At 42.1% G+C, this 72,089-nt stretch overlaps 3 protein-coding genes across 5 annotated transcripts; 2 read left to right on the forward strand and 1 right to left on the reverse strand.

Moving 5' to 3' along the window:
- Window positions 1–2,822: 2,822 nt before the first annotated feature.
- On the reverse strand, window positions 2,823–30,994 carry sar1b (secretion associated, Ras related GTPase 1B). Of its 2 annotated transcripts, none has more exons than XM_080013245.1 (7): window positions 30,912–30,994; window positions 17,841–17,916; window positions 9,394–9,513; window positions 8,379–8,444; window positions 7,839–7,942; window positions 7,163–7,294; window positions 2,823–4,873 (listed from the first exon to the last, which is right to left on the reverse strand). In XM_080013245.1, the coding sequence occupies exons 2-7, from the start codon at window positions 17,896–17,898 to the stop codon at window positions 4,757–4,759; spliced, it is 597 nt and encodes a 198-aa protein (XP_079869371.1). In that variant the 5' UTR covers window positions 17,899–17,916; window positions 30,912–30,994; the 3' UTR covers window positions 2,823–4,756. The 2 variants fall into 2 exon arrangements, with proteins under 2 accessions (XP_079869371.1, XP_079869370.1); XM_080013244.1 differs by lacking the exon at window positions 30,912–30,994 and adding an exon at window positions 29,340–29,476 and having other exon boundaries at window positions 2,824–4,873.
- On the forward strand, window positions 30,983–59,110 carry sec24a (SEC24 homolog A, COPII coat complex component). 2 transcript variants are annotated; one of them, XM_080013242.1, is made up of 23 exons: window positions 30,983–31,086; window positions 34,431–35,069; window positions 36,893–37,144; window positions 39,836–39,898; window positions 40,364–40,509; window positions 40,643–40,830; window positions 41,243–41,345; window positions 43,382–43,508; window positions 45,289–45,398; window positions 45,716–45,828; window positions 45,951–46,069; window positions 46,710–46,765; window positions 47,309–47,515; window positions 48,926–49,049; window positions 49,775–49,933; window positions 50,477–50,650; window positions 50,856–50,966; window positions 51,896–52,075; window positions 52,461–52,594; window positions 56,406–56,510; window positions 56,987–57,079; window positions 57,315–57,418; window positions 57,639–59,110. In XM_080013242.1, exons 1-23 carry the CDS (start codon window positions 31,026–31,028, stop codon window positions 57,751–57,753), a joined length of 3,483 nt encoding a protein of 1,160 aa, XP_079869368.1. In that variant the 5' UTR covers window positions 30,983–31,025; the 3' UTR covers window positions 57,754–59,110. The 2 variants fall into 2 exon arrangements, with proteins under 2 accessions (XP_079869368.1, XP_079869369.1); XM_080013243.1 differs by having other exon boundaries at window positions 40,646–40,830.
- Window positions 59,111–60,613: 1,503 nt separating this feature from the next.
- Window positions 60,614–64,674, forward strand: camlg (calcium modulating ligand). Its single transcript, XM_080014247.1, has 4 exons — window positions 60,614–60,846; window positions 61,500–61,972; window positions 62,174–62,239; window positions 62,397–64,674. The coding sequence occupies exons 1-4, from the start codon at window positions 60,684–60,686 to the stop codon at window positions 62,586–62,588; spliced, it is 894 nt and encodes a 297-aa protein (XP_079870373.1). The 5' UTR covers window positions 60,614–60,683; the 3' UTR covers window positions 62,589–64,674.
- The last annotated feature ends 7,415 nt before the right edge of the window (window positions 64,675–72,089 follow it).

The following is a 72,089-nucleotide window of genomic DNA, read 5'->3' on the forward strand; positions in this document are numbered from 1 at the left end:
TATTATTATTCTCCATTGTTTCAGAGCGTTGAGCCTTTTTAAATGCTAGCCCTCTGTCGTGAAATGCACCAAACCCCAGAACAACTTCCGAGTATATGTAAATGTATAAATCCAATATTTCAAGTAACATCCATTTCACTTTCTGTCGCCCACATTGGCCATGCGGGGATGTGGTCGTTTCTGGCAGAAACGACCACGCCAGAAATGAGACTGACGGTGTAATTTGTGGAGAACTGCGAGGAAAGCCTTTCGGAGTACAAAGGTTGGGAGCGCAGTATTGGGTCCGAACCGGGTACAGCTGCACCGAGAAGCTCAACACACTGGAGACAGGCCTCGTGTACATAAAACATGGAGCTGGATTCAATCTTTAACTTGATCTCAGAGTCATTTTAGCAAATTGTACAGCCACATGATTTATCGTAATGGGCTTTTGCTTAATAAAGCTATGGCAGGGCGGCTTTAGTCCATTAATTAAAAATGCCCCGGGACTTTTGCACCATTAAGCACTTGCTCCGCGGGGAAACTATTACATTACTTTCAGGGTTTATAAATAACAGTATTGATGTGGACTCCCACCAACTCCCCTTTCAGATCCATTATGAATATACTGTAAGTATTGCCCCACTTCATCAGACAGATTTATCAGGAATGTATTTGCATAGATAGCAGCTGCAGCAGGTGTTAGGGGCGAAAACCTTTTTTTGGGGGGGGACATTAATTTGTTTTATGACCTTTCGCAAAATAAATGTTAAATACTTGTTTTGTACAGTTTGTACACACTTTGGGACAGTAAGAGCCTAGATTAGATTAGAATCATTTAGTTGGTGTTGGAGCCACTGGGCAGCTTCCCTCTTAAAGCTAATGAGACTGGAGATGATGAGAGAGAATGCATTAGGTCATAAAGACAGCAAAGAATATATGATTATTAATGTAGGAAAAATAAGAAAAGCAAAATGCCCATTCATTGTACAGTGTATCTATCTGCAGTACCTACCTATTTTAAAAGTGTGTGAATATTTTTGGACTCTTTTATATGCTGAGTTATTAGTTAAATAGTATTGCTCAACCTTGAAAAATAGACTTTTCATTTTCCTTTACTTTTATAACCGCCACCATACTGCTAAGGACAATTTCCAGACAGCCAGCATATTCATAAATTATGTAAAAATATATATACAGTGGCTTCAAAAAGTATTCAGACCCCTTCACTTTTTGCACACTTTGTGCTGTAGATGTACATTTAAATGGATTGAATCGCTGCGTTTGCCCCTGAATCTACACTTCTGTAACCCTAAATGATGAAATGAAAACATGTTTAGAAATGTTTGAAAATGTATTAAAAATCTAAAACTGAAATCTCTCATTTACATAAGTATTCATACGCTTAATTCAGTACCTTTAGAAGCCCCTTTATTTTACAGATTTGAGCCGGCCCATTCTTCCTGGCCGATCCTCTCAAGCTTCGTCAGATTGGATGGGAAGCGTCTTGTGAACTGCCGTCTTCAGGTCTCTCCACACATGTTGTATGGCGTTTAAGTCTGGGCTTTGGCTGGGCCACTCAAGGACAGTCAGAGACTTGGCCCGAAGCCACTCCAGCATTGTCTTGGCTGTATGCTCCAGGTCATCATCGTGATGGAAGGTGAACCGTCGCCCCAGTCTGAGGTTGCGTGCGCTCTGGAGCACGTTTTCTTCAAGGACTTGTCTGTATTTGGCTGCATTCACCCTTCCCTTCATTCTGATCGGTCTCCCTGTCCCTGCCGCTGAGAAGCACCCCCATAGCATGTTGGTACAACCACCATGCTTCACTGCAGGGATGGTATTATCCAAGCGATGAGCAGTGCTTGGTGTACGCCAAAATGATCTTGTGGGGTGTTCCCGGTATGCAGTGGTTAGTACCTACCAAGTAGTCCAAGAAAAGACAACCGGTGACAGGGGAATGGCTGCCCAAGTCTCACTGTTGCGTGTGGGAAGTGAAGTCTAGCCCGTCTGGTCCGATCCCATAGAAGAGCTACTGTAGCACAAACTGCTGAAAAGGTTAATGCTACGATGATAGAAAGGTGTCAGAAAACACAGTGCATCGCAGCTTGCTGTCTATGGGGCTGGGTAGCCGCAGACTGGTCAGTGACTATGCTGACCCCTGTCCTCCACCGAAAGCACCTACAATGGGCACGTCGGCGTCATAGCCAGACCATGGAGCAATGGAAGAAGGTGGCCTGGTTTGATGAATCACATTTTCTTCGACATCATGTGGATGGCCGGGGTTAGGATCCGATCCAATGGAGCATCTGTGGGATTGGCTGGAACAACAAGCCCGATCCATGGAGACCCCACCTCGCAACTTCCAGGACTTAAAGGATCTGCTGCTCACGTCTTGGTGCCAGATAACACAGGACACCTTCAGAGGTCTTGTGGAGCCCATGCCTCGACGGGTCAGAGCTGTTGTGGCGGCGCCGGGCCTTTACAACATTGGAAGGTTATTTGTGGTGGTTTTAATGTTGTGGCTGATCGGTGTATATTTAAAAGTAATGTTAAAATACTTACATTCTCGTCCAGCCACTGCGGCAATGGCTTCCCAAGCACTTTCTCGTCACACAGTGTCTGTAAAACTCAAAAAGAACTTGGGTTGTATAGCTCTTTTCATTTTTCCACAGCCATAATTAAGTCTAGTAACATCCATGTCTGCAGTTCTGCTCATGTGCATTTGCTTTGATCACACTTTATTTATTTGGGACAGTAATCAACATGTTCTAAACATTTAATTATAGCAGAATTAGCTATTTTGATTCTGTAGTACCATGAATCAATGTAGTGATATCAGTATAATAACAGAAGCGAGTCTTAATTGAATATGAATATATATTACAATAAAGAAAATACAATGTTAACAGTTATGTGCAAAATGTATGACTTGATTTAACTTCATCCATCCCATATGATTGTCTGTTCCCTTTTCATTAGGGCCTATATTCAAATATAAAATGTATTAAAATAATTAATAAAAATTGTAAAACCTATTATGTTAAAAAACAATATGTGGTGATATGATGCAGACGTGCATATACAATTATTTCTATGAGATTCTGCAGGCGGACGCTGATTTTTTCCGCTCCACATCTGCCAGCCGCGCGCGCGGCCAGTTTGAACCGCGGCATTGGTTAACATGGGAGCAGTAGTCAAGTGCAGCGGTGTGCGTCCGCGTCAGCTTGTGCTTCCACGCCTGGTGTGTACGGGGTGTGATACCGCAATATCACTATATGATTCACGTGTGCGTATTGAACCATAGGGGATGTACCGAATGGTTCGATAACATACCGTGTACCGTTGCATGCCTAGTATCTACAAAGGCTCGGCTCAGTGGTTACCAATTCTTGTGAAGGCTGACCAACACACATCAGGCCGACAAAATACTTTGTCAAGTGCACCTCCTGGAGGACTATTCTAAATTGCTTTGAATGGCTTTTACCTCCCGTCCTGTATAAGACCTAGTGTGTGCAGGGAACTGCATGGAGCAACCAACAACCAATCCATCAGTTAATTAGACAAATAAAAGTGACAGAAAGGAACAAAGCATTCACAGTGGACATGTGTTTAGCCTGTTATTCATTGCAAACATTTATTACAATATTTTTCTTAATGATGCAAACAACAGCAAGTCCCTCCCTTGTCGGTTCAGCTCATCATGGAGTCATGGGAAGAAGAGAGAACGGGAACAAAACAAACAAGTGTGTTTGTATCCGTTCCTGCAGACTGTTATCTGAACTTGGTCACTAGAACCTCTCTGTGAAGACCGGAAAACTCATCTGAACAACGGACCGCTAACACCGACAGATACTGGATGTAGCGGACGTGCTGGATCATTTCTCATTCTTCTTTTGGTCGCCTCAGTCTCTGTGTTGTCATCAAGCTGCTATTCCAATATTTTCCATTCACAGTTAAAATAGGTTTTCATTTTGAGTGAGTTTGTGCGAGATACATATATGCGATTACAACTTGTAAACCTGTGTGCGGTTCAGAAGTTGTTCTAGCCAATATAATTTTGTGGTAAAAAACAAACAAAGACAAAACAAAAAACAAAACAAAATTTTTTTTTTGCTGTACTTGGTCTCCTATTTTCCAGATCCTCTGAAAGCTTCTGTGCCAAAACGATAGAAAAGTTGTGTTCATCAATGAAAGTGCCCAGACCTAAAAATGCCCCCTCTCAAAAAAAATAAAATAAAAATAAAAAAAAACCCACCCCAACACCCTCGTTTTCATTATATTGAGACATGTCCAACCGGCAACAGACATGTCTTTAAGGTGAAAGCTGTATAAATGGCCACTTATGTTCTTTATACTATGACACATCAAGAGGAGGGGGGAAAAGAGAAAAATCGAAATGATTATGATAACGATGACTGTAAAATACTAGAAATATCTGCATATCTGTCTTTCCTGTTAAAAAAAAAAAGAAGTGTAATACGATGTTTTATTTTGGGGGAGCTGAGGGGAGGTCGCTGATATACCGATAGAATCATGAAAGGCTTTACAGTTAGAATGAATTTATCATCACACTTGGTGGCGGAATGGGACGGGGGAGAAGGCAGAAAATGATGGAAATTGATTAGAAAAGATTCATCCGTCTGAATTCAAACACCTCAGCTGCATAACTGGGATCAGGTGACTCTTAGAAAAAACGCTGCAGCCGCCGCCGGCACCTGTTGGTGGTGGTGGTGGCGGGGGCGGGTGCGGCAGTGGCGTTCTCGGGCGTGGCGTTCCTTTAGTCGATGTACTGAGAAAGCCAGCGGAAGCCCTCGCCGTAGCCTTGCCTCTTGAGCACGCTACACATAAACACCTCCAGTGGTCTCGTGTTCAGCTCCTTCATGGGAATGTTTCCCTGCAGAAAAGAGAGCGAGAGAGAAGGTGTTTAGAACGCCCTCCGCTCATTTATTACACCAACTATACTATGCAATAACTGGTTTTGCATTATTAACTTCCTGTCATCCATGTTATACAGTTTTGGTTTTACAGTAGGGTAATAATTCTACTAAACATAATTAAAATGAACATTCCCTTAAAATGAAATAATACAATTATATAGACTGAGAAATGGCCCCAAGACCCCAGGGCTGAGAAATTCTCAGCCTTGGGGTCGTGGGACATTTCTAAAACTGATATTGATATTTGATATATTTTTTAATAAAAAAAACAAGTGAAATAAGTTTGAAATACACCGATCGACCACAGCAATTAAAACCAAGTGCCTAATATTGTGAAGGTCCCCCTTGTGCCACCACAAGACCCCTGAAGGTGTCCTGTGGTGTATAGCACCAAGACGTTAGCAGCAGATTCTTTAAGTCCTGGAAGTTGAGGTGAGGTCTCCATGGATCGGGCTTGTTGTTCCAGCACTTCCCACAGATGTTCCATCGGATCGGACCCTCATCCCGGCCATCCACATGATGTAGAAGAAAACATGATTCATCAGACCGGGCCACCTTCTTCCATTGCTCCATGGTCCAGTTCTGATGCTCACGTGCCCATTGTAGGTGTTTCGGTGATGGACAGGGGTCAGCATGAGCACTCTGACTGGTCTACACAGCCCCATACGCAGCAAGCTGTGTTGCACTGTGTGTTCTGACACCTTTCTGTCATAGCAGCATTAACTTTTTCACAAATTTGTGCTACAGTAGCTCTTCTGTGGGATCGGACCAGACGGGCTAAACTTTGCTCCTTATGCGGATCAATTAATTGGACGCCAATGACACTGTTGTCCTTGCTTGAACCACTTTTGGGAGGTCCTAACTTGGGTGAAAATTTTAAATCGTGATGCTATCCCACCCAAATATTGCGATACACTATACTATTGACATTAGGATCTCCCATTCACCAGGTAGTCAGTGCACAATAACAACAACAAGAGGATAAAACAGATAGAAGCTTACAAAATGCACAGGGATAACATTTCCACGGCGGGGGCAGCTCAGGAGGTAGAGCTGGTCGTCTAGCAATCTAAAGGTTGCTGGTTCGATCCCAGGCTCCTCCTGCTAGCATGCTGTAGTGTCCTTGAGCAAGACACTTAACCCCTAATTGCTCCTGGTGGCTGCGTTCCTCGGTGTTTGAATAATTGTAATTCCTTTGGATAAAAGTGTCTGCTAAATGTAGGGGGCGATACTGTAAAAATATTGCATTTTGTGACAAATACTGCTATATTCGATATTATTAAATATCGGCCCAAGCCTAGTTCTAACCACTGTATGCTCTGACCCAGTCGTCTAGCCATCACAATTTGGTCCTTGTCAAAGTTGCTCAGATCCTTACACTTGCACTTTTTTCCTGCTTCCAACACATCAGCTTCAAGAACTGACTGTTCACTTGCCGCCTCATATATCCCGCCCCTTGACAGGTGCCATTGGAACAAAATAAGCAATGTTATTCACTTCACCTATCAGTGGTTTTAATGTTGTGGCTGATCGGTGTATTTCATCATTTTTATATAATTGATTTGGAGCTCCCTCCACATTTAAACAGTTGCCTAATATGCAATGGTAAATATATCCACCTAATTAGTTTTGAAAGCACTGTAAGAAAAATTCTGAATTCAAGATAATTACAAATAAATAAGGAAAAAAATATGAACATTTGTCACACTGTTTAATGTTTCATTCACCCTAAAGGTTAACTCCAATGGCCAAGCTTAGACGCTGCTTATGAAAGTAAAAAAAAAAAAACGAAACACAACTCACTGCCTTGTTATCTAAAAATAATAAAAAAAAAAATCTGTTGCATCATTGGTGTACTTTGAACCAAGCTCTTCCACAAGGCCACTTCACACCCCTGGTTCACTGGACACCACATCTGCCTGTTAATATGCTGTGTGGTCGTATTCTAGACCAATATGTTGACATTTCAGACAACACAAATTGCGACTAACTTTTCAGCGTTCCATCTGATGTAGACTACAAAGATTTAACAGAGCAAATTCAGTCTAAAATGGAAATTAGATATTTCAAATAATTTGTGCTTTTAATTAAATTGAAGCTAAAAAATTGTTGCTGACTACCAAGGTTTTTTACATTACAAAGTTCAAATAGATTCAAAAAGTGAAACAATACAGTGGAATGAAACAAACAAAACGTGACAAACGATGGTTTGGTTTAGAGTTGAGGACTGTAGCGTCTTTCCTCACCTTGCCCGTTGTCTGTCCGTATAAGCCAAACATCTCTCTCAGCTTTTCCTCACTGACGGCATCCGCTCTGTCGATCTTGTTTCCCAGGATCAGGATAGGCACGTTACCGATGGTCTCGTCTGTCATTAGTGCCTGGTGTGGGAGGGACAGGTTACACTCGGGCACAACCACCGTGACCAAAACTCACATTATTTACAAGACTGTTAGATGATCAACAAGGCATTTAAAAATGTAGCGGCTCAGGCTGTCTGAATATTATTTCAAGACAGCATTCATGTAAGTTATAATTTGCACTTTAAAAGTGAGGCAAGACAAGGAGATCATAATAGGCCTGAGTATTGAAATCCTATACCACGTTTAAATACTTTAGAAGTCTTCATCGTCAGTGAGGTAAAAAAACAAACAAACAAACTAAGGTTTGTACGTGTATTTTTAGATTTAATAAAAATAGATACAAAACAACCCGACATGATTTTTTTTATTCTTATTTTAAGCAATATATGACTGTTTTAATCAGTATAAAGTGTAAATCCAGGAAAGGGGGGAAAAAGGTAAAAAAAAAAAAAAAAAAAAAAAAATTATATAATATGTTTTTAACCATAGTAACACAAGAGTGACTATGTTAATGAGAGCCATCAGAGTTTTATGGGTCAACAGTGATTTAACAGATACTCACATCAAGCTCTGTTTTTGATTCAGCCAATCTTAGATAATCTGCACAATCCACAAGAAAGACGATGCCGTTGATGGCAGGGAGGTAGTTTTTCCACACTCTGCGAGCTGGGAAGATCCACAAGTGTGCACACGTGTTAGCATCCAAACAAAAAATATTCCAGATTTATTCATATTTAGTGCCACTGCAATAAGTCAAACTCTGAAAGTTAAATTTCTACCAGGTGCATTAGGACTTGGTGAAATGGCATCTAATTCTGATTAATAGAGGTGGTAAATAAAATGAAAACAAAACCAGCTAATGTAAGAATCACTGTGGTTCTAATAATGCTTTCTGTTGTTGGGTTGCGGGCAATAAAACTTGGTAGGTGAAGAAAGTGGACTGGTGTTCCCTTACGTCAGAATGACTCGTGGCACTACAAAGAGGCAATAGTCCAATTACTGATTGTGAATATCATTACTGGTTATGGTATTGATTCTACTGGTGTGTCCCCAACATTTATCTTGGGAACCGTGATTCACATTAAAAGCAAAATACACGCACCTTGTGCATGGCCTCCAAGGTCAAAGGTGGTCAGGGTCATGCCAGCGATCGTCAGCTCTTCCGAGGCTGGTGGAAATAAAAACAGTCACGGTTAAGCTTCAGTTATCCGTAAGAAAATTCAACGCTATTATGGCTTTGGCTAAATTGCATCAATACTAGGGTTGATGAGGGGTGATACTGACTTAATCAAATATCATGATGAATACCTTGGTACCCGTTCATTTGGCAATATTTTGGGGTTTTTGGCGAGGATATTTACACTCGAGAAATATTTCAGAACCAATCATTGTTAGTGTGGACATTATGGCCAAGCAAGTAGAGGCATTGATAACAACATGAAGTTCATATCACAAGTTTACAATAACCAAAATCCCAGATGAAATTGTCACAAATCACAATATCATAAAATAAAATAGTATATCATATGTCATATCAAAGACCAAGATCTTTGTATTTTTAGTTTAAAAAGGCTACAACTTACGTTAACAACACAGTCCAACACAAATAATTAATAAACCAATTGTAATTTGGTTGAATAAATCTCCCACAACACATTCAAAGTTTCACAGTTCATGAGACTAGTGAAACTTTATTTGTCAACACAAAAATGATCCCAAAATCCAACAAGGCCCCCTGGGACAGCTTTCAGGCCAACCATAAATGGGACAACAGATTTTGCAGCTAGTTTTCTGTCAGTGCTGCGGGTCCGAGGGTAATTAATATACCTTCATATATCAGCAACCTTCATATATCAACACTATTTTTGGTCACCATTTGCAAAAGGTCATCACTTCCCTCCCACTTCATGGGGAGGAAGGAGAAGAGTCTGTGGTTGACATTGCATCGCCCATGGATGGACAGAGGCAGATTTTTCCTTCATGGCTCCATTAACTGTTTATTTTGTGATGCATTCATCTTTATATACACATATTTGACGGCAAGTCTGGATGAAGATTCTCACGAAGCCGCCAGGGATGGTTTTAGAAAATAACAGAGCGTGTGTACGATTACTCACTTGGATGTAAAGTTGGCACATGCTGTCCCAATCTGTCATCTTTGAGCATGTGCAGGAGCGTCGTCTTGCCAGCATTGTCCAGGCCAAGAAATACTAACTTGCCAGATTTCTTGTACAGTCCTAAAACAAAGCAAAGTGTATGTTAACAGTCTATGAAAGTAACCCTTAAAAATCTCTATGGTATAATTTTTAAAACACATTTTACATTGAAAGCTCTTTTTTTCCTCCGATAAAGGAATCAGGCAATTTAGTATTTATTAACAAGATGTTAGGAATTTCAATAAATGCTTGGTAATATCGAATGGTTAGAAACCCCTTGAAAATCAATCCATCCATAAAATTTGGGACATCCCGTTCAAACTTTTTTTGGGGTGTGAGAAGAGTCTTCTTAAAAGACACAGAGCTTTGCATATTGTATACAAAGAGTTACTCCTATATCAAAATGTTTTGCATTGTGTGTGTAATGAATAATAATAATTAAAAAAAAACTCACACCAGAGCAGCTTCAGATAAATCGAAACATAGAGAATTACTGACCATTAGATTACCAACTGTCTCACTTTCAGCCCCCCCTCATTGGTCATAAGCAATGTCAACTGTATTTTTTATAATAAGAAAAAATATAATTCAAAGAAGAAAACAAAGTAAATCATTTATTTATTCATTATACTTTATTAATCCCTCTGGCGGAAAATAGTTGTCTGCATTTGACCCCTCCTATACCTAGGAGCAGCAGTGGGCAGCCAAAGAACAGCACCCAGGGACCAACAGCTCTTTTGCCAGTGCCTTGGTCAGGAGCACCGACAGGAGTATTAAACCCTAACATACATGCCTCTGACGGTGGGAGGAAACTACAGCACCCAGAGGGAAACCACACAAACACAGGGAGAACATGCAAACCCCACACAGGAAGGACCTGGGACGGCCCGGGATTAGAATCCAGGAACTTCTTGCTGTGAGGCAACAGTGCTAACCCACCGTGTCGTCATCATGGGGAAATTGTGTGGCTTTTGACAATGTTTTGTGCTTAATTTGTCGCAAAGAGTTTTTAAAACTTGCTGCATACTGCAAGTAGATAAGTACCATAATGTTTTCAGGGGTTGCGCTTCAGCTTCTTCAAACTTTTCTTACTTGTCCAAAATGGCAGTAGGGCCGTTAATTTTTTTTATAAAAACAAGGATTTGGACAATTATTATAACTTATTAACGTACAAAACATATAATTAACATGTAAAAATAACAATAAATTAGGTATATATACACAGTATAGTATAGGCTTGGGCGATCGTGCAAAATTCCAATTGGTGATCGCTGCGGGGAACCGCTCGCCGATAGACTACTCTATCGGAAGGCAGGTTTATTATTAAATTATAAATATTTACACAAAAACATCAGGTTTTTACTAAATTAGTCGGTTAACAATGGAAAGCAATAGGGAGAGGTGCGTGACGTGGCACGGGACAGTGGAGACACAGGTTCTTTTGGAACAGGACTTTAAGGGACAGTCCCTGAACTCAATTGTTGAAAAAAATTGTTTCAATCCAAGTAGGAAACAAACAAAAATAAATAAAAGGAAAACCGGCACCCACGCCGGCAGTCTGGGTCTGGAGGATATATATTAAAAAAAAAACTCCACTCCAATTCTCTGAGTTAGGTTTACCTTTTTTCTTTTCCATACAAGTAAGAAACTAAGGAAACAAAATAACTCAAAATCTTTCTCTATGAGATTATACTGTATTATATATTGCTATATTATAATCACAACATATTTTATTTGCATATAGAGCTGGGAAGTGAGATCCAGGGCTCGGGACTAACTGTGTCCCGTCGTCCAGGGGATGAAAGAAAATGTGTTTGGGATGAACAGAAATCTTCTGCGGGACGTCTCAAGGACCAACAGCGAGAGAGCGCACGCGCGCACACACACACACACACACACACACACACACACACACACACACACACACACACACACACACACACACACACACACACACACACACACACACACACACACACACACACACACACACACACACACACACACACACACACGCCTTCAAATGGTAAGATATTCAAATGCTATTCGAATTGTAGAAAAGAAAAAAAATTGACGTTTGAATCTGAAAATTAACATTAGAATAAAAATATGCAGTGTTTCAGCAGAATAGTATTTTTTATAAAAATGTTGCTCGCATACATACACTTACATCGTCTGTGTGTGCAAGTGAATGAGCTTTGTCTGTGCACTCTTATCTTTTTCATCTGCCAACTGAGCAGGTGCAGGGACAGCTTTTATGCTCATTAAACAAAAAAAAACAAACCAAAAAAAACAGAAAAACCAGACGCAGTATTTTGGAAGGGGCTGGATCCGTACAGATTCTACAGGTGTTCCCGGCTCTGCCAACAGCACACGCCCGCACAGTAGGGGACCGAGCACCGGGTCTCATCGGTAGGCAGCGCCAGAAAGCCGTTGTTCGCTTGATTAGGAGGGGGTCTTTTTCTCCATTTTTTGGGGCCGCTTTCTAGAATGTCACAACAAGGGATCAAGAGCGGAGGAGCAAAATAAAAGGACAAAACCATGTAACTATCCCGGAGAAAGGTGCCGTCCCACCCCAATCTGGGTCTCTGCTCCTCGGAGGGGAGCTGGCTCGGGGCTGCGATTGGACAATTGAAATTTGGCACGATTGCCCAAGCCTAACGCGCCACACACACACACACACACACACACACACACACACACACACACACACACACACACACACACACACACGAGTGTGTCACGATATACAATGATGATTTCAAAAAGTGCCCTCAGATGCAGACCCCGCACAGCATTACCAGGAATACTTCTCTCTAATGTGCATTCACTGTACAACAAACTGGATGAACGTACATTGATTATTTTTGTAATTTTCAAATTCTATTTGAATTTCGTTCCTGCAGCCTTATTGCCAGGTGGGGCAGATGACGGGTGGACGCAGTGTGCGTTGAGGGATGCGGTGCAGCGGACCACTCCGGACCCGACCCCCGCTTTTCCAACTCTCACCAAATTTTCTGAAAGTCGTTTCGGAGCCGGGAGAGCTGCAGTAGACACCCCCCAGTAGTGCTGAACAATAAATCGAATTTAAAACGACATTGCAATTAAATAGAACGCAATTTTCAAATTTCAAAGGCTGCGACGTATGCTGCTGGCAGAGCCCGGGACACCTGTAGAGTCTGGACGGCGCTCCTTCCAGAATAATGCATCTGTTAAGGTGCCCTTTTTTGAATGTAATGAGCATAAAGCTGTCCCTGAGCACACTGTAGAAGTATAGATACGCTCCAATGTTACCATTACTGTGAATGGTACTGGAGAAATAAAAAAAAAAATAGATATATTTATTTATTTAAGCTATATAACCCGTTTCTAACTTGCAATGAGATTAAGACATCTGTCTGAGAAGCATTTTCGCTAAAATCATAAGATTATCAGAAGAGACATCTTGCTTCTCTCTCCCTCCCGCTCCATTGCCGGAGTGGAGATGGACGGGGGGGGGGGGCAGGCTCCCAGTGCCTGGCTCTCACACACACGAGGAGATGAGGGCGCAGATTGCACCTTGATTGCCCCCACTCCATGCGTAATGCACAGAAAATAAAGCAGTGTTCATTTCTCTTAAAAAAAAAAAAAAAGTGCCGGTTCAATAAGCAGTGCAGTAGTGGTAGCGTTAAAATCCTAACAATACCCATCCCGAACCATGCTCCATCCCCGTTCCTCCAAATAAAATAACTAAAAACACACTGTTTTTTGTCTTTTTACTCGGAGGAACGGGGCACGGCGATAAGGGCACACGGAGAGCCGCGTTCGCGTCTGTTTCCGGACAATTCACAATATAAAAATATATTTATCTTCTTCTTTCGGCTGCTCCCGTTAGGGGTCGCCACAGCGGATCATCTGCCTCCAATACCTTCTGTTCTGCGCATCTTCCTCCCTTATACCAACCTCCTGCATGTCCTCCCTCACCACATCCAAAAACCTTCTCCTGGCAGCTCCATCCTCAGCATCCTTCTCTCAACAACTCTCATCTCTCCTACACACGCGTCCAAACCATCTCAATCTGTCCTCTCTCACTTTTCCACCAAACTGTCCAACCTGAGCTGTCCCTCTAATGTACTCGTTCTTAATCCTGTCCATCCTTGTCACTCCCAATGAAAATCTCAACATCCTCAACTCTGCCACCTCCAGTTCAGCCACCTGCCTTTTTGTCAGTGCCACCGCCTCTAAACCGTACAACATAGCTGGTCTCACTACGTCCTGTAGACCTTCCTCTTCACTCTTTCTGGAACCCTCCTGTCACAGATCACTCCGGACACTCTTCTCCACCCACTCCGCCCTGCCTGTACTCTCTTCTTCACCTCTCTCCTGCACGCTCCGCTGCTTCTCCTTATTTGTAGTCCCCCATTAAAATGTTCCCCATTGAAATGTTAATGCCTTTTTGTCAGGTTCTACCCGTTTTATCCTGTTATTGTTGTGCACACTGACTGTCAAAACACAATCAAAACAAACAACAACTGCACGACTGGTAGAATCTCCATCTACTAATGGGTTTTGGGGGGACGGCAGCTCAGGAGGTAGAGCTGGTGGTCAAGTGATCTAAAGGTTGGTGGTTCGATCCCAGGCTCCTCCTGCTAGCATGCTGTAGTGTCCTTGAGCAAGACACTTAACCCCTAATTGCTCTTGATGGCTGCGTCCGTCGCTGTTTGAATAATTGTAAGTCGCTTTGGATAAAAGCGTCTGCTAAATGAAATGTAATGTAATGTTCCGACTGATGATTCGAATTTGACTTTCAGGGGCCAGCCCTACTATTTTATAAAATTCTTATTTTGTTGTACATTTTAATTTGTACAGTTATGGAGAACATATATCTTGTCTATAACAGAAAAACAAAATTAAAAATAAATAAGTGTGATATACTATACACAATTTACATATTGTAATGGACTTATTCAAACGCTCTGTACTTACTGTTTCAAATTTAATATTGGGGATATTTAGCATTGGAGATATTCTTACTATGATGCAGAATGCAGGACCATAGACAAATGCACACAGCGTAAACACTGAAGACTAAGCCTGGGCTTCTTAGACTGTATCTACAAAGACCAAGCAAAGGAGTGGCTTCTGACAACAGCTGCTCTCAGGTTGTGCAACTTAACAAGTGGATGCCCACTGCCTGTCATTTCTGGCTGAGTCAGACCTGCTGAGATCATCATTACTCACCCCTGAACAACACGACAGCTACCTGCTGACAGGGAGAACAGGACTAACCGCTTTCAGCTCTAGGTGCCAGCGCTCAAAGGAGGGAGTTGTGCGTTCAAGGCAAACTCTGAAAACTGTTAAGCCCCTTCCGCAACCATCACAAGTGCGACTTTTAGAGTAGCTCCCAGCTCTCCCTTTTTTCACCATACATGTGTTTACATGGCATGGCACCCAGACGGGAGTTTGGTTTAAAATGCATTATTGTTAAAAAGAGGGAATTAGATATAAAAGCCAGCCTCTTATAAAGTGGGGAGAACAAGTATTTGATACACTACCGATTTTGCAGGTCTTCCCTCTTACAAAGCATGTAGAGGTCTTTCATTTTTATCAGAGGTACACTTCAACTGTGAGAGACTGAATCTAAAAATAATTCCAGAAAATCACATTGTATGATTTTTAAGTAATTAATTTGCATTTTATTGCATGAAATAAGTATTTGATACATCAGAAAAACAGAACCTAATATTTGGTACAGGAACCTCTGTTTGCAATTACAGAGATCAGATGTTTCCTGTAGTTCTTAACCAGGTTTGCACACACTACAGTAGGGATTTTGGCCCACTCCTCCATACAAATCTTCTCCAGATCCTTCAGGTTTCGGGGCTGTCGCTGGGCAACACAGACTTTCAGCTCCCTCCAAAGATTTTCTTTTGTGTTCAGGTCTGGAGACTGGCTAGTCCACTCCAGGACCTTGAGATGGTTCTTACGGAGCCACTCCTTCGTTGCCCTGGCTGGGTGTTTCGGGTCGTTGTCATGCTGGAAGACCCAGCCACGCCCCATCTTCAATGCTCTTATTGTGGGAAGGAGGTTGTTGGCCAAGATCTCGCGATACATGGCCCCATCCATCCTCCCCTCAATACGGTGCAGTCGGCCTGTCTCCTTTGCAGAAAAGCAGCCCCAAAGAATGATGTTTCCACCTCCATGCTTCACGGTTGGGATGGTGTTCTTGGGGTTGTACTCATCTTCTTCTTCCTCCAAACATGGCAAGAGGAGTTTAAACCAAAAAGCTCTATTTTGGGCTCATCAGATCACATGACCTTCTCCCATACCTCCTCTGGATCATCCAGATGGTCATTGGCAAACTTCAGACGGGCCTGGACATGCGCTGGCTTGAGCAGAGGGACACTGCGTGCGCTGCAGGATTTTAATCCATGACGGCGTAGTGTGTTACTTTATGGTTTTCTTTTATAGTGTGGTCCCAGCTTTCTTCAGGTCATTGTCCAGGTCCTGCCGTGTAGTTCTGGGCTGATCCCTCACCTTTCTTATGATCATTGAGGCTCCACGAGGTGAGATCGTGCATGGAGCCCCAGACCGAGGGAGATTGACTGTCATCTTGAACTTCTTCCATTTTCTAATAATTGCGCCAATAGTTGCCTTTTCACCAAGCTGCTTGCCTATTGTCCTGTAGCCCATCCCAGCCTTGTGCAGGTCTACAATTCTGTCCCTGATGTCCTTAGACAGCTATCTGGTCTTGCCCATTGTGGAGAGGTTGGAGTCTGATTGATTGAGTGTGGACAGGTGTCTTTTATACAGGTAACAAGTTCATAGAGGTACAGTTAATACAGGTAATGAGTGGAGAATGGGAGGGCTTCTTAAAGAAAAACAAACAGGTCTGTGAGAGCTGTATTTCTGGTTGGTAGGTGATCAAATACTTTCATGCGATAAAATGCAAATTAATTATTTAAAAATCATACAATGTAATTTTCTGGATTTTTGTTTTAGATTCCGTCTTTCACAGTTGAAGTGTACCTATGGTAAAAATGACAGACCTCTACACACTCTTTAAGTAGGAAAACCTGCAAAATCGGCAGTGTATCAAATACTTGTTCTCCCCACAGCCTGCTTCCAATAAAGGCCTGGTACCCTCTGTAGGTAAAAAAAACCCCTGTCACTAGTTCAGGAAATACGGTATTAATGTTATGCCATGGACACACTAGACGACTTTCAAAGTCATCAGATCGCTGTACAACTTCCTGTCGGGAATCTTGCAGTCTTGTGGTTTCACAATACATGAATGATCGAAAAAACACATGCGAGAAGTGACACCGGAAATGACGCCATGTCATGCGTGGGACAGGATTATTATTTATTTTATTTTTTTTTACTATATTCTTGATCACTGTATAAAAAAAATAAAAAAAACAAAGAAAAAAAAAAACAGCAGAATTTAAATAAGAAATATTTAAAAACATAGAACAAAAGTAAAATAGGTATGTTGTGCATTTCTCCTCCCCTCCCCGTGTGTCTGCTCTCATTGGCTGTAGCTCGTTGTGTCACTCCCAACTCAATCCCGACACGACCAGACATTAAACCTGCTTGATATCTCGCCAGCATCTGCGGGAGCTCGGGGAGCAGTCGATTGTGTTGTGAGCAGTTCACACCACACCCTCGTTGCTCACGGTAGCGCGTTATGATTTTCGACCGATCTGAGGCTTTGCTCTGCGATTTCCAAAAACTCGTCAGCGAGTGGAAAATCAGGTTGAAATCACATAGTCCGAACTTGACATTAATTGTGTGAGCAGGTTTCACCTTAAAAAGACACCATCATTTTATGAGCTGTCAAGAGCCAGGGGCCTACCTGATTAACTGGGTGTTTGTGTTCGGGATTTGCATTTAGGCAAACAGTACATGGATACCAGCAGAAACTCACAGCCACAAGAGGGATTATCTGGATTGCTAGAAACTCAACACAGTGTGCAACACTTCTGATCAACGTTTTACTGCTCAGAGACCAACGCGCTACACTCTCTGACCGTACTCAGAGATTGTTTATTTATCGCAAGTCATATTATCATCGCAATATTGAACAACGCTATCGCACATTCAGATTTTCCTTATATGATGCAGGCCTAGCGCAGAGGTACGCAAAAGGTAGAAACAGAGCAGGTTATGAACTAGCCGATTCCATGACCTGTTATCACAACAATATCCTTTAGGTTAGATTGATTTTTTTAGACACAAACAAATACATATATGGATAAGTAAAGTCTGACAAAGTACTCATGTTGAAATTCCTCATAAAAAACCTCGTAAAATCATATCCAATTTATTTTAAGCCAAAGCATTTATAAAAACTGAAGTTAAGGCTTTTCAAGGACCTGCGGACACCCTGTACATTGACAGTCCGAGATGTGTGTATATAGACTTACCAAAAAGCTGCAGTATGCCACTGACACCACTAGAAACCCAACCAAATATGAATGACATGTCCGGAGCAGTTGTTTCCTGATGGAGGGGAAAAGAACAGAGGGTTACACTGACGTGAAATGAATGTAAGAGACTTTTTCTTTGGCTACAATAGTCAATGCTCTGGTTTACTCGGGGTGGGACCATAAGCTGTACCGTCATGCTCTTCTGCTTCAACACAGGATTAACAATATTCCTAATACAGTACAGTTAAACTGAAAAACTAATGGTTACATAACAGGTTATATCTTGCTGAGACTACATGCTACATGTAGTCTCAGCAAGCTACACTACAGCATGCTACACTACATGAATAATTTACATACATTATTTTAGCTTCAAAGTTTAAACCTAAGACCACCACTCCACCATATGCCCACCCTCATGGGATAAACTGGAACTTGCCTATTGCCATCTTAAGGCGGAATGTTCCCTGAAACCTTGAGATATTAAGAGGACAAATGCTGCGTATATAAAAGCTTTTATATGCAGAATACAGTCGTGTCAGTATTGCCCAACAAGTGCTCATCTCCACAGTGCTAATATATGTGAAGTCACAGAGTTCATACTAGCAGAGTTCTTGCCTGAGGGATTTTAGCAAAAGGTGATAAAAACAATTTCTTTCAATGACTAGCTTTCCACAGCACATGATAATGTTGTTCTAGAAGGATTCCTTTGGACAGTAGAACAGGCAGTTCAGTGTTCACACACTCTTTGACTATAACCAACTTGGCCCAATATGTTATACAAAGGCCTTATTAACTTTTAGTTTTGACAACATCAAGCATTTTAGAACATACCATTTGTTGATCAAACCAAAATGGGGCTGCCATTGGCTAAATTATATTATTGTGTGAATTTGTCCATCACACACAATCCACTGTTGCCTCTACTCCATTCTCCATAAATGTTCCACACGTCTGAACACCCCAAGCGAGGGGTTGTTCAGACGTTGAGCAATATGCAAACAACTCCATGACTAAAGTGTACGGCAGCCAAAGCTCAAGAACACGCAAATACAGCTGAACTACACGTCAACATTAGTTACGCTCCAGTCACTTTTGTGCTCTCCACCTACCCAAACTGACTGCCGTGACATTGTGGGCTGAAGACAGATGCGGACACGCCACACTCGTGGCCCCCTATCTTCCCTATAGGAAAAGCCAGCCCTGCCTGCTCAGGTGGCGGACAAAAAAAAGTAGAGCGGACGTAGCAGTGCACGGACAAATCGTATTCACTCGCGAGCACAAAGAGGATGTATGTGGACGTATGCGCATAACATTTTTATAAAAAATACATTTCTGCTGAAACAGGTAATTTATCTCCTAAATGTTCATTTTCAGATTCGAATGTGATTTGGTTTAGAAAATAGAATAGCATTTGAATATTAGGGCTGCCCCCTGAAAGTCGATGAGTCAAATGAGTCGTAAACCTGTCAGTCGACAGATTCTTCAAGTCGAGCATTCGGTTTTTTTTTCCAGTCAGTGTGCATTACAATAACAAGGTAAAACAGATAGAAGCCAACAAATCACATGGATAACATTTCAATTAGGAATTATAAATAAGGGGAATCCTCAATGTATTTTTGTTAGCGATGCTACGGTACACAGTATGTTATCTACAGTTTGATACGCCCCCTACGGTTCAATGAGCACACGTGAACCGCGGTATCATGGTACAAGTCCACAGGACGGCTGATGTGAGTGCTGCTTCCTATTGAATCCACTGTTGCAGCTCCACCGGCCACATCAGCCGCGCGGAGTCCACATGAAGCCGCGCAGCATTTCTGCGCAAGAGGTCGCACGGCCACGGTTTAATTTATTTTTTGTTGTGAACTTTTTTTTAAATATTATATAGATAAATTAATAAATATTAACAAAAAATTATATTACAATTATCCACTATTCTGGAAACCTCCCCTCCAATTATATGAACTTCAACACAAATTAAAACAACCCACCAATGAACCTGTCTCTCGCCTCCCCCCCAAGTCATACACACAGAGCATTACACTAGTTACACTACTAATTTGTGGCAGACATTTACATTTACATTTACATTTAGTCATTTAGCAGACGCTTTTATCCAAAGCGACTTACAATCATTCAAACACCGACGGACGCAGCCATCAGGAGCAATTAGGGGTTAAGTGTCTTGCTCAAGGACACTACAGCATGCTAGCAGGAGGAGCCTGGGATCCAACCAGCAACCTTTAGATCACTAGACCACCAGCTCTACCGCCTGAGCTACCATCCCCAGACTATTATAAAACATTTTTACACCTTTTAATTTCAATTTTTTTTTTCTTCAATATAAAGATACCGAATCCGTACTGTTACCTTGGCCCCAAAAACATGATACATACCAAACCGTGAACCCAATGTACCTTTGCATCCCTCATTTTTACAGGTGTGAACTGAATATGGCTCTCCCTGTGTGCCCTGCCCCCTGATATCATGATAATATAATAGCATAATAATGTAAGTAAAACCTTCCAAACACTCCACTGAGCCTGCAGCGGGCTCTCACTGGCGCAAGGATGCCAGGTTATTTACTTTGCCACACATGGATAATTGCAATCACACGAAAAACAAGGGCAAATTGCACTCGGCTGCAAAACTTAATCGGTGTGTTTGAGCTGGCATATATCATTCAGCAATATGTTTTGCGAATTGAGACGGCGCAGATAGCGGACAAACTGAGAAAATAAAATAGGCCCGGCCACGATCAATTTATTGTGGAGGCCAATATCGACATCTCGATTAATGTACAATTAATTGTGCAGATCTAGGTTAGATTTTGTCATGTTTATATTTGGAGTAACGGGAATGCTCCCCGAAACTGAAAAAAACACTTAGGTGTTGTGCCCAAGTAATGCTTCTAAATCCAGGTATACCCGCTAAGTTAGCGAATATACACAGGTTTTTCAAATGCGGGTAAACCCGCTTAAAAAATAGGAGACTGACACCTTTCCCATTGCCAGTAGACGAGTATGCCTTTTTTTTTTCTGGTGTGCCACATTCAACATCACAAACAGCTGATCGCAGCCGGAACCTGTGACTATTTCAGAGTAATTTGTCCCGGGAATGAAACCTGGGCATTACCTTTCCCACTAATAACAAATGCCAAATGTTAGCAGGTGTTTCCAGGTTTTAATTGCAGTGGAAAAGGGCTATGATAATGGTAACCTTGCTGTTTACTCTGGCATCATTTTGGCTAAAACGTTGGTGACATTCTGATGTAAACAAACACGCATGTAAACACAGATAACTTTTGAGGTCAGAAAAATTTGAGGCCATGTCCAAATATCATACGATAAGTCGATAAAGTTGTTATCGCGACAGGCCAAGGCACTAGCTGTCCAACAAACATGAGTACATGAGGGAGGAGCCTACCTGTTATATAGCAGCATATTGTGATTAACATATTGTTCATATTAACACATTGACATTCATCATAAAAAAAAAAGAAACTGATACACAAAGCAAACAATAATCATAGTCAAAGAGATGCCCGAAACAAAATATATTAAATCAAATTTAAAATAACCCAGTCTGACATCAGCATCACGCAGGGGGAGTCATGACGTTCTGCAACAGTGGTGCGTAACAATGTTCTTCAATATTTAAAATGAGTAATCATACATTGCTGCACTTGCCCCAAAAGTCAAAGCATGTTTCAGAGCTGTCAGAACACCTGGCATTGCCTCAAGAAGTGTTTGGAACTGGTTGACAGGTTGTTTGAGGTCCACTATCCGTCAATTTACCGGGTCTTATTAAGTGGTCAACCGATATGGGTTTTTCAATGGCCGATGACAATATTGAGAGAGCGGGGTGGCCAATGGCCAGTATTCAATGCCGATATCATGTTGTTGTCCTTCTGCGTCTGATAAAATACAACAACACTAATGTTATTGTCTGCATTGTTTCTGCAGTGCACTGATTTTAGATTTAAAAAAATGCATCAATTAAATTTCCACAGGTAATAAAACTAAACTTTGAAAAATAACTCATGAATTAAAAATAAAGAATTATAAATGATAAAAAAAAAAAAAAAAAAAACATATTAATGTCTGGTCGTGAAAAAGACAGTCTCCCCGTTACAGAAGTGCAGGATTTATTATTTAGTATTTCCACAAAAACATCAATTTTTCTTTCTAAATTAAGTCCCGTAGCAACGGAAAGCCACGGGCTGTGTGACGCAGTGTTTTTTGTTTGTAGCGGGGCGGAATGGGACCGTTCCTTAACTCAGTTGTTTCAATATTTTGTTACAAGTTAGAAAACACACAAAAATAATAGATCTAAAATAAAAACACAGGAAACCCGCCCCTGGAATGCACGCATGGCGCACCTCTGCCTGGAGGAGAAAAAAAAACTCCACTCGAATCCTCTGAGTTAGGTTCACGTTTTGCTTCAAATGCAAAGTATTTCCAAACAGCTCTCCTGCTGTTTTCTTTCAAAACCGTGAAGAAAGGAAGACAAATATAACTTTGCTTTACATTTATTCTGTAAAACACTTAAAGCCAGGAACTTTGGCCCATGGTCTTAAATGAATGACATTCAAGATGTCCAATGTTTAAATAAAATCTTAAAATATACAAAATATTCAATAAAAAATTGTTAAAGTGCAATGTGAACGCATGGTACCTTCTTCCTATAAACACAGTAGTGAATGAAAAAAATATGATAGATCCGCCTCTAGTAACTAAATTTAATTTCAATAACAAACGAGTATCATGTTAAATTTTTCACGTTTATAACAAACTAAATTTCATGAAAATTAATTCAAAATTTAGTAGTTAGTGTTAATTTTCGCAAAACATAGCGTATTTGTTTACTAGCGGCTCTTGACCACTCCAATATGGGGACAAGCAGACGTATAGCGGCGACACACTCCCTCCCCTAGCTGCCGCTGTATCTGCAGCTCATTCCCGACATTTTAGAGCGGGGAAGTGAGATCCAATCACCAGTGGTTAGTCGACGGCTCTGAGCGGAGAGGGCGAGAGCCTCCGCCCCCCTCTTTCTCTGGCTTCAGTTTCAAACACGGTAAACTGCACTTACACCGTTTCAGTGCTCTAATTTTTCCTGGCAGATAAAATATATTTTAAAAAGTTGTCTGTCATCAATGTCCATCGTGATCGATGGAGTCCGTAACACCAGTCTGCAAACCTTTGTCTATCGGCCTCGTACGTACAGGGATCGGCCGGAGCAGATTATTAAAAAAATAAAAATAAAAAGCGTAAATATCGGCCCGATCAATAGGTCAACAATTTGCTGGGTTCAGTAGCAGCAATGTCTTGTGCAATCAAACAAAGCTGGGTTTGGACATTGCTCCAAGCAACCCCCTGGCTTCAACAAGGATATCTGCCCTATAGGCCCGGCACTGTAGACATATATGAGCAGTGCACTACTTTCATGCCATCTGGCTCTGCCCACCTAAACATTCTGGACCAACATCACCAAGAAGCTATCAACCCTTTTGGGTAACAGTGTTCCAGTTTCTTTGTCGATCTCTCCTCGGTGACGGCTCCTCAGGTGACCCAAACCCAACAACCCATTTTGAATTGAATATTACTCAATTGGACAACATTCCAATGGTGACATTTATTTATAGAACACATCTCAATGTAAAGACTAGGGGTTGTCACGATTTGACTTTCGATTTTAAGGTCACGATTCAATTTTTGCTTTAAAAAAAGTATTCTCTTTTTAGAATTGTTAGAATACCAAGTTGTTTCTCAATAAGTAACTTTGAGTCCAGTCACATATAATCGTTATAACTAACGTTATTTTGTTTTGTAGTGGAATAAAATGTATGAAATATTTCATACAATTTCATAGATAAAACTTAATGCCTGGCGGCCGTAGGAGCCGGATGATCCGGCTCACTGAAAAGAGAAACTTTTCAACATACTGCAAGTGTCTTTTCCCTGTAAGTTCTCCTCTACTCACTTTTTCCCCCTTATTCTACTCACATCACAGCATCATGTTCCATTAAACATTATTATCTTATCATTGATATCACAACCAAAATTATATGCATAACATTAACTTGTCTTTTGGAGCGCGTACCGGTGCAGACCTGCACTTCCCACAAGCTGCCGGTCTGTTCTGCTCTTTCAAGTGGACATATTGTAAAATATATCATATTTTATTGAATCAGTGGCGTCTGCTCTATCTCTGGGCTGAGCTGGGCGTCTCCAGGGGAAGGGGGGGGCTGTGTCCTTCGGCTGCCCTTCTGCGTCCCGTGTGGAGGGGTGGCCCGTCGTGCCACGGCTGGTTGGATGTTCTATCTGGTCCTGGGACGAGGGCGGGGACATGAGCCTGGCTGGATGTGCTCGGTGGGGGCTCCCTATGTGGTCTCCTCCGGTGAGGGCAGACTCACGTTGTCACACCTGGCTGTCCGGGTATTTCTGGTTCTCTCGTTGCTCTCTCTGCGTTGTTGCTGGGGAGCCGTCTGCAGTCTGTTCAACGGTCAGCATGTGCAGCGGCCGGGGGCTGGTCAGGAGCATGACTTGGGGGGGTTGATCTGGTCTCTCCCAGTGCCAGAACTCAAACCAGACGGGTGCGAGCTATGTGCGTAGGGATTTGGCTGGCGTTTTTCGCTGCTTGGAGGCACTACGATATAATTCCGACCTCATACAACAGAACTAATTGGGACAAGTCCTTTGCACTCCCCGGTGGAAGGAAGGACGCAGGCACGCCTTGATTTGTTGTTTATTGACCAAAATATGGCAAGTTCGTTCTCCAAAGAGTTGGTGGCGGTTCTGTATATCAAAAAGCTGTGCGCTTGTCATCCCACAGGTTGTCCACATGTCCTGTGGACATGAGTTATTGCAGCAGTTCTTGACGATTAAAGAATGAATAAAGAGTTGCACTTGGAACTCCACTTGCAGACTAACTCTGTCCTAGATGCAATGGCATACAAATACTGTGTTGTACGCCAAGCATGCTGACAGCACAAGTAAAAAAGTATATGATGTGGCAGTGCACATGATTTCAGAATGATTGACACCGTAACGAGCTGCCCCATCCAACACTGAACCAACAAGCGTTCAAGTCATTAGCCTTGGTAATAAAGGGCCACTGTGGGCTTCCGAAAAAACGTATACAGAACTTAACTCGTACTGTAATTGTGTATATATAATCTCACAGGTTGCGGTTTTGGTTGCTTGTTACCAAAATCTGACAAGCAACTGTGGAGCAACTCTGCGAAGCCGCTCTTTTGTCTTTCTCAGGGAAGAAAAAAGAAATGTGAAAATGAGAGTAATGTTCAAAGGGCTTGGGCCAATATCTGCCACCATATGGGATACTTTACAGAATCGAAATACTCCCACCCCCGCAGGACCACGGGGAGAAACAGTGTGCGGACGTATGCACGCAGCAGCGCAACAGCAAGGGAGCAGATGGAGGATTTGGACGTGGTGGCATGTGTGGTGGATAAGTTGCAACTCTGACGGCACCTACGATGCGCATCAGCGATGGGCGTGCCAAAACAGGGTTTTTATTTATTTTAGATGTAGGTTATTTTATTTTACATCTACCTCCGTGCTCCGTCCCCACAGTGTTTTTGGTTGTTTTATTTGGAGGAACGGGGATCCCGGCGCATGGAGAGCAGTGTTCATGTCGTTGGCAGTTCCGCCTGCCACATGCCAACCAAGTGGCGATTTCAGAGTCCTCCAGCACAGAGGACGATGGGTTGTAGACACCAGTTTATTGTAGAGAGGAGGCCAGGTGGAATTAGGCAGGAGCAGATCGAACACGGCATGATCGGGCTCCGATCCTGGTTGAGTGTGAGGATGGGGGTTTTAACCTGCTGCTCGTTAGCCCAACTAACAAGCAACAGGTACGCAACCACTCTGACCCAATCACCTAGATCCGGGTTAGGTATGGCTGCTCAAACCATCCCATCCCCACACTTCAGCGTCAATGTCCAGACACAGACAATTCACACATAAATATATTCATGATTGCCCTTATTTATAATACCCCATTGAAATGTTATCCTTGTGCATTTTGTAAGCTTCTATGTTTTATCCTGTTATTGTAATGCACAGACTGGTGAACGGGAGATCCTTTCAGCGCGCACGTTACGTGAACACCCACGCACAACATGCGATCAGTTCTCTGTGATCTGGCATTAAAAGTTCACTGTCTCTCCAAATAAAACAAATACAGTGTTTTTATTGTATTGAATGAAATCAGCCTCAAAATAAACCCTGCTGTGCGCAACCGTGCGTAATGGGAATTTTCTCCGCGACTACCCCTTCCTCCCGTCAACGACAATAATATTGTGTATTGTGATATTTGGCAGGACTGGATAATGTTCAGAGACTGATTGGCCTGATAACAGCTATCATGCACTTTTATTTTGCAAATTCAATTTTGAATTTTCTTTGCAAACTCTATTTACAAAAGTGAAATTTAAAACAGTGAATTCCTAATTTAAAGGCAGTAATGTATCCCAGAATTATTATTACATTTTTTTAGAATTTATTAGGCGTAAAGAATTTTGAAATCAACAATATTGAATATAGGCACAGAATATATCTGCAGCGGCAGTCAAATATCGGTACCGGCCTTTAAAAACCCATATCGGTCGAACCTTACCCCCATGTTTTCTCGGCATCAAGGGGGCAGGTCATATGCTTTGCTCAATATCTTGTTCGTGCTCAGGTCTGCCTTAGTAAGCCTGTCTTGGCAATGGTGAGGAGACGTTTGATTGCATCACCAATTTGATTTACGAAGCAAACTACTATTGAGTTGACTTCCACAATTTGTAGAACTACAATAATCCAATGTAAAACAACATCCTATCATGTACTCAATTATGTGTTACATATTACATACACAATATTCATATGAACATGACAATTGTTGAGGAACGTAGTTTTATACTTTTTGTATCTGAGAAATTTTAAATAATAAAGGATGGGATTGCTTGAAGTGTCCACGTATTGACTTAAGGTTAAAATAATCAAGGACAATGGAAGCAGAGGCTTTAGCTGCAGTCCACCCCTTGTATTTTGTGCTGCGGTTGGATGAGTGCTCTGATCATTGGAGTTCAGTCCAGTGGGCTGAAACTCCCAAGATAATGAAAAAAAACTGGGAACTGGGGTGTCCTCGATGAAGATAATCTGAACAAAATATATACAACTGACTCTTTAGCCAAGAGCACTTTTTTGTTTTCCACAGAGATTTCACAGATACCTCCTTTATCTAGTAAATACTTGAGTGGCAAACCCTCACATGTTGAGTTACAGTGTGCTCACATAGTGTCTATTTGTGTATCTAAATCTAGTTACATATTCTAGTCGACTTCGGCACCATATATTAGCTGGGCTCCATAGTAAATTAAAAAGGAAAAATAATTATAAAAATGAAAAAAGGAGGAGGTACGAAGGATGGTGAGTGAAGGGGCTTTAATTCACTCTCACCTTGTTGTGGCGCGCTCGCAGACGGAAAAATGTTGTAATAACCCATCCAATGAGTAATTTCCTTAAGCATGATGTCCGTCTGTTTGTTTACACTCGCTACCACGTGCAGATACCGTAGAGCACAGTAATGTAAAATATCGCCGTAAAGCAGTTCTGCCACTGATTTGCAATATAACGATACAAAAAATACATACACGATAGCCATTTCTCCATCATCTTATGATTATATATGTATATATATGTACACACACACACACACACACACACACACACAGTATATCGTCATATCGCACAGCCCTAATGCCACATCTTATATATTACACACATAAATACACCGCTATCTCAACAAACCATTTACAAATCTACTTACTATGGTTATAGGCATATTCACTAAACCAGCTTTTTACTAGTAGTATCATTGCATATTGTTGCCACACACAGCTGCTATATCCTATTTGCACTTACTTTAGAACAACTGCCACCCTCTGTTGCTCATTATTTTACCTAGTGCTGCTCCCTGTTAACCTCTGTATCCAGATGTGTGCAAATATTCTATATGTCCTTTTTGGTGTTTTTTGGGATATTTAAGTTCTGACCCAAAGCAGAAGGTAAATATTCATTGTGTAAAATATGGCGACGGGACGCTCCACCACAAACTTTATTACATATGTAGACCTACTTGTCATATTTATATTGTTTTTGATTTGATCAAAATGTTATTTTTTGAAATGTTGATTAAAGCGGCTGTACTTGTTACTTATTGTTCAACAGAAATTTGATTGGAAACATAAATCTTCCAGAACACGGTGACCTGCACTAATTGTTTCTAATGGAAACTCAGATCATATTTTATAAATGGTCACCGACTGTAAATACTAATCTTGGGAGTTTTTTGGTATCAATTTTAAGAAAGAGCAAGTCAAACAAAACGATGTGATCTAACAAGATATTAACTGTCTAGTTAAGTCCCAGAACTGAACAGCCCCCTCGATCTTCAGTCAAATCAATATATCAACCACAATGCCAGTTTATACGTTCAGATTCTCTGTAATTTATGGGGTTCACACACGAGCTCAGATAATATAAGAAACAAGAAAGATATTAAAAAATATATATTCAAAACAAATATAACAACATATGCACACATCTATCAACAAAGTTAACAGGGGATTACCCTATGCTATTGTGTGAGACCAGTGGGCAGGTGGCAGTTGTGCTACACTTAGTACAAGTGAAAGAAAAACATTCCAGAAAAATGTGACATTAACAGTAATTACATATTTATAATGTATGTGTACATATTTGTAAAAGCGCGAAATGCACAAGTTCCTATTTCCGACAGTGTGAATTGTTGATACAGAGGGTTGTTTATTGCATAGTGACATTTTTTCTGTGTTTATTCTTATCACTTTTTTTTTTTTTTTGTTCTAGCTGAGTCTTTGACGTGAGGTCCTGTAAGGCGGTAATGTTCCTCCAGGCATGAATACAGCTATATTCTAATCGAAATCGATCTATAACCGCAGTCCCGATCATAACAAATATTAAGGCTAATAGTACTAATTGTGTTAACTATTTCTTACAAAACAACTGAAAATCGGAACTCACGTATTAACCCGATTCTTTTAAAAAGTGCAGGTCTATATTCTACAGATTAGGGTGAGGCCGGCTAGAGGCACCGAAGCAGCGGCCAAGCTACGTGTCATGTTCCGCAGAAGCCAATGTAGCATCACCGGGGTCTACGAGCGGAGCGCTATGCAAGGGTTGGTCCGGAGGATACGACGAGCGCTGACACTCTACGCAGAGGAATTCAAAAGGGGAATCCAAATAGAGAAGCGGACATTGACTGCTCCGCGAATCCAACTGTTATATGTGGGCACAGAATGAAGTTGTGTCCCCTGCCCAACACCGTAGCGTTAGCAACATTAGCAGCAATGCTACAATGTTAGCCGAATTAGCGCCGACGCCGATCTCTGGCGCCCATAGTCCCATTCTTTTTTTATCCCTGGGGCTCATTCGCCGCACTCACCCGATGGTTACGTGTAGATAACTTCACGGAGAGCGTTCGGCCTCACAACCATGAAAAATCTGTCCTTCGTGGCAAAGGGAAGCGTGTGAGTTCGGGTCCTGGTGTTTTGCTACTGAGCCACGACACCACAACGGCTGTTCCACCCACTCCCACCGCCGGCCCGGCAACTTCCTGTTTGTGTGTCACTGTCACCCTTCCGACGGGGGACACGAAAAGATGGATGCAGACTTCAATTTAAAAATAAAAAACACTTCTTTTTTTTTTTTATCTGAAATTGGAATATTATTTCCATCCGGTAATTTAAAAGGCTTTAGATGTGTTCGCATATCGGAGATGGATACGTGTTGATCATGTATCATTTTTTGGTCTATTTTATCCTAACAATACGTTAGGTCATCTTTAGGTTACTTGCATAATGCCACGTTTTCTATTTGTATTCTTAAAAGGGATGAGTTGAGTATTTATCTATCTAGATATTTTTGATGGATCCCAAAAGAGTTGCATTTTGACTGAATTCTCCGAGGTACGATCCGAAGTTGGGCAAACAAGCTTCTGGGTTCTCTGGTGTCTCTTCTAAAGTAGATTGTGAATCTCAACGGGACCCGTCTGGTAAAATAAAGCGTGAAGAAAAATACCAAAAAAAAAATAACGCTCAGCGCAAGAGGCAGAGCAGGTTGGTTTTTTTTTTTTTCTAAATCGGCTTGGAAGTAAATGCGTGTTGCTGCGGCGTTGGCCATAACCTGCGTTCACGTCCGGCTCTCAAACGAGCTCATTTAAAACTGGACCACGTCTCTCGCACATCGACGCTTCAGGTGGTTCCAAGCAGGGCCCGCTCACCTCTGGGCCACTCGCTTTGTTTCCAGTACTCTGGCAATCTGGGAGGCACCGGAGGAAATGCCACGTGTACACACTGCGCATGCGTGTAGAGTCTTGCGCTGCGTTCCAGTGGGAATCGGAAATCGTGAATACCGATTCGGGAGTTCCCACCCCCGGGCTCAAGATATTCGGTCGGCTCGGTTCGGGAAAGCATGGAAGCCCGCTGTAAATGTGTGGTATTTGGAAGCGGGTGCATTATAAACGCCACGAAACGCATGTCGACGAAGCACGAACACGACGCAGTCGTTAAGATCGAAGTTAGCAGCGTTTCGTGGGGAAACCCCACGCGACGGGAAACGCCGTGCGGCGTTAACAGCGTGCGCGGCCCCGTCGTTGTGACGTCAGCCCCGTTACGTCGGTGAGCTCGGTCGACTTTGAGGTCGACGTATTCCGACTGAAATTGCCCGCTCCCATGCCGCCTTCCGCGTCAGAGCTGGCCTTTCATCCCGAGTTTGGACGTCAGTGGAACGCAGCATCGCGCCGGCCCTGCGTGGCGATCCAACTTCCGGCGGAAGGAGCAGACTAATCCGCACCAGGCCTCCTCCTCCTCCACCTCCACCTCCTCCTCCACCACCACCACCACCACCACCGGGCGATGGCTCCCACCGCGGGCCTGTGACGGCGTTCTTGTCAGACGACCCCCCCCACCCCCCCCCCACCCCGTTGGCGATCACAGGGCCGCCGTGAAGTCCTTACTTTGCCGTTACGCGTCCTGCCGTTTACACCGGCTCCGTTCCGGCGGCCGGCCCTCGAGCAGCTAACGCAGCTAGCCGCTAGCCGTCGCCCAAAGACAGCGGCTCTGACGCTGAGATGTCCGGACCGGGGTTCAACTCCCGCAACGGGACAGGAGGAGGACAGACGTACGCCAACGGTGAGTAATGAGGTTGTACCCCGTTGGAACCGAGCCCAGTGTGGACCCCGTGGTGTTAGCAAGCTAACGCTCCTTATGCTGTTGCTACTATTATGATTCTATCACAAATGACTATTAATTTACTCAAGTGGTTGTGTTGGCGTCTCGGTGTCTCGGGCGTGTCGTAACGGCGTTCAGACAGGAGCACCCGTTTGGATTCAAGTAACTGACGGTGTCATGGACATGTTGACAGCGGCTGGTGTGTAGACACGCTCCGACGCCAAAGTTCCCGAAGTAACTTCTTATGACTCACCCCTGTCTATTGCAAACCATAATATCGGTAAGTTGAGATTTCCCTCGGTCAGTGGTTCCCAAACGTTTTCACATCAACAACCCACCGATAAGTCCACGGGCCCAAATTGGACACGATTGTGTCTATTTTTGCAAGATTGGTATTGTTCGATATGATTTAGTGTCTATTCTCTATTTATGGAGATCGGAGTGAGACTCGGATCGTGCTAAAGTCTTTGAAGCACCCCGGAGGCTCTCTGCAGCCCACTTTTTGAGAAAGACTGACCTAGGTCTTGTAAGATGAGAGGTACAGGTACCACCAACAAGGAATTACTGACGATGTTATCATCGTGTTTTCTATGGAGATCAAGGTTTTGTGAAGAAAACATCTACGCCCGAGTAGCTTTTTCTACCAGACATAATAGTTTCTTTGATTTCATTTCACCTTTAGACTTTGTATACGAAAGAGGTTTTTGTTGACATTTTGTTCTGTCAATGAGGATTTTTTTTTTTTAACTCGGAATATGATGCTTCTTTACTTTTGAGCAACTCAGTTTTCCAGTGGCTATGGCTATCCATGTTATCTCCTTCTTTTTTTTTTTCCTTTCCCCATTCAGTCTCCCACTGTACATGTGGCACATCAGGATGATCCACATTTGTTGCCAAATAACTCTGATCTTGCTCAGCTGTCAACTTAGCACAGTTTCACAGTACGGACAGATTCACAGCAGTTTTCCAGAAATGGAGAGTGGAAATTATAGTTTAAAATATATCCTTAATTTCTGCCTCAAACTGTTAACATTTGGTGCCTCTTAAACATTACTAGTACCGTTTGTATGACCTCAATCACAGAACGCTTAATTTGTTGATCATGTCCATTGTTAAATAATCAATGATATACTAGCAGTTAATCACATCGTCTGTCTCTTTCTTATCTCCCCCAAAGTGGGAAGGCTATGGAAAATTCTACCACTAGTGCTGATCTTTGAACTCTGATCGATACGAAAAGCACATGGAAGACAACAGAAGCATTGTGCATCAACGCTGGTCAGGGGCTGAATATCCTTGGTGCTCTCGTGACCATCTGAAGCATTTTGGAGAAGTGACCACCCATGAACTAAATGCTTACTATTACAAACCCTTCACACAGTCAAAAAATGATACTTTTATTTTGTATTTACTTTTTGATTTTTATATATTTTTGGTCAGATTTAGATATAAAAAAAAAAAAGTGTGTGTGTATGTATGTATGTATGTATGTATATATGTATGTATATATGTATATATATGTGTGTGTGTGTGTGTATATATATATATATATATATATATATATATATATATATGTATGTGTATATATAAAATTTCCTTTACATTACCTCTTTACGTATTGGTATTTGATTTGAGAGCAGTCCTTCAAATCCGACACCGGCTCTGACCGTCTGGGAGAGAGCTGTGGTCAACCACGTGCAGGTGTTGTAGAGATTTAATAGTCTTAGGAAGGAGAAGAACAGAGGGGGATTTCCTTCTTCATCTTATCTCACCGAGTGGAGTTATTTTCTAATCCCTCTTTACTCTACCAATTTATCCTATCTGGCCTGCTACGTAGCAGAATGCTAAGTGGATAATAGTGAAACTGCCACCATTATCTAATCACCTTGGCTCAAAGAGGGGAAACATTCATGTCTTTGTTTTTGTTTTTTAATCCCAATTCTTGTTCACACTACTTCAATTACTTTAGGAATTATGTCAGTTACCAATAACAGTCATTCATTGCTCTCAGTCAATTGATTGGATAAGTAAGGGGTGCAGTGATACTGGGGTCCACCCATTACCAGGCTATAACATGATGTCTGCATCAGAGTTTCTGTTGGTGCCGGTCAATGCATCCTGAAAGATTTCAATTTCCCAGACAATTGGGTCAAATATTATCTGCGTTTATTGAGCTTGAAAACAATTGATAGGCAGGCTATTTAGAGAATGTCATCATCAAGGCATGTAGATGTATATTTGTTATTGAATATGAAAAATAAAAAGTCCTGTCAGCTAACACAATTTTAAAAATAAATAAATATTAGGAATGTTAATTCTTGAAATCAAATAATTTCTGTTTGTGAACAATAGGTAACAAGTGCAGCTGCTTTAATTAACATTTCACCAAGATAAAATTTTGATCAAACGAAAAACAAAATAAATATGGCAAGTAGGTCTACATAAATAAAATTTGTGACGTTGTCCGTCTTCATTGAGTGTCTACTTTGTGTTGGAACTCAAATATCCCCCAAAAAAACCCCACTAAATTATGGATGTGTGTGTCCCAATGACACATCATCTTCCTGTTTCTACTCAGAGTTCTAGACACTGGCTCCATGTCTGCTGTGATTATAAGCGCAACCTGTCCATGAGGAAGGGGGCGGGGCTTAGTTATATATCGACAAACGTGATTGCTTAGAGGTGAGGCTTTCAGATCAGCTTTAGATCTTCCAAACTGATTGGCTTTATGTCTTTTTATCTTTATGGCAAGCTCTATCCTCCACCTGTTTGTGATGAAAAAGGCAGAATATTTACGGCCTATTTATGTTGTGATGGTAATTTGTTAAATTCCCTCGTACTGTTATGTAATGTTGTTATGGATGTGGCAATACTCTGACTTTTATCACATTTAAATTATACCTTTCTGTTTCACTAATTTAAAAAGTCTACATAAAAGTCCAAGTTATTTTATTAATTATATTGTTCCACTTGAGTTCAGTCGCAATTAGTCAGAAATGGTCCTGTTTCTCAAACTGTGATGACAAGTCATACAGTATTTAATTAGGTTAAAGATGTTCATAGTTCATTTGTTGTCTGTCAGAGTATTTTATTTACAGAGTTAAATCACAACAGAAATGTATCAAATGCCTGTCTTGCATTTAAACAGACTTTTTTTAAATTTTAAATAATGCAATTTATGAGTTTTTTCTCTTGAAGCATTTTGACAAAACTGGTTTATGTTTCGCTAATCTGAATGTGATCTGTTACATGATTGATCCTTGACCCACATTCATTAACTTGCCTGTATTGCTTCTATCCTATAGGTCCTTCGCAGAACCCATTAGCAGCGCAGCAGCCACCAGGGATGGGCTACAACATGGGTCACCAAGCACCATACAACCCAGTGCACGGCAAGGTCGGCGCCCCCCCTGGACCAGCACTTTTTAACACTGGTCCCTACCAGCCTGGTCCCCTGGGCAGTTCATACCAGACCGGAGTCCCAACCAGCTCCTACCAGCACAGGCCCCCAGTCGGTGCCTTTCAGGCTCATCCAGGCCAGCCACTCTTGACTAGGCCTCCAATGGGAGGTCCACCACCTCCCACCCCACCTCAGTCTGCCAGCCCCAGTCCAGGCCCTAGGATGCCCCTCGGTCAGGCTACCCCTCCACCTCCTGCTGTGTCTTCCAATAGTTACTATCCAAATCTTCAACAACACCCCCCAGCTGCTGCCTGGCAGTACGGCGCCGCTCCCCCACCAGTCGGTGCACAGACCTCCATGAGTGCACGCCCCCCTGGTCCCTTGGGTAACCATGTGGTGTCTGGACGTCCAGTGGCAACAGTACCACCTCCACAGTCAACAGCAGTGTTTGGCTCTGCAGCGGCAGCTCCGCTCCCTAACAACGCCACACATGGTCCAGGGCCCGGGATGCCCCCCACCCCCCTCCATGGATACACTCAGCCAGGTAGGCTTTTTATATATATATATAGAGAGAGAGACAAAACATCATGACGATATAGCACATATGTTAGTGATTGCTGATAGGGCTCAGTTAAAAATAATACAATTCTGGGCGCACCGGTGGCTCACTGGCTAACTGGGTAGAGTGTACCATATACAAGGCAGAGTCCTTACCGCTGTGACCCGGGTTCGATTCCAGCAGAGGCCATTTTCTGCATGTCATCCCCTCTCTCTCTGTCCCCTGCCTTCGCTTTCTCCCCGCACTTTTTACTATCAAATAAAGCATGAAAAATGCCCCAAAAAATCTTTAAAAATAATACAATTCTATTGTTTAAATTTCTAAAATTGATTTGAATGTTGATTATAATATTGTACTATTTAGAATTTATTCAACTATTTTTTAGCAGTCAATAGAGAAGACAAATAAATGGTTGAGACTTTTCCCAAAAATTTGAATCACAAAAATATTGACAAGACCACTTTATATTACCCAGCATGTAGTATCATAATAATATTTATAACAAAGGCACTCATACCAGGAAAAACTGTTTTTGTAAGCATATTTCCTCTTCAGACAGTTCAGCCACTACAGACTGCAGTCATTCCATTTGTCACATTATGCCACAGTATTTATATCTAGCAGGCTGACGTTGGCCCTGGACGTTGCACTCTGCTCCTACACAATGACCAAGTTTGTTGGTTTCCGCCTTTATCCCCACCCCAGACAGATACTAATTTATTCTGTAATTTTACAAAGCCAGTCTATAAAGATTCCTCTTCAATTTGCAATTAAGAGTTCATAATAAGAGGAATTGATGTTTGGGTTTCATAGAAGCCCTGTTCTCGTCGGGAACTGGTTTAAAGTCAGATTGTTCTTGTATTGACGGAAATTGACTTTGCAATGTGTTAGCAGTATGCTAATACACTCACTGTTGTGACTGCGTCCACTCATGAATTAGGTTTCGGATTCCACATATGTGATGCTCTTCTGTAAATGTACACTATGTGCAGAATTTCTCTCATGGTAAGAGAATGTTTGCATCAAAAAAACAAAGGACCAATCAGAATTTTGTGACTTCAGTGCCAACCAGACAGTAACCTTTTTTTTATGGAAAGGAATAATGTCTGCAAAGTATATCTTTGAACTATCTATACAGAAAAGTGCGCTTCAGCCCTAAAAGTCTTATATTTCTGTTGTGGCAATGCTCTTTAAAGACAGTTTAAATATACAGTTAACCTGAGTGTCATCATTTTTTTGATAGTTCAGTGTTTTGCAGGTTCTTTTATTGTTGAGCATGCTGATGTGCTCTTCCCAGTGACCTTTTTCCCCCTGAAGGAAGGGATGTACTGCTTAAATGACTTGTTGCACAAATATTGGGCTATATGGTCCGTGGCCTTGAGCTTAATTTTATCTAAAGCAGCAAATAATCAAGGTACACAGGCAAATCATCACTATTATATTTACATTTTAACAAGTTACTCATAGTTACTCCATTTCCGGATAAATACTTTACACGTGGTCTTGCATTCAAATAGTGGTTGGGTACAAATGCCTGAAGCTGGATTATGTTTGATAATATTTTATCAGTATTATTAGCTTGGAGAGGCTCTGCTGCATGATTTAATTTAACACAATGATTGTCCATGAACAAGCAGATATTATATAATTTTAAATTTTTGGAATGCTTTCACTATTGCAAAACAGTCTATACAATTGTATTGGTGCTAATGAACCAGTGTTAGGAATGCAGTGATTTTGTGTCTGAAATTTCTCTTCATCTGTACCACTGCAATGAAAATTTCTCTATTTTCATTATGATAAACCAGGGACCCCAGCCATTAGTCCCATGGCCCCTCAAGCGTATCAGCCAAGTAGGACTCCCTACGGACCCCCGCCCACGGGACCCCCGCCCACGGGACCCCCACCCACGGGACCCCCACCCACGGGACTCCCACCCACGGGACCCCCACCCACGGGACCCCCAACCACGGGACTCCCACCAATGGCCATGAAATCCACTGCACCCCCTACAGGACCTCCAATGGGCAACAACACCCCTCCACCCCCCAAGGGAGATGGTAAGTTTCTAAAATCGATCTCTCAGCACCTTATTTTTTAAGTGTGAGCTTGTGCTCGGCGATTTAGTAACATACTAACATGCTGTATGCAAATGATATAACACTAATGTTGCAAGACAGAAATGAGAACAAGCTGAACAAGCTATTCATTCCTTTTTTTCCCCTTGCTCCTTTTCTTTGCCAGCTCAGTGTGGGGGGGCTGCTAACAGCGCTCTGCCCCCCACTGAGCCTGACGGCCTGGAGGGTGATATTGAGTGTCCAGGTGTGGTGACGTTGGTCATTGGTGTCGTGATGCCCGTCCTAACCTTTGCATGTTGTTGTTCTACATAGCTGGGGATGCACAGATTACTCCTTTCATTTTTTTCTGATTTCTCCGGACACAAAATATTCAATTTTGTTTTACAATATCAGTGAGCGGTACTTGGGGTGTGCCGATACACATGTTCTTCAGTTCAATACCAAAAATATTGACTTTTTGTGGCTCCCGATTTGACTCTATGGCTACATTTACACTGCAAGCCTTAGAGCTCAATTTGGATTTATCGCTCTGATCCGATTTATTTTATTTGGCTGTTCGTCAAATTTTTTTTGATATGGCCAATATCAGATTCCATTATGAACGGGTCACGGTCCTGAACTGACCCGCATTGCACAGAAGTAACAAAGACCTTGCACGCTGTCGTACGCAAGTAAACATGGAAGGCAAATGCACGGTGGTTGTAAGGGGGCGTGGGACTGTGTACCTCAAATCAAGCTCACAGATTAAATCTTTAAATCCAGACAGGGGCACTATGTTTTTTTGTTTTGTTCAGTAAGTACATTTAGTAAAATAAAAACACAATTTACACAAATTGCACCCTGATTGTTCCCTCAGAGGACACACACGCAATTTTAGATGTGGTGCTATTCATAAAACGCGGTGAGCGTGGGTGCTCCCCGCGCTATATACGCTGCTTAGCGGTGGCAGGCGGATGCCGCGGTGAGCGCGACTGCAGTGTACCTCGCTCTGCTCGTCGGCCCCGAAGTCAGGTGCGGAATTCCGATTTACTCTCGTAACACGGGTACTTTTTTTATTTAATTTTTTTTAGTGCTCGGTCCATGAACATTTTGTTCACTAAAGAGATAAATAAATAAGTTGGGCTCTAGAGTGACATAGAAGTCCCATGAATCCTGATTTGACTGTTCACACTGAGGTAGCATTGCAAAAAATGAGACCTGTATCTGATTTAGGAATACATATGAAAGTTGCCCAATTCTGAATTGAAAACATCAGATTCCATTTGATTTGTGCTGTTCACACTTGTCATGAAAAAAACAGATCTGAGTCACATATGAGCAAAAACATTGGATTTGAGCCACTTTGGCTGTAGTGAAAACATAGGCTATGTACCCCAACACATTTAAGATTTTTTTTTTTTATGTACAGTTTTTGGTTTGAGGTATGACTTAAATTTACATTTCCCATTAATGAAATGTGTAACTGTGTTACTCTCAATAAGTTGTCAAAGCACTCAATTCAGTGTTTCCAATTTCTTCATCAAGCTTGTCTTTGAACTTTTTATACAGCAGCAGGGACAACATTTTTGTTGCCATGTCATAACGAAGTTTGAGAACACTAAGAAAATTGACCGTATGTCTGCTGCTGTAGTTGTGGTATTACCGCTAGCTGTATAAGAAACATGACACAGTCAGCAAACCGTTGTTCCATTCCACACTCAAACGTTTCTGTGTGTCATACATTTTGGCAGTGTGTGTCATACATTGCCAAAATTGGTGATTAATACCAAGACTGTTCCAACTGTTTTTGCTGAAATGGACAGGGAGCGATAACTGGTCAACGATAATTTTGAGTTTCGAAACGCTATCAAACGGCAACTTATGTTGATTTTTGGATTCTACATTAGCATTGATACACCACTGAACTTTACTTTTGCAACCAACACACTTTTTTAGAACAAATCTGTGAGGTGGCATATTAAAAAAACTATGTTTTGTTGTTGGACAGCTCTTATAGACTCTAAAATGAAGTGGTTGTGTTTCCTGAATTTTACTTGTGGCATATAGTATTGGTTATTGGTATTGGATATCATTGGAGAATCAGTGCATCCCTATTAGTAATTTCAGCCTAGCTTAATAAGGTTTCTCCAAGTTTCCTCTACTGTCATTTGACTCCTCACCATTTAGGTTTATACTGGCTACAGGGGCTGTGCGATTAAATTGGTGTGATATTGCGATGACGATTGATGTGACATACTTCCATTTATTTGGTCAAACTAACCTTAAATATTTTTAAGGCAAGTTTTGTTTTTAATAAAACTCTTTCTACGTATAATAATAATAATAATAATAATAATAATAATAATAATAATAATAATATCATTTTCAGACATCGCAGCCAGTATATTTATTTTACAGTGTCTTATTTCATTTATGTAATCATCAATTCATTGTGCAGCGCTTGTAGCCACAGAATTACACTTGTTAGGTTTTCTCTAGATACACTTTCACTCCTTTTTGTGATATGACCTCTTAATGTGACCCTTCTTCCATTCGTACTGCTTGGTGTTTCTCTCTTTTCATCCAGCGTGTGTCCTTCCATTTTCTTTTTGGTTAGCAGACTGTGGTAGTAGCAGAACTGGTGATGTTGCTGAATGTAGTCATATCAGACCTCTAATGATTGTCTTGACACAGGATCTGCGGCTGGCAATGGCCTCCAAGCCCCGAACAGCTACAATCATGTGGAAAACAAAATGGGTAAGGCCAATTCTGTTGGATGTCAGGACTTTAGATCGGGCGTTTCTGATTAATAACAGTTGATACGATGGTTACTTTAGATGCCATATATTGGAAAAGCGACCTTGTTTGTATTTCACAAATTATGGCTTTGCAATTTGTCATTTTATCAAGTCTTAATGCTTAATTTGAACTTGAGTTTTTAAATAACAAACTGTTTGGTTCATAAAAATCGATATTATATAATGATACTTTTCATGTACACTGGTTTATTTATTTTCAAAAATTACAAACCTAACAAAAAAAAACACTTATCATATTGCACAGCAGCGACATCTCTTAGTCAGTTTACAGTGAGTGAGGTATTTAAAATCAATACTGTAATACTGAAGTGGATATTTAAGATGGATTGAATAGAATAAGGGATATTGAAAACCCAATAGGACGCAATGAAAGGAAAGGTGTCCTCTCACCTGTCTTTTCCAGCTGGTCCACCACAGCCAGGACAACCCGGACGACACTTGGGTCACTACCCATCTTTACCCCCAGGGTACCATAATTCTTCGGCACCCCTAAACACTGCGCCACCCATGCATCCCTCCATGCAGCCTTACACTCAGCCATACCCACAGGTTAGATGGATGACAGTGACATTTTTCTACATTGAAAGTGCACCAAGTCTCACTGTGGCAAAGAGATATGTGGGTTGTGTTAATTGTGTAAACCTTCCATTGTTGATCTCCCCCACCGCGCTTCCTCCCCTAGCAGCCTGGTGGGCCAGGCCCAGCCCAACTTAGCCCATCTCTGGCCGCTCTGAGCCTCCAGTCCAACACCCCTGAAGCCCTGAGAGTGGTCAACCTGCTCCAGGAGAGGAACCTGCTGCCTGCAGGCCCCATTATCCCCCCTACACCCTGCTTGCCCCAGGACCTGCAGAAGATCAACTGCAACCCAGAGTAAGACCTCACCAACACTGTTATCATTTACAAGATCATTTTATGTATTGCTATTACTATTTTATGATGGTAAATCACATATCAATCCACTTTTATTCACCTCGAGACACAATTTAGGAGGTATCCTCATTTACATTGGTGTTGAGTTACAAAATAAATCTAAATACAATTAAATGTATACCTTTAAAATAAATAGAGTAAGTAAATCAAATCACAACAACTGAAAAGAGCTATAAAAGCTATTATACCAAAAAACAAAAACATTAGTAACAAATAAGCTGTAAGATCAAGCATTTGAAATGGCTGAGTGGATTTAAAATTGAAAGAGGCAGATTGCTCCACATAGGCCTGTACATGCAGTGTAAAAATATTTAACCCTTCCCTGTGTGTTTCCGTGTATGTGTTTCTCCAGAGTTTTCCGCTGCACCCTGACAAGCATCCCTCAGACCCAGAACTTGTTGAATAAAGCCAAGCTGCCGCTGGGCCTGCTCCTCCACCCGTTCAAAGACCTCTCGGTAACCTCCCTTGTCTTCTCTTCTCCAAATCGCCCAATTGTTATGCTTCAGAGGCTGCAGACTCCTCAAGATTAGAGAAGCTGGTTATTGTTGCTAAGGGAAATCCCTTTTCTGAAAGGCAAATGAGTAAGGGCCTTTTCTCTGACAAAGTACCCTTGACATCCCAGATTTGGAACAAAATCTTGATGTAATATATTTGCTCGTTGTACTTACTGCTATTTATTTATGCTTTGCTCCAAACACATTGTCTAAAAAGGCAGGTGTCTACTATCAGATTCTTTAGGATATGGGATGTTTAACCCAGTGTTTTTCAACCACTGTGCTGCTGCACATTAGTGTGCCGAGCGATGATGCCGGGCTGCCAAGGACATTTTTCAAGTTCCACTTAAAAAAAAAAAAATGGAAGCGGACCCTATTATGCTCCTTTTCACCAAGTTAATATATGGTCTCTGATGTCCCCAAAACATGTTTTTAAAGTTTTTTGCTGAAGATGTCACTCAGATTATGCATTCGAGCCATTCTAACATGCGTCCAATCCACCCTGTCTGAAAAAGGGCTGTTTCAGTGGGTGGAGCCACCCTCCTGACATCTCTAGTTCTGTCAGCCAATGGAGTTTGAGGTTTACTCCAGATTCAGTTGCATTCCTCTGTAAACTTTCACTGATTTTACCTTATCAGTACACTAAAATCTGTTTAGGAACAAATTTGTGGTGAGAAATATGCAATCCAGTTGCTGAATCTTCACTCATATTGGATCTACAAGGCCTTATTTGAAAAGTTTGTTCCGTCTTTTACCGTGGTGTTCGGTGGCGCTTGGAGCATCGGTGGGATACGGCGGGGTTTGGGGTTTTGTTTCATTCGATTACGGAAAGACCATCGATGATTTTGTTTGGAGAAATGCGGAGCGCATCGCCTGCCGCAGCCCACTGTACAGTCAACCTAATATGGACACACACACAGAAAAACATAGAGGAAATACTTACATTTCCCTCATCTGCGGTTTTGTCACTGACAGTTGGTATTAATTCCTCTATCTTTTAAAACTTCCACTTGTGGTGATCTGTGCAGCAAACAACAGAGCATTTCCCATGATAAGCTCGAAGCTTCCTTGCTGGCGGGTCCGATTGTGCTCCAGGCGTGGGCGTAGTTACTCAGATGGGGGCGGTATTAATTCTACTGAAGTGACGTTTATTACTGTGCTGAGGTATATTAGGGCAGAAAAGCTGAAGGGCTCTTTTTAGGATTTTATTTATTTTCTGAAATAGACGTCTCACAAAAAACTGAATTTTTTTTATTTTTTTCACAGTTTGTGTGTTAAAAAGACCTATCAGAGACCCAAATGTATTTGCAAATGCACTGGAAAAGAGAGTTTTGCTTCATAGGTCCCCTTTAAGTAATGCAAGTCGGCTCTCGTTGCAAGTCGTGTTAGAAGATAAACATTTCAAGGCTGTACTAATTCACCAATTCCAACCAGGATACAAGCTCTGTGTTCGACCAAACAAGCTCAAGTTTCACACTGAAAGTGAGTACTATTATTTAGTAAGCCATAGTAGTAAGCACAGTGATACATGTTTGTGACATTTTTCATGCCTAACTGGGTAGTGGTGTGTTGTGGGATTATTTCATTCTGAAAAGTTAGGCGTGGCAGAAGAGAGGTTGGGAAACACTGGTTTAACCCCATTTGTGCAGAGCCCTGAAGAGTCCAAATGAGAAGAGGTTGAACTTAATAAATGTTTGTTCTGGAATAAACTGTTCCAGCAAATGGATGTTAGGGCAGGGTAGTACTTAAACTCTAATGCAACTTAAGAACACTCCCCATGGCTGATTTATTCAGTGAACTACTATTTGGTTATGGTTATGTAAAATCCCAACTTGTCAGAATGACTTGCTGGTAAAAGCAACCACAACCGAGGTGATTTCCATTAATTTAAATGCCGTCTGCTGTGTTTTTAGTTGACGCAAAATTTGTTTGTCTTGTGGCATTTATGCTTGAATGTTGCACAGCGCTAGATGTTTGACCCCCTTTAACCTGTGCAGCAACTTCCTGTGGTGACATCGAGCACCATCGTCAGGTGCCGCTCGTGCAGAACCTACATCAACCCCTTTGTCTCTTTCTTGGACCAGAGGAGATGGAAGTGCAACCTCTGCTACAGAGTCAATGATGGTGAGGAGAGAGAGCAGTAGTTTCAGAATTTAATGCTCTGGTTTGAAACATGTTATTGTATTTATGAAACAATCCTAAAATGTTCTTACTTTCTCTGAGATTCATTGGTTGATTTTATTTGATACTTCAAGTTGAAGAGATTATTTGTCACATACATATACATACGGTCATACATATATGCAGTGAAATGTCATGACACCCGGTGATTACGCACAATAAGCTCTATAAGCTCTAAAAATATCAAAATGTGTGTAATCGACACAAGGTGCTCACACTGCAATGCCTTCTTTACTTAATGTTCACAGGAACGGCGTTGCACTGTATTTTCCTGTTTTGTGCTGTAGTAATCCTGTGTTGGGAGAGTAAAGGGCTGGTTAGGCTTTCGCGCAGGCAGGGCGCTCACCTGCGCAGAGAGAGCGGGGTGTTTATAGTCAGCGCATTGTCCGTTGCAATATTCTCAGACACCACAGGTTGCAGTAGAGAGAGAGAGTACCGTGTGAAGTGTGGCGGAAAATTCTTTATTCTTATTATTATCCTATATTATCCCCCCCCCCAGAAGGCTCTATTCCCAGTCTGAAAACTCCGAGCACCCCATTCCGTCCTGTTGTCTTTGCCTGTGGTCTTACCCCGAGGCCACACCAGAAGCGACATGTCAGTGTTGCGAAAGTGGCACGGCAAAGCTTCAGATACGCTGCCATTTTAACAAATATGGAAGGGCACACTAAGCATTATGGTCAGTGTCGCAAAACTGTCAACTCAACCCTTGCGTTTTTTAAGACTCTGCTCGTATTTTTCGGGGAATTTTTTTTAACGTGTTTTAGACTGAATGAAGACCGACCCAGAAGAAGTCGATGAATCGTCAAATTACGTGAGACTTTTGCGTTGCTGACGTGTCGCTTCTGGTGTGGCCCAGGGGTTATCTGCAGCTGTGTGTTCCTGACATTTTTTTTTTCTTCAGCCTTCCCACCTCTTCAGCTTTTTCTCTTCTTACTTCAGAGACTGCTCTCTGAATAATTATTCGGTCAATCCTATTCCACCCTTTACAGTGTGTACTGTATAGTGCTCATTTTACTTCTGCATAAATAAAATCTCAGTGTCTCCTCTGATAGCGGAAACCGATTCACCTCACAATACGCATAACGGAATTACTGACAGAAGCAGGAAGTAGTAAACTAAGAACGCTAAACGGCAAACATGGCTCCACGCACAGCATCGGAGCTTGTTTCTACCGAGGAGGAATTGCTGTTCACGGTGGTTAAACTGACGGAAGGGTCAAAAAGGAGCTGGTCTGTCGGCCTGTTCCATGCAGAGACAGGAGAGGGGGTTCAAACCCATGTTCTGCTCTGGATTCTATTACCTAGGATTATTTAGTGAACTTTGAAACAGAGTCACAAGGTGTAATTATTCTCACTCATTGCAAGATCCTCTAAAAAGAAACAGTACATAAATACCAATAAAATTGTTCCCTTTTATTTGTAAACTGAACTTTACAATGATCCTGGTCATTTACAATGAAGTCACCAATCCTGAATGAGCTGTTTGCGTATACTATTTTGTCTCTGTGTCAAAAAGTAATTAGTAGACTCAATTTTGGCCAACATATCAGAAATAAAACAGGAAAGCGATGACGTCCCATTGCTTCCAATGCAATTCTTCCAGGGAACGCTCCTCGCGCCCCTCATCCGAAGTCTACCCCGTGCCACGAAGCTGGTTGGCAGAAAGCATAGACTAGGCTTAACTGTGGGCTCACAATGTCTTGTCTGTCTGTGTCTGGCTGCAGTGCCTGAGGAGTTCATGTACAACCCAGTCAGCAGGTCATATGGAGAGCCACACAAAAGACCCGAGGTCCAGAATGCTACCATTGAATTCATAGCGCCATCTGAATACATGGTAGGAATTCCACAATTCTATGATGAAGATTTTACCTCTTAATGTGATTTTTATTTTTATTTGAAAAAATGTCTTCTTCCTTCTCAAATATGTCAGAGAAAACCTTGACATTTAATAAGTCATTAATGTTAACTTGTAATACACAAGTAATCAAATCAGCTTGTTTGTAGCTGTGATTGTGTGCATCCATACTATTTTATGTGTTCTGAGCACACATTTATATTCTATCAGGTGCTCGTGTGAAAAATTCACCACATTGATCTTGCTGCACTACAATTCTGACCCCCCTCCCCCCCCTTAAAACGTCTGGTCCTCAGCTGAGACCCCCGCAGCCCGCCGTTTACCTCTTTGTCCTGGACGTGTCTCACAACGCGGTGGAGACGGGATACCTGAATGTCGTCTGTCAGTCACTGCTGGACAACATTAATGCGTACGTACATTCGCCTACTCTTTCTTATTCCATATGTTGAACACTTTGTGTGTTTGTGCTTTTTTGTCTTCATTGCTTTTAATATCCTTACACACACACACACACACACTCACTCTCTCTAGGCTTCCTGGAGACTCACGGACAAAAGTGGGATTTATCACGTTTGACAGCACCATCCACTTCTACAATCTGCAGGAGGGGCTGTCGCAGCCGCAGATGCTCATTGTGTCCGACATTGAAGGTAAGAGCCCTTCAATGGCTGAATGCAAATGTTGATTGTGAAAACTTGGAGCCAAAACAATGTTAAAAAGCCAGATTTATTTAAAATGTTATAACTATTTTCTATATATTTTTTCCCTTTGAACTAAATTTGTACAAATCAAAAACAGATCAAAATAAGGTTTTGTAAGATAGTCAGATGGCTGCAGTAGGATATTGTTGGCTATTCACCATCATCTGCATGGCAATCTGAATGACTAAGTACTTGGAAAACAGGAAATGCCTATTTCCCACTCTTCGAAGCATGTCAAAGTGTGCCAAGTATCTTGTCTCTAACTGTTGATTAGAATATCAAACTTCCTGACTATCTTACTAGCTGCGGAAGTGTTGTGTTCGCAATTTAAAACCTTAAGGTTCATAAAACCTCTTCATAGCCAATGTTGGCATCAGTTTGCATACACAAACCCAAAATGTGATTTTTATTTTATACGGTTATTTTGATGCAATAACGCTCAACTTCAAGGTAGTGGCGTCATTAGGCATAAGGCTTACTCTTACGTAGTTTTATTGTGTTTCCTATTGCAAAATAGCTGTGAAAGTAATTAAAATTTTATTTGGGTGTTTGAAGACTGCAACTTAATCTTTACTCTTTTGCTCCCCAGATATATTTTTACCAACACCAGATAGCCTTCTTGTGAACCTCAATGAATGCAAAGAGGTAAGAATTTAGTTTTATTTGCAAATTGTCTTATCATTATGCACCAAGACCTGTTTATACAGTATACTCTGCAGAAGCGGATGTGGTGTGGTCAAAATCCTCTTGTCATTACATTTGTAAATATTAACAAAGGGTTATGCTTGGAGTTTTTTCTTTGTTATTGCCACAAGACAATAAATTATCTTGCCTGGCAGGGGGGGGTCATTATTGATTGTTTTGCATCTTAAAAATGCAATACAGCGGAGTTCAATCGCTTGTTGAAGAAAGGGTGGAGTCATTTCTGAAATTAATGACACTCAACAAACATGTTAAGTGTGTTTGCCGATTAAACCCTCAGCGCAGTCACTTATTTTAATATTTCTGCGTAATCCAGTAACTAATTGGCATTCTATTTATCCGGGACAATGGCAGAGTTGAGTTCCCCTTGTTCCTCTTTGTTGCCAAACAGTCAAAGCAACTATTCCCAAACTATTCACTAACTCCAGAGGTTCAGCCTTACAACATACCATTTCCAGACTGTTGAATGGATTGTTTTCTTTCTAGCTCTTGCAAGATCTTCTCAAGAGCCTTCCGCATATTTTTGAGAAGACTATGGAGACGCAGTCTGCCCTGGGCCCCGCGCTGCAGGCCGCCTTCAAGCTGCTGTCGCCCACTGGTGGACGCCTGTCTGTCTTCCAGACTCAGCTGCCCAACCTGGGTGTGGGGGCACTGAAATCGAGGGAAGACCCCAACCAACGCGCATCTGCCAAGGTAAGGCGCTACTGCTCTAATTCCTTAAAGGTGTTTTCATGGGTTGTTAAAAAAATGCAACATGCATTAGGTTGTTGTGGCCATCTCGCCTACCAAACACAAACCAAGTGGTGCTTTCAGGGACCTCCGGCACAGAGACAGACGTCAGGGTTTCAGACACAGTTTATTGTAGAGAGTGCTCAAGTTGGAATAACCGCCGGGGCAGATGGAGGTGTGTCATGACAAGGGCTCCTCTCCTGAGTGTGTGTGTGGGAATGGGGGTTTTACCTGTTGCTTGTTAGACCAACCAACGAGCAACAGGTATGCAGCCACCCTGTTCCTGGGTCCCGACTTACCTTGACCCAGGACAGGTGTGGCTGCTCAAACCACACCATCCCCATACCACAGTTGTGCTTTTTGTTAATTATGCTAACTTCCAAAAGTAATGTCACTTGAGAACCGCACTTTTCTATTCTTGATGAAACCCTTGGGCCAATGTTTATATGTATTTTTTTGTTTTTTTAAATACAGTGGAAAACAAACTCTTTTAAGAATGCAAATGTTCCCCTGACTCTCGTGATGAGAGGATTGAGTGGCTTTTGGAATGAAAGGTGCACAATTCTAGACCCAGGGTCGCCGACGTCATAGAGCAGTTCCTCAGATAGTGAAGTTCATAGCCCTTTTTAAGGTGTGGCAGATTGATGTAAATCTTATTCAGTCTTTGGGGGAACAATAAAAATAGTATATATTCGGTGCCATTTATATCGACAGAGAAATCAGCATTCTCCTGCTCAGAAAGCGAGCCGTGGCTTTCCTCTATGCTGTACTTGACCCATGCATTGGATGTTTATTGTTAGACTTTCGGTCATTATGTGTCCAACAAAATAATGATTATTATTATTAACTTCTATGCAAAATGCATGAATGCGATTGTGCTGTAATGATGTTTGAGAGTAGACTTGCACGCTCATGTTGTTTTTCTTTCATGTTATCAGCCTACATTGACAAAGAATTTAATTACCGTTTCTGTTTTTCCCCAAAGGTTTTTAAGTCATGTTTTTGTAGCTTGGAAAAAAAAAATAGCTGACAGTTTTTGTTGAATAAATGAACGAATTCATGAATGATGAATGATGGGTGTGCGGAAGTTCTAGACGCGCTGCCCTATGACTCATTGATTTCACCTTGGTGTTTTAATCAATTAAGTATTGTTTTAATGAGGAAGTTAGGAAGGCAAAACTCCAGTTTATGATATTGCTTTTTGCTGTTGGACAATATTTTACAATTGGTGGCTTGAAACAACCTTGTTAAATATTGTAAATGTTTAACTGAGTGACAGAAAAGTAATTGTCTTCTTGGAAGACAATAAATGAGTTGTTGATGATGAAAAAGCACCATGTATTGACGACACGTGGTCTTCTTTCTGTTTTTAAGGACATCCAACACTTATCTCCAGCAACTGACTTCTATAAGAAGCTGGCTCTGGACTGCTCTGGTCAGCAGGTGGCGGTCGACCTGTTCCTCCTCAGCTCTCAGTACTGTGACCTGGCATCACTGGGTGAGTTTAGACTCTGAATTGGGAGAGAAAAGCTCAGCAGACAGAGGAAGAGAGAGGGCAGCTAGTCCAGGAAACCTGACTTCAAAGGAGTCAACAGAGTCAAGGTTGAGGCCGGCTGAGTGTAAACCAGTCAATAATGCCTTTTTATTTGGGTAACCACTTTTGCAGTATTTATTTTAACCTACGTAGTTTTTATTTCACACACTACACCGTTTTAAGGCAAGATGATTTTATGGGCTGGTTTTCAACATAAATACTTTGAAATTCTAAACACTACCTTCAGTGCTGAAGGTGAATGAATGAAAAGTGCTCTGACTTATTAATGGACTGTTCTTAGTTGTACACAGAGTGTTTGTGTTTTTGAAGAAAATGTATGTGTACATATTTAAAAGAAATAAATGTTGAAATGACAACTATTTCAGAAATACCCAGCAAATAGTGTGTGAAGAAGATATGGATATATTCAAATTTCACAAGAGCATTACTTAGAAGATTTTGATGTGCGTTACTTCTAAATGTATTCTTGAATGATAAAAATGAATTAAATGAACATAATTTATTGGATATCGATGAACTATTAATATTCAATATAAATGTTTTTGGTTGTGACTTTAAGACTTTTGGATCCCATTCAAGATTTGTCTTTTACCACAGAAATAATACACAATGTTACTATCATATGTTCAGTGTCTTATTTGGGTCCCGACTCTGCTCCCCCTCCACAGGCTGCATATCGAGGTACTCTGCGGGAAGTGTGTACTACTACCCCTCCTACCACCACCAGCACAACCCTTCCCAGGTGGAACGTTTCCAGAAAGATCTGAAGAGATACCTGACCAGAAAGATCGGTTTCGAGGCCGTCATGAGGATACGTTGCACCAAAGGTCAGTTTGCACATGCTGACGTTTCTCTTTTCATGCTGATTTGGTAATTCTGTCCAACATATTGATCAATTGCAGTTTCATGTTATTCCTTTTATAGGAGATTGTTAATGCTTGAAATGTGTCATGTTGATGTGGAAATCGTATCCAATTTTACCAATTATTTCACACATTAAATTACATTAAATTTCATCATTTTAATTGGTGTTCATAGGATGCTATTGTTTCAAACACTGTAAAAGCCATTAAACTACATATTGTCCAAAAGCAACCACTTTTAAAAAATATATTTTTAAGCCTCTCACAATTTGTTTAGTTGAGATATAATCTGCATACTAGTGAATTACACTTTGAAATATGCAACCTTCTTGTGCTATGCATCAAATGGAACAATTCTCCAGCTATGAAATGTAGAAATGTATTTTTCTAAGCACTTCAGTTCTATAAAGAACAGTGTGGTTGAAAGACAAACCCTCCCAGGCATTATCATTTATTTGGTTATTTCCCAGGGACTGTTTGTAAGTTTGATGTCCTCTCTCTGTGCAGGTCTGTCCATCCACACATTCCACGGCAACTTCTTTGTGCGCTCCACGGATCTGCTGTCTCTGCCCAACGTGAACCCCGACGCAGGCTTTGCTGTCCAGATGTCCATCGAGGAGAACCTGGTGGACATGCAAGTGGTGTCCTTCCAGGCTGCCCTGCTCTACACCTCCAGTAAAGGTAGTCTATAATACTTACTTTAATGTTTACACATGTGTGGGGAAAACACACAATTAAGAAATTTTACAGACAGAAGGCATCAATACTGCAAAATCCATCAACAGTTGCTTCCATGAAGCAAAAAACTGTTTAATATTATTCATCTTCATTTTATTATTTAACATTATGGAAATGTCTGGTGTTTGACCTGTTTCCTCTCTCCCAGGGGAGAGACGGATTCGTGTGCACACCCTGTGTCTCCCTGTGGTGAACTCTCTATCGGACATCTTTGCTGGGACCGACGTCCAAGCCATCACTGGTCTGCTGGCGAGTATGGGTACGTACTACGCTGTACCTTATTGTTCACTAAGGATCTGCTCTAAAAGGAAAAAATAATTTTAAATCAATTACGATGCTAATTGAGGCTTGAAATGTGGCTGGTGTGTCCGTCATGACATTGGGAGCTACTGATACGAAGATCATGGTGAACGATACTAGAACCCCAGAGGTATTTGCTTTAACAGCGCAGTTCTAATTAGAGCGTTTATAGGGTGTAAGGTAGGAAGGTATGCATTTCTAACATTTATATTTAGTTATTTGGCATAAGGGTGTGTGTGTGTGTGTGTGTGTGTGTGTGTGTGTGTGTGTGTGTGTGTGTGTGTGTGTGTGTGTGTGTGTGTGTGTGTGTGTGTGTGTGTGTGTGTGTGTGTGTGTGTGTGTGTGTGTGTGTGTGTGGTATATAGGTCTTGCATTTCAACAATAAGATACAGGTACTTTATTAATCCCCAAATAGAAATTCAAGTGTTGCAGCAGCAATTACAAAAAATACACCTACAAATGTTTTTTTTTCTTTAAAGTAAATGCCCTTCTGAATGAAACAAGTAATTGCCTTTCCATCCACATGCAAATCACTGAAGCATTGCCCCTTATGGTCTTCATTTTTTACTTGAATAAACTTTGATTAGCATAATGGTCTGAGGCTGTACTTTATTACACAGAATAGATGGCTGCAGTAGGATATTGTTGGCTATTCACCATGGCAATCTGAATGACTAAGTACTTGGAAAACAGGAAATGCCTATTTCCCACTCTTCTAAGCATGTCAAAGTGTGCCAAGTATCTTGTCTCTAACTGTTGATTAGAATATCAAACTTCCTGACTATCTTACTAGCTGCGGAAGTGTTGTGTTCGCAATTTAAAACCTTAATTATGAGAGGCTGGAATTAAAAACTCACAGATCCTATCCTGTGCTCTTTTACCCTCCAGCTGTGGACAGATCGGTATCGGCCAGTCTCAGCGACGCCAGAGACGCCATGACCAACGCTGCCATTGACTCGCTGGCATCCTACCGCCAGTCTGTGCTGACCATCCAGCAGCCAGGCCTGCTTGCCCCCGCCTGCCTCCGCCTCTTCCCCCTCTATATCCTCGCTCTACTCAAACAGGCACGTTTTGTCTCACTTCGTCAAATGCTGCCGTCATTATTGGCTACGCAATAATTCACAATTTGGCTGCACCTCATGGTTAGTCATGGTAATGGAACCGGTCCATGATATCTTTAGGGATGGGGACCTTGTCGGCTCGTGGTTCCTTTACTTCTTCATAGCCAATGTTATCTCTGGCCTCTTGTTTCTGAGATCCTGAGTCCTTCCTTTCTACCTTTGATCCTTCCTTTCAGTATTGGTCTAGGTCTCTGTCCTCCCGAGGATCTTTGACGATAAACTGTATGAAGTAATCATTAAAAGCAGATTGAAACTATTTTATTAATTCAATTATGGGATCTAAATCAAATTGCCTTCAATTAATTAATTTTTTTTTTGTCTCCTGCAGATAGCCTTCAGGACGGGCACCAGCACCCGGCTGGATGACAGAGTGTTTGCCATGTGTCAACTCAAGTACCAGCCACTAGCCTATGTCATGCTGATGGTCCACCCTGCGCTCTACCGCATCGACGACCTGACGGACGAGGTGAGTGTCCTGACCTGTCTGACTCAATCACTTGGTATTTAAAGCCGCTTTAAAATACCATAATGCCTCACAACAGTGAGTGTATGACTGAGAACTCTATGTTGGTCTGTGTCACCAAATTATTCTTGACTGCCTGAAGGACCAATTTGACTTGAATATTGACGTGGCAACTGCAAATAATACCTCACACCAATGCCCACTTTCGCCAATATTTGTTTTGTTCATTTAATTGTGGATATTATATTTTGATATTGAGGTATTCTTAAAAGAATTTATATCAAAGTCAAGTTATTTTATTTATCAGATGCACAGTATAACACCGGGTCATTCTGAACAGTGAAAATCCTGTGACAGAAAAAGCGACAACTACATAGAAGCCATTGAATTTTGAAATAAGGTATTCAATTATTAAAAAAAAAAAAAAAAAAAGTCTACATAATAAAAAAAACAACCCACACGCAGGATAATAATTTAGAAATAATAAATATTATAAATATAAAGTGGAGGTGTGCAGATGAATATGTACATTGGGTCATTGAATCAATGAATGACTCAATGAATGTACAATTGATCATTGAGTATATGTAGAATTGTTGTGATCAATTTGACCAGTAGCTTCGTATTGCTGGTTAAAAAGCTGTTTCAGCCTGGCAGACCTGCCAACTTGCACGCATTTTCTCTTCTCCTCTCACTCTTCTCACTCACTCAATATCCACTGATGCTTTATTGTCCATGAGGCGTAATGCTGCATTTCTGTGGTAAAATAGGTAATGGGGGAGTAATAAGCAAGCACAAAGGTGACCATAATGTTAACATATAAAACATGAGCTGCACCGATCGATCGATGACCGGAATCTGCCGGTTTTTAGCTTGAACGTTGACCGATGACCGGCCGATCAGTGTCAGATATATCCGATAATCTGTGCCGGTCAAATTTACACGTCCAATACTGTGCTCATGTACCGTACTGGTAAAAATGCTCCGATACTCAAACCCAATACCACGTAATGTAGCGTAGGGGCGTCGTTGACGCTCAAAAAGAGAGAGCAAAAGAAAGAATGTCAGCTGTTTGGTGGTACTTCAAGGTAAACAGACAGGATCAGATAAATTATTCATCTATCGCCTGACATTATTCCAAAACTGTGCAGACTGTGTATCTATCACTGTTACTACAGAGGAGCTTCTGTTGTGGTTGTGACTGCACGTGATAAAAGGTTTGACTCTTTTTTGAGACTCGGTTCTTGACGAGTCACTCAGTAAAACAATACGTTTGATTTCATTCCATTGGTTTAACGCACGGTGAGCAAAAGAGGAATTAGGTGAATGAGTGTTTATTATTTATTTATTTATTTATTTATTTATTTATCTATTTCTCTTATCTATTTATTTATCTATTTAATTGGCTAATTAATTAGTTAATTGGCTATTTATTTATTTATTTATTTATTTATTTATTTATTTATTTATTTATTTATTTATTAATTTTTACAATGATTCCAATTTATTTTGGAATGGCAAGTACCATAATTAAACCTCTTGAATCATATAAATATAATATAAATGTATATTTGCACTTAAAAGTGAAAGAGATTTTTATTTTAAGTTTGAACAGGACATTTGCATTTTAGTTATATGTTCTGTCCTACTACCGTAAAACTCAGTGAAAGTTACAGGTTTCTTTGTACTGAAACTTGGTGACAGTCCCATGTTCTATTGTATTGCAACTCATGTTCAAATATGGTTTTATAGTGAAAAATGAACAATAATAAACACACAGTGTCAAAATCAGCAATGTCACTATCATGGTAACTGAAAATTGAAGCAGTAGTCAGTCTGTGCAGCTGTCCCATCACGTGAGCGTGATCAGATCACGTGATGTATTTGTCATTGGCGTACAGCAGATAAACCCAATGGCACCAAATTATACGAAAATGTGATTTCTCTGATCATAGATATAAACTCAAAATGACTGGACAACAATTTAAAAGGTATTTGATAGTCAACTTTTCATTATGGAAATACTGTACGATTGAATGAAAATCGAAATCAGCCAAAACTAGAATCGGCAGATCAGACGCAAGAACAAAAGATGTTAGAACCACCGGAGAACATGTCCCAGAACACAGTCAGCAGGATACTTAATAAGAACTCAATAAGAACTCTGGAGTGAAAGAAGCATGAACTCAACAGGGAGCAGAGGTTGAAGTGGCTTTGCTTTAAATAATAAATCAAAGTCACTGTCATTTATTGACAGTACCCATATTTCCTCAAATAGTGAAGGGGGCTTTTATTTACCTCAACTGCCATCTGGGTGCCATGCTCCTCAAAATAAATACATCTAAAATAAATGCAATAAATGCATAATTGCATTCTTTTTTTAGTTCGGAGACACAGGAACGGCCGAGACGCACAGTGGACCAGAGATCACGCTCTCTGTTATGCAATCCACTGTCCTGATCCAATGCAGAACATCCCTGGTTTAAAATGTTTCAAAACTAGAAGCTAACTAAAACAATAGATCTAAATAAAAACACAGGAACCGTACCAATGCGCAGTGCGCTCGGAGCGCAGCGAATTACTGGAGGAGAAAAAACAGACTCTGGCCCGTTTCCCACTACACCAAAAACCCGGTACCACCTGCTAACAATCGGCATTTGTCACCAGTCAGAAAGGAGAAACCCGGGTTCGGTCCTGGGTCAAATGACCCTGCAGTAGACCCGGGTTTTAATCGGCTCCACCTCCGATCGGCTCTGTTGTCAACAAGTTTGTTGACTTGGGAAAAGGAGGAGGTTGAATGACCCGGAAAGGGAGGTTATAGTCCCTTCCCTGCCATGACACAATGGCATTTGGACCAATCGCGATGAGTGGAGATCTCAGAACGAGAGAAAGTCCAAAGACAAAGTTTGCCTCTGGGGCATGCGCAGAGCACACCGCAAGAACCCAGATCACCCCATCAATTTGTTCTTATCTTGTTCTGAAGACGTCTTTTTGCTCAAGAACTCCCACACGCCCCACCCACCAGGCCACGAAGCACTCCAGCACCGCTCCCAGTCGGTCTCCGAACTGGAGGGGCGTCTCCTCTCCCCGCCGCCCAAAGGACCAGCATGGATACTCCCATGCTGCTTCTACAGTCCCCCCCCCGCCCCCCCAAATAATAAAAGCATACTCCTCTCCTGGTAAGGGGAAAGGTGTCAATTGCCTATTTTAACGGGTTTACCGGCGTGTAAAAAAAACGGGTATGCCCTTACACCTTTTGGTGTAAAAGTGGTATAACAATCGTCAACAGTCTGATTACCACGGGTGGGAAAGTTAATGTGCTGATGATATTTGGGCAAAACTTTCCTCATATCAGCTCTATTGAAGTCGCCAACAACAATAGGAGCTGCCTCAGGGTGAGTGTTCTCTAGACCATGAATTACTCTGTATAAGTTCTCTAGCGCACGTTTTATCTACATGCGGGGGAATGGAGACTGCCATGATTAAAGCAGAGCTGAATTCCCTAGGGAGGAAGAAGGGGACAGGCTTTTGCAGTTAATAGCTCCAGCTCAGGTGAGCAGTGTGTTGAAAGTACCGCTACATCCGACAACAGCCCCAGCGAGAGTTAAGCATAAAACAGAGCCCCACCCGCCTCTCAGTTTACCTGACTCTATGGTTCCAGCCACCGCACCGTAGGGCCCAGCCAGGTCTCAGTAAACGCCAGCACTCAGCAGTTCGCAATGTCCCGCTGGGATTTAATCTGTGCGTGAAGTTGGTCCATTTTATTGTCCAGGGATTGAACATTTGCCATTTGCCTCAATCTCGCCATCTCCAGGGGGCGCTTAATATCAGTGAGAAAACCATCCCTCAGCCCAGGGTGCAGCAGCTGTCTGTGGAGAAGCTCAGCAGGGAGGGGGCTTTCCTCATGGACACTGGAGCGGTGAGTCACAAGAGCTACAAGGTCAATGTGAAGATTTAAGTCTGTAGAGTTGTTATTTTCCTCCCATTTACATTTCAAAAGTGTAACTGACCAGTTTACCCAGATCTAGGAATTCTTGGTTTTTGATCACGCAAGTAGGTATGCACATACTACGACACTGTCTGATAACACTAGAATATAGGCTAGGATTAAAAAAATAAAATAAAAACTGAAACGAAAGCCTATATTAAAATGACTTTGACACAGACTTTATTTTTCTGTTCTTTTTTTTTTTTTTTTCCATCACTACCTTGTGGTGACCACAAAAGTCTATTCTGTTCAATCAAAGTAAGGGATTGGATGGGTTGTCTCCGAGTTTCTGCCCAATTTTAAGAATTGGTATCACTAGTGAGAAAGTGGCATCTACAAGTTAGAGTTCATGGCGCCTGCTGTCAGCATTGGGTTTTCTTCACTCTTGTGACGCCGTTTCCCAACAGGTGATTTATCTGTGGGTCGGAAGGAACTGCAACCCCAACTTCCTGACTCAGGTCCTGGGGGTCCAGAACCACGCTGCTGTGCCTCAGAACCTGGTAAGAAACTTGGAAGGGCAACCAGGCGGTCGGCGCCACCGAACACACACATTAGTCTCCATACCAGTCTCCGCTCACTACAGTATCCATTGCAGCCTCTAAAGGCAGACATCACGAATGAGGAGGAGCATTACAAATCAGGCCTTCTGCAACTTCGCTTATTATACACCAAAACTTAATAGTCCTTTGAAATGTCCACCACTAACGGCCAGGTGTTTTTATTTCTCTCCACCAGTACTTGCTGCCAGAGTTGGACACTGCCGAGTCGCAGAGAACCAGGGCTTTCATTGGCTGGCTCAGGGATCAGAGGCCTTTCTTCCCCACCCTCCACATCATCAGGTACACAAGACAGAAGGAGTCCAAAGTGCATGCACCTCCTCTGCTGTAGGAAAATGAACTAACCATTAATGGATGAGAATAATCAAGTGTGGCTGGTTAGATTTGTAAAATGTATTAAATCTTTGACAATCACCGTCTTCTTAAGAGTGTCTCCGGGTTGTGAACTGTTGACGGCTAACCCTCCTCGTTTCCCGCCGCGCTCTCGTTTCTCTTCACTCAGGGATGAGAGCCAAATGAAGACCAGCTTTATGCAGAACATGATCGAGGACAGAACCGAATCGGCCCTGTCCTACTACGAGTTTCTCCTCCACCTCCAGCAGCAGATCTCCAAGTAAAAAGTCGCAACCCAGAGCTCAGATTGCGTGTGTGCGAGCGAGCGGCACAAGGGCTGCACTGCTCTTCTTGAGGATGCCTCCAACTCTGGTCCACCATCTCTCTCACATCATGATCTCCTCCGATCTGCGACTGCCCTAGAAAGAAGGAAAAAAAAACAACAACGCCACACCTGAGCCAAGAAGAGCTACACTGATAAGGATCACAGTTTAATCAAAATCCAAAGATTTGACAGAGTGGATATGAGATGTATGTGGCAGATGAGAAACTCTGGATTCCGTTCCCTATTTGTCACATGTTGAAACTAGAAAGAAACTTGTGACCATTATATTGTGTTTAAAAAAAAAAAAAAAAAAAAGAAAAAAAAAAAGATGTCTGCGCTCATAGAACAATGCTGTTTGACAGGTGTTGGATCAGATGCAGTACAGGCAATTGGCGAGAAAAGTCATTCTGTTCAAAGAAAGCACAGTTGTCTTGATTAATAAAAAATAATTTAATGTAGGTATGCTTGATGCTAGGTGAATGACCGAGTGATTCTGTGCTCAGACTGTTATGAGTGTTTCCTCAAGCGTTTGTAAATCGTAGACCTGGGCTATAACAAAAGCTAACACGCTAAGGACGGCACGTGTGATTTTTTTATTTTTATTTTTATTTTTTTTCCTCCCCCCTTACGTGTCCTCGTATTCGCATGTCTGGCGAATATGTACACTTAATATGTACGCTTAAAAAAGGAAGGAAAAAAAAAAAATGATGCTGCAAAGGTGTGTGTGTGTGTGTGTGTGTGTGTGTGTGTGTGTGTGTGTGTGTGTGTGTGTGTGTGTGTGTGTGTGTGTGTGTGTGTGTGTGTGTGTGTGTGTGTGTGTGTGTGTGTGTGTGTCCGTCCGTCCGTCCGTCCGTCCGTCCGTCCCCCCCCCCCCCCCCCCACTCGCTATTACTGGCTGCCTCGAATGTGTTCTAAGCAATGGAAAGTAGTTTCACCCTGTCCTGGTTTGATCTGTCCCTCAAGTGTGCTCATTCGTCGTCTCTAAAGATTTCAGAACACCCCTGATGACGTTGTTTCTGTTTAGTTGTTTAATTTATGAGACTCCCAATCTGATTAAATTTCTGTAATTGCCTTGTATGGGAACTCACTTTTTATTATCAAGCCTCTGTTTAGAAACTGGCTCTATATATGGATATTTTAATATAATAGTATATGGGAAATTCTTTAACACAGACATAACAAAGCCATTGTTATCTTTTAATCATACTTATTGATACTTGTATATTGAAAAGACTACATTATATAAAAGTAAAGAAATGCTGATGATTTTAGTATGAACATATTAAGGTGAAATGTCGATAAGAAAATAAAATGTTTGGGACTTTTTAAATGTAGTTTTTCTTTTGGGTGAGAAGCATGTGAATAGTATGAGCTTTGGGTAAGAACATTTTAATAACTTTTTAAATTACTTTTTTACTGATTTAGTGTAGTCTTAAAGATAAAGTCAAAAGTAATGAACTTTTTAAACAACTGAAATGTGTTGGCTTCTGGGTCTATGAAAGGACCTGTCGTTTCACCTTAATGCGGACTGGCCAAATGTGACCTCTGTAATTGATGCACGCTGGAAGGGGAAACCCACCAAGCAAAGTCAGGAAGAAAGACTCGGTCCTACAAGCTTCAAAACTGGCGCATCCTTTCCGGATGCGTGGAAAAAGAATGCATCCGTCATAACAGAAATGTGTATATCACAGAATTCAGAACAGGTACTTTTTTATTTATTAATTAAATTGTGCAGTAATGTAACAACAGTACCTATAACTATGCTTTAACTTCTATGCAATTTGCATGTTTTCAAAATTATCCATTTGGAAAAAAAAAAATCATTTTATCCTTCGTATTGGAAGAGAAACGCACTACTACTGGCGGGAAAAAGGAGTAGTGGTAGGTGCTCGGACAACGCTGAGTGGGTAGTCATCCACTGGAGATAAAACTCTTAAAATAGGCAACATGTTTCGACCAAAAGCGATCTTTGTCTGGGTGTGAGACAGGTGAGGCCTTATTATAAAGACATGCACTTAATGTAAGAAAAGAAAGAAACAGTCTTGATTTGTCACACAACACATGCTTGCACACACACGCACATGCTTTGATGGTGGCCGGTGAAATGGATCCTCTGCATTTAACCCATCCTGGCTTGTCCTTCCTCCGGGGCCACAGCCAGGAGCAGTGGGCAGCATATGTGGACGCGCCCGGGGACCAGGTGACGAGTGTCCATCGCTGGTCAGACGATGATGGGTGCATGTTTTTGTTGGGGGTCCTTACTGACGTGAGGTGGAGGAAACCCCATGTGAGCACGGGGAGAACATGCAAACTCCACACAGAAAGGCTCCTATTTGGGAGATAACCCGCCCGGAGCACGGTGCCAACAGCGCCCCAGGCGGGAATCAAACCCAGGACCTTCTTGCTGTGAGGCAGCAGTGCATGTACTGTGCCACCGTGCCACTGTAGAAAAATAATTGGGGCGCAAATAAATAGAAAGTCCACGCCAGACATGAAAATAATATAGCCTGTGTGCTATGATATATTGCCACATATCCTATAATCTTATAATATAAATAAGAAGTATAAAGTGTGTGTATATATATATAGTAACTGCTCTTCCACGGCTTTTCCGTTCTTATTTTGACGTCATGTTTGACAGGCGGAAGCCTGGTTGAATGGCTGCCTTTCGTTTATTTGACCTTTGACCCCTCGCTACGCGCGTCCTCGACCCGTCGGTCGCGCGCTTTAAACGGGCGGCGAGCGATGACGTCACTGTGGTGCGCCCTCTGCGACGCAGTGCCCCCCCCCTCCCCCCTCTCACTGTGCCGATTGTTGTTTTGCTCGTGTTCGCGTCGGGGCGATTTCTTTTTTTGTTTTTTATTTACATTTACCGCGTTGCTTCGAACAATGGAGTCGACGGAAGCCAATGGTCGGAGAAGCCCCGACGAAAGAAACCCCCTCTCGGCGGCGCAGAGGAGAGCCGAGATCCGGAGACGGAGGTTACTGATGAACTCAGAAGACCGAATGAACCGGATCGTGGGCTTCGCCAAAAACGAAGCCGAAGGCGGCGGTACGTCGTCGTCGTCACCTGACCGGTCGGTCGGCACTGGCCGCGTCGGAGCGCTGCCCTGACGGCGCGCCGACGCCTTTCCGCCGCTGGCGTGCCGTAGCTCTTGTGTCGCTAGATCAAAAATGGCAGGGGCTGCGCTCCTCCGCTTCCGGCCAGAATGCCGGCGCCGTGTTGAGCGGAGCGAGCCCCGCTCCCTCGCCCGCGGGTCAAGCGAAGCTCACGCACGTAACTCAAGTCACGGGAATTCCATGCGGACACCTGCGGTTGCGATTTCGGTTGCGCGAAGTTGGACGCTGGATATTGTCTCCGAACGTGAAATCCAGAACGTGCCTCTGCTGTTTTCTGAGGCGAGGAAAACCTCTTGTCACTGAAATGGAGTGCTGTTAGCAGGCCATGAGAATAAGCGGTTGTACGTGTTGGTGCCGTGACCCCAAAAAAAAAAAAAGGTTGGAAAGCAGGCGCAGCCTTCCGGGCGTTGAGATTTGTATAGAATGAGTGGCCGCGATTCCTTTGTCCTCGGTGTCATTAATCTGTTAGCGCCTCGGCTTTAGAGTTAATGCAATAAACCGTCATTCAATACGCTGTGGAGACACGCCAATCAATGTCATTCTGCTTCCTCCCCCCGCCCCGTTGCCCCGCCCTGGTCCCAGCAGCTGCGGCCTCCCGGCATCCGGCGGAGCCCAAGTTTTACCTCGACCTGGACAGATCGGAGCCGTGGACGCCCTCGTCGTCGGCCTCTCCTCGGCCCTCCCCCTTCCTCCCGGAGAGTTCGGCCGGACGCGGCAGCCGCTCCCACAGCGCCACGCCGGAGAGGAGGGGCTCCCCCCTGCCGGACCTCGGCGACCCCAGAGAGGTGGGGGACCTGGAGGACGACGCCGGGGGGCCGAGGCAGAGAGCCAGAGCGGAGAGGCCGCCGGGCGACGCCGGCGGCTCCCCGCGCAGAGGCCTGCAGAAATACTTGTCCCGCTTCGACGACGCCATGAAGCTCCGGGGGCAGCTGGCCAGCAAGAACCCGGCCCAAGACGCCGACGCCGACGCCGAGGAGTTTGACGGCTTCAGAGTCTTCAGGCTCATCGGCAGCGTTCTCCTCGCCGTCTTTGTTCGAGTGTTTGTTTGCAAGTACCTGGTGAGTCAGCACACGCGCGCACACAGATATCAGTAAAGCTCTGACACCCTGTGGCCATTGCCAGTATTTCCCAACCAGACCCTGACTGTTTTGAGTCGTGGAACTCAGTAACCCATTTCCGCAACTAATAATTAAAAGATGTACTTAAAATATCGCAACTGAATGACTATACTAAATTCAGCTATTTTTTTTCTGTACTAGTCAATATTTGCGCCATTTCTTACCCTGGAACTGGCCTACATGGGACTGTACAAATACTTTCCAAAGGTGAGTTTGCACAAAATACAATTTTCATCGCGGTCTCAATGATGGGATGAAATTTAAACAAATATGCCACCAACTACCTGATAAACCTGCCCCTTGTTTTAATAGATGGAAGGATAATGTCAAGGTGTGTAAACTTTTTTCCCCCCCTCTTCTCCAGGTGGAGAGGAAGACCCAAACCACGGTGCTGACTGCGGCGCTGTTGCTGTCAGGAATCCCCGCTGAAGTCATCAACCGCTCCATGGACACCTACAGGAGGATGGGCGACGTGTTTGCGGACCTCTGCGTCTATTTCTTCACCTTCATCCTTTCGCATGAGATTCTCTTATTCATTGGCTCAGAGACTCCTTAGTATTCGACCCTCCCTGTACAAGCATGCTCATATCAATTCTGGCTAGGGCAAGTTGGCGATCGACAGGGAGCGAGGTCAACTCTCTGCCCTTCCTTTCGGGTTGCAGGGCATCCGTGATGAGCGATTATCATTTCAGCGCTTCGTCTTCCTGTACAGCAAAGCAAAATGTGAAGGAGTCCAGTGTTGCTTCAAAGTCATTTGATATATTTGTGGCGACGCCAACCCATGTGAGGTGCCTATTGAAATAGAATATAAGATGGGGAAAAACATAAAAAAAATTTCCTATGGGAAATCCAGTTGGTCCAAAAATGTATACAGTGACAAATGATTTAGAACGATTAGAAACAATGTAGTTGGTGAATTCATTGTGAAGCCATTTTGAATTGGCTTGGATCAGTCATTTTGTGTTGGTCCTCATCTGGGGTGGGCAGCTACAAACGTATACGTCTTTGCAAACACTGGATTCTCTGACTTTATTTCTTCGATACATAAACCGGAATTGTGTGTCGGGTTGCGAACCCCAACAGTTGGGAGTTCAAATCACAGCCGTCTTTGTACAAAATGCTCTTAAATGTGACACTGTGACCTTGCATTCTACTTCCTGAAATACTCTTAGAGCAGTGAGGCCGCTTGTTAACTTTGGGCAAATTAAATCTCATTTGGCATTAGGTGTCCAGCTCATCTCAGGCATCAATATTGGGTGTAAATTCCGTCTTGGAACCACAAGATTATTATTTTCTTTTTTTTTTTAATATAAATATGATTTTCTTTTGAGTTATTTATTTATTTTATTCCCTTTTTTGTTGTTTAATTGACAGAAGTATACTTGGCAGAAGGTTGGAAGTTGTTAGGAATTACATCATTTTGTCTCCTATTGCCGAATACATGAATACATATATTATTTTGCCTATTTATCTTCCCACTTCTAAACTCCATCCAGTGGGCTGCACGGGGAAGGAAGGGTGAAGGAGTCCTAAATATATCCATCTTGGAATCAAATGACGCACATTGAACTTTTTGTCTTCTTGCAACAACTTTTCCACTGGAAAGGAGGCCTACCCCAAATCACCCCCTATCCCCTAACATTCACCCTGAATTTGAGGGCTTATGGTATATCCATTATTATATATTGTTTATTAATGTATTGTATACATTTTTTTTAACTGAACAGACCCAGTAAAATAAAGAATTATCAGAATTTCCCCCTGAGAGTTAATGAGGTTTCTAAGAATTTATAAATTCTCGGATATTCGGAAATAGAAAAGGTCTGTTAAAAGCTGGAAACTCGTATAACACAAACAGAACCATTGCAACTTAAGGAACCCCCAACATGCCGAGTTCTCCTGTTCAGCTTTAAGAAAAATGGACTGAGATGATTTATCACACCTAGCCTGAGAGGCTCAAATGGTCAAGTTGATGTATTTCATGAACAGAACATCGGTTTGACATAAAACAGTTATGTGATATGTTGACCCACCCCCTTGGTGTCCATTAGCTTCAGATCAAACAAGTGGGTGGGTTTTGTATTTTGAGATGAATGAACAGTTTCCCTTCCTCTGCCTTTGTCGTGTTCAGAAGGGTCTGAATGTGGAGCTTTATAATGGAACTTTGCTCTATTCATACGCTCTTAGCTTTGTACATTCATAACTTAAAGGAAATGTTTTGTGTGGAACGGTGTTTTGCTTTTCCATGTGAGGGCAGTGAGATTTTAGTACGCTGTATGTTATGAGTATTGCTGCAGCCACCCCCATGTAGACTATGTGTGTGACATGTTACATTTTGTGTCTATCTTTAATTGAAATTAATTTATTCAGTTTACCACAGTTTTGTTTCTGTAAGTGAAATCAAGTAATTTACTACTTGCTGGACAAACGTCATTGTTTTTGATAATGTTCACATGATCATGTTATTGAACCATAATCGTTTTGATGGCTCTTGTATTTTCAACATGCAACTTAAAGCTCATTACTGAATTAATGTTTAAAAAAACAAGGAAACAATCTATTGTAAAACATGTAACACAATAATTCTATAATAATCAAAAGTCCTTGTAATTCAACCAAATAAAGACTTGTGTAACATTTCACATGGCTTCTTCTCTAGACTTGTTTCTGAAAAGGTGCCATATTGAATAAACATCACATATGAGACTTAACAAAATAATCTTATGGATTACCACTGTAATGTTGAACGACACACCTTCTACAGTTGTATTTAGATCTTCCTAGAATTAAATGAAAAATGTCCCTTTTAATAAAATAAACTTCATTGAATTATATTTACTCATGCATATATTTACATTAATTTATATATTTATTGCCTTATTTATTTATTTCAGGATCTATTTACTTGGAGATAGTTCCCTTTAGGTACAAGCTTGGAGATGGTTCTACTTAGATACAAGCTTGGACATGGTTTCGTTTGGTACACGCTTGGAGATGGTTCAGTTTAGGTACAAGGTTAGAGATGGTTACCGTGGCAGTTTTGCCACCACACACCAGGTGACGTTTTCAGGGCCCCCCCGGCACAGAGACACAGATGACGGTGGGGTTGTAAACACCAGTTTATTGTAGAGCGTGGGCTTGCTGGAATTAAGTCAGGAGCAGATAGAACATGTCATGACACAGGCTCCTATCCTAAGTGTGTGTGGGAATGGGGATTTTAACCTGTTGCTCATTAGCCCAACCAACGAGCAACAAGTATGCAGCCACCCTTATCCCAATCACCTAGATCCAGGTCAGGTGTGGGTGCTCACCACACCATCCCCACACCACAGTTACGTTTAGGTACAAGGTTAGAGATGATTAAGTTTAGTTATAAGGATAGAGATGGTTAGGTTTGAGAATAAGGTTACAGATGGTTATGTTTGGGTATGAGGTTAGAGATAGTTAAGTTTAGGTATGAAGTTAGAGATGATTACGTTAAGGTAGAAGATTAGAGATGGTAAAGTTTAGGTAGAAGGCTAAAGATGGTCACGTTAAGGGATAAGGTTAGAGATGGTTAAGTTTAGGTATAAGGTTAGAGAGTTAAGTTTAGGAATAAGGTTAGAGATGATTACGTTTAGGTATGAGGTTAGAGATAGTTAGGTTTAGATATGAGGTTATAGACAATTAAGTTTAGGTAGAAGATTAGAGATGGTTAAGTTTAGGTATAAGGTTAGAGATGGTCACGTTAAGGTATAAGGTTAGAGATCAATGCTTTGAATAGCCTTTTAGTATCTTACATAGCTTTTTTTTAAAAATACATTGTCTTGGGTTTAATGACACATTTAGAGCTCACATTGAAGAAGCTGTCCTTTAACTATACTGCTGTATTGTCACAAGACCTGACCATATTCCATCTTCAATCAACCTTGTGTGGAGATAAGCATAACCCCAGGGGGCTTAACAGAGTATCATGGTTTGTTTTATAGCACAGTAAGATTGTATCTGTGACCGGAGTTTGACTGTTAAATCATTGTATGAGGGAAAAACCAGGGGATATAATTGGGGGGCATAATCCCATGAATGTCACCAATCAAATGGCAGACAACCTCTCGTCAGTATAAAACCCTCTTAGGTAGAAGTAAGGGCAGACTGACCAGCAGCACTGTTTTGAAGTGCATCTGTATCTTTCTCTTTATTCTGCAGAATAAATATCTGTAATACTCTCAGTTTGTTTTCTAGTAGCGAACAGGTTAAACTCACCGACCACGCAGTGAGAATTCTCCAACTATTTGGCAATGATGATGAGACTCTCTGCTCGGCTCTGTTGGTCCTCTTCATGTCCAGGTTGTGTGCACAACGGCAGTCAAGGACCAACCGTAAGACATCCGAAAAGGAGTAATCCAGACGGTATAGCAGATCCAGAAGGGACAACACGAGATCCCGAACAAATTAAGATAAGATAAGATAAGATAAGATAAGATAAGATAAACCTTTACCCTTAACCTTTACGCAAGGGAAATTTACATTGTTCCAACAGAAAAATGGGACAGCAGAAAATAAAGAGAATATTATATATATATATATATATATATATATATATATATATATTAAAGGTGAGGACTTACTGAGATATTGTGCAGATCGGGGAAGATCGAAGGAAAAAGTAAGCTTAAAGATTGCATTGATCTAGAGGATCGTTGAAGAAGCTTTGTTAAGCTTAAAAATCCCCCCTAAGACAGACGTGAAGGAAGGGCAGTGGAAATATCGGTCCGGAGGACCGTGGATAAAGTGACTAAATTTGCAACGACCAAGAGAGATTGTGGTTTTTGTTTGTCTGTTTGTTTTTATTTTTTATATTAATCAATGATAAAGTCAACATAATTAAAGACATAATTATTCAACTATAGGTATATAGATTACTCTTGATCCCTTTGTTGCAAAGTGTTAAGGGTAGAGAGCAGAATAGTGATCTAAACTTCTGGTGTGTAGTCAGAATAAAAGAAAACCAATTATTAACTAAGTAAAATTGATAATAATGATAAATAAAGCCACCTGTCGGTCGCGTGGTGTATTGGGACACAGGTTGGCGACCATTCCTGTTGGTCATGCAGTGTATTGGGACAGGTTTGGAAATAGAAACACTTTGTCTCATGTGATGAAAGAGACACAAAAAAACCCCACTAATTAAAGAAATAATACATATATGTATACTGTATATGTCTTTTTAAATGTTTTATTATTTTTTTTATTTTGGAGGTACTCGTAGTCCAGTTTTAGCGGCTTACTTTCTAGTTTGATTTAGTACGTTTTGAATTTTTAGGGGGAGGATGGAGTTTAAAGGCAAATTATGTGGTTGGCTGTGTGTTTACTCTTTTTGTGGTGTTGTACTTCACATGAATCCTGGGTGATCGTATTGGTGTCTGGTGCGTGTGACCGCCTGGCCAATAGATCACACTCGAACACGTATGGATGAGATGAGTTCGGAGTGATTTTATCAGTGTCTCGGGTCATGCTGGCTACCTGCCTGATTAAATGTTGATGAAACAAGCGAATGCATAAACATGAGATAAGCGTAGCGTGTCTGTCAATAAACGAAAGATGAGCGTGGTATGTGTGTTGTACATAACATGTCAAACTAGCTTCACACATGGGTCCCTGGTGAGACAGTAGCATTATAATCGAAATATTATAGTACAAACATATGGCATTAGTTTAGATCTGCATGCCTATATGGTATAAGTTTAGGTCTGCATGCCTATTATTGATGTTCAAATTGTCATGGAGGGAAACCCAATTATGGCGCAAAGACAGCTAAGGAGACAGGGAAAAGATACATCATGAGGTCAGCCACCATTAAAATAGACTAATGATCAAAGAAGGAAGAATAGGAGCTCTGTTGAAAATATTGGTGGCGGCCAATACAGGAACAGGATCCCTCAAAGGGGGTCCTGAAAGGAGAGCCCCAAGAATAGGCGTGTTACAAAGGTATAAAAGTCTATGATATTGTTGAAGAAATCAGCCTTTCTGCAGAACTGCTGGGCTTCTTGTTACTCTGTAAAAAAAACTCCATTTGTATACTCAACCTCATCTTGGCTGCTGCATCTTCTTAAAGTTAAAGATTTGAAGACTCTCCGTACCTCAACATAATAAGGGGATGCTAGATAATGAGGAGAGACCACCCCCGAGAAATCAAGGGCAATACCAAACAGTGAAAGGAAAGGTAGATACCATGGGAGAAGTGGAGATAGAAATTGAAGAAGAAGAACAGCATAGTCAAGAACAGGATAGCCAGGAGAAAAAAGCTGATGTTGGACTGTTACAAAGGGTACAAGGATAAAATGGCCAGAAACCTATATCCAGACTTGGAGTATGAGGAAGAACTGTCATGGACTGAAGAGAAACAAGACCCATGTGAGGGCACTTCAGGGCAACCTAGGAGCTCATCATTAGTCCAGCAGTTGCAGGAAAAGATAAAAAGCTTTGAAAAGAGAAGAAGCACTCCAAATACAGGATATTACACGTGATCTACAGCCCAATCCCAATGTCCAATATCAATAAAAGGAGAACCAGGCCAATATATCCCACGGGGAACGCAAGACTTAGAGGGCCCGATATTGACCTTACCCAACATAAATGAGGGGGCGAGGAAGTGTATCAGAATATTTGAAGAGCAGACAATGGGAAAGATAAGAGCAGTGGGAGACCTGAAGCGCTGTTGGCCAGAGTACTGGGTGTGACCAGCATGAATAAAGTATTAAGAAAAGTAGGTTTAGAAGAAGCTATGCAAGACGTTTTTGGATGGCACTGCTTTTGATGGATACAGACAACAACTGTGGGAAGCGCTGAGGGAGGAGTTTCTGAAAGAATTGAAGGGACAACTGCTGGGAGAGGCAGGAACCCCACCTCTTATATCCAAAGCCAGGTCAAGGGATGGCGGATGGAGACAGAAAAAAACCTGGAAATGGATCCGATCATATCTGTACTCTTCAGGAACTCAATGCTAGAGGCATTGCCAGGGCCAGTCAGAAATTAGCTGGACGATGTGGCGGGACTGACTTTATCTAAAAGCCACAAGGAATATTGTGATCATGTTATTCATGCTGTGGACAAGCACCGTCAGAGTGAGCAGAGACTGGCAGAACAAGGCAAGGAGATACAGAGAAAGCTGACACAGCTCAACAACTGGAGGAGCTAACAAGGAAAGACAAAGACAAAAAGAAAGTACAAGGCGTGGCACCTGCAGTCAATATGAACCTCATGACCTCGCTAGCTCGCTCGCTCGCCCGCTCAGCCAGGTTCACAACCAGTACAGCAACCACAGGGCCCAGGGTCACCCACTAATCCCATAGTCTTTTTTTTTTTTTTTTTTTTTTTTTTTTTTTTAACCTGTGCTGTCAGCATGCTGGGCATACAACACAGAGTATTTGTATGTCATTGCATTCAGGACAGAGTTAGTCTGCAAGGGGAGTTCAAGTTCTCAACCTGCAATGCAATTCTTTATTAATTCTTAAATCATCAAGAACTACTGCAATAACTCTGTCCTGTGGACGACCTGTAAAATGACAAGAGCACAGATTTGGGTTATGGAGAGCCACCACCAACCCCCCTCTTTGGAGAACTATTTATCATGTTTGGGTCTATAAACAACTGATCACTACTCCAAGACGGGGAGAATCACCACGGCGAGACAAATAAACATAGAAACAAACAACATTTACACAAAAACATGAACACTGGATGATAACATGTATTGAAAAACAGTTAATTAGGTCCAGGAAAACTGGATCTACAACTGGTCACGTGGCCTCTTCCTGTCATAATTATGGCAGTAAATGAGGGAGGAAAGGAGAGGAATGCAACCAGGAGGGTGCTGGGGTGCACTTGAAACAGGTGTGGTGGTGTGTGTGTGTGTGTGTGTGTGTGTGTGTGTGTGTAAGATGTCCGCCAGTAAGTGTACAAGTCCCCATTGGTACTTGTGTAGAAGGTCGGTATTTTGCGGCACCTCCAAGCAGCGGGCCCCCGAAGCCCCCCCGAACTCCACAGCTCCGTGGACACCCCTCGGCTGCAGGAAAGCCCTGGGTACCCTGCCCTGCGGCCACAGAAGACCCCCGTGCCCCCAGAGTAGCCATGGCGACAGTTCGACACCCCGCCCGAGCCGCCCGCCCCACGAGTGCCAAGTGCCCATACACGTAGCAGCGTGTGCCCAGCACGGGGCACCTCGATGTTACACCCCCCCCCCCCCCCCCCCGGTGATACCAGCAGGCCACCAGGTATACAGGCCCTCTGCCACCCCCAGGACCCGGGGCGCCCACTGCAGAGAAGCCGCGCCGCAGAAGCAAAAGGCCAACAGCTGTCTCGCACACCCCAACCCACACCCACAACGGCAAGCAGTCCCCCCAGGGGCCCCGGAAGGCACCCGGCGGCGCTCTCCGCAGCTCCGACAGGTCGCAGCACATCCCAACCCACCAGGCGCAAGCCGTCAGGACTCCAGCCAGGCCAGGAGGGGGGGCCCCCCCGACCGCCCCCACCCACCCGTCCCCCGGCCAACCACACCCCCACACCGACCCGCCAGCGACAGGCCACCCCGGAAAAAAAAACCCAGTGCTTAATGTGTGCTGTTGGTAATTGCAGTTAAAATTGCGGGGTTGGGGGTGCGAGTCCTTCAGAAAAGTCGAACCCGAATCACTCGCACCCCTCCTGTCCCGCAGACCCTGATCCGATGGCGTGTTGTTCAGAGTAGGATTGGTGTGCCAGCAATGTGTTCTAAGCTAATGTGAGTGGGATTAAAATTTTAGGATGGACGAGAAGCACGCTTGGGCAGGAGCGTGACAGGCAAGATGGCAGCTGCCCGTCGCATCCCCACCCACATAGCCTGCACCCCGCCCATCCCGTAAGCCCTCGGTCTATTGTGTGGTGTATGTGCTCAGTATGAGTTTTGGCACTGGGAGAGATAGGCGACTAATCCCATATTCAATGTACTGTATATACTCAGAACCCCAGGCAACATCCAAATAAATGGAACAACCAAAAGATGGGTCAAAGGAGACATCAAAATCAAGCGTCAAGATAACCGAGAGGCCAAGTGGAGGGGATTCTTTCAGCCAGGTCACAATGATAGACAGTGTCCAGTTAATCCGTGGATAGCAAGGAAAGGCCCTGGGCAAGGAGCGTGGAAGCAGTCACAGGGAAGGACCCCCCAAGGGACCAGTAAACCCCTGGACGGGACAAGGATACTCGGGATGCCCAGAGAGTCCAATCGGGGAGGGTCAGCTGGCAGCCTTGCTTACTGCAAGCTGATCAAGAACCTATGCTGCAGGTTCAGATAAACGATAGAGGAACACCAATGATGTTAGACACTGGAGCCGCTTAAACATGTGAAAGTCCAAATTATGCCTCTCACCTCCCCATGTCTGGAAAATTTGCTAAGACAGTAGGATTCTCTGGACACAGCTAATCCCCATGACAGTTCTAGTAGATCTACAAACACATGATCGTGTGACCAAAATTCCAATATTAGTATCAGAAAGTATACCAGTCAATTTGTTAGGAAGAGATGCATTATGAAAAATAGGATTGCAGATATTATGCACCCCCAAAGGAGTGATCATAGAAAAAGCAGGAATTAACATGCAGATGTTGATGAGGCAAGAACATACAGCTAATGTTTTTTGGATAGGAGAAATATTAAAATATATATATATATATATATATATATAATATATATATATAATATATATATATATATTATATATTATATATATATATATAATATATATATTATTTATATATTATATATATAATATTATATATTATATATATATATATATAATATTATAATACATAGTTTGCTCCACTGCTAGTGGAGCAAACTATGTGGACAAGTGGAGAAGGTATATCAGAACATTACTTCCCGAGGCTAGAGAGTCCAAACTAGGCTATCATTGTACGCTGCAGTATGATCGAGTTCAGGATCCAATACTGGAACAAGAATGGCAGAAAGAGGCAGCAGGGAAAAAGACAATGATGCTGTCACAATATATCATAATTGGCCCACAAGGAGCAGCAATGGAAGTTG

Source organism: Zeus faber (genome assembly GCF_960531495.2).
Source record: "Zeus faber genome assembly, chromosome: 14".
Taxonomy (NCBI): domain Eukaryota; kingdom Metazoa; phylum Chordata; class Actinopteri; order Zeiformes; family Zeidae; genus Zeus; species Zeus faber.

What these genes read in the sequence shown, in the direction of transcription:
- sar1b (XM_080013245.1), bottom strand. Translation starts at nt 17,898, where the DNA reads ATGTCATTCATATTTGGTTGGGTTTCTAGTGGTGTCAGTGGCATACTG. An exon ending in CCTTGGAGGCCATGCACAAG is followed by an intron (nt 7,943 to 8,378) that starts GTGCGTGTATTT and finishes GGATCTTCCCAG; the next exon opens with CTCGCAGAGTGTGGAAAAAC. An exon ending in ACGGACAGACAACGGGCAAG is followed by an intron (nt 4,874 to 7,162) that starts GTGAGGAAAGAC and finishes TCTTTTCTGCAG; the next exon opens with GGAAACATTCCCATGAAGGA.
- camlg (XM_080014247.1), top strand. Translation starts at nt 60,684, where the DNA reads ATGGAGTCGACGGAAGCCAATGGTCGGAGAAGCCCCGACGAAAGAAAC. An exon ending in AAACGAAGCCGAAGGCGGCG is followed by an intron (nt 60,847 to 61,499) that starts GTACGTCGTCGT and finishes TGGTCCCAGCAG; the next exon opens with CTGCGGCCTCCCGGCATCCG. An exon ending in TGTACAAATACTTTCCAAAG is followed by an intron (nt 62,240 to 62,396) that starts GTGAGTTTGCAC and finishes CCTCTTCTCCAG; the next exon opens with GTGGAGAGGAAGACCCAAAC.
- sec24a (XM_080013242.1), top strand. Translation starts at nt 31,026, where the DNA reads ATGTCCGGACCGGGGTTCAACTCCCGCAACGGGACAGGAGGAGGACAG. An exon ending in TCCACCCCCCAAGGGAGATG is followed by an intron (nt 37,145 to 39,835) that starts GTAAGTTTCTAA and finishes GTCTTGACACAG; the next exon opens with GATCTGCGGCTGGCAATGGC. An exon ending in CTGCTACAGAGTCAATGATG is followed by an intron (nt 43,509 to 45,288) that starts GTGAGGAGAGAG and finishes GTCTGGCTGCAG; the next exon opens with TGCCTGAGGAGTTCATGTAC.